A 72,089-nucleotide genomic window follows, 5' to 3' on the forward strand; every position below is an offset into this window, starting at 1 on the left:
ACTCCCTAGGATAAAACTGCTCTGATACCAAGTTTGTCACACCCCAAACCTAGGGAGCCATCGCTGGTACCCAATGTCATACTTGGCTCGAGCGTACCACTCAATAATTGTTAACTCTATAGGGGTAGACCTCAAATTAGGCTGACAAGGCCTACCTGAAAGCTGACAATACCAATCAAGACTGACGGGGCCATATTCTGAATTATCTGAAAATAACTTCTCTCATCTGAGGGGTAAACATACCCAAAAGCTCATTTACATAACTATGCAGGCTAACAAGGCCACCATATACATCTACTGATATACAAAATATATAGGACTCGTCTACAAGCCTCTAGAAATAACATAATTGTATCATGGTGAGGACAGGGCCTCGATCTACCCATCAAACTTGTATATATATAAAATGGACTCCAAGGTCTAGACCTGTAACTTCGGGGAAGTGGAGCTTACCAACCAAGATGATGTTTGACTCTATCTACTGGGAAGGTCTATCCAGCTGTCTATCAAGATCTACTGGCATGAAATTCAACATCCCTGGCAAAAGGGATGTTAGTACGAAATAATGTACTGACTATGTAAGGTAATAGAACAACGGAAAGCTGAAAGTGAACTGATAATATAATAACAGAAAGTAACTGGGAGTCAAAGATGATCTGAAGATATGCTTACCTGCTAATACTGACTCACCTCTCTCAATATAGTAAGTAAAATAGATGTCCGACCCTATAAGGCTTGGTACGTGTAACTGTTCTACCGTAGTAGGCTCGCTCATAGGCGCTCGATCATGCTAGGCTCGGTATCTCGACCATTCTGGGATCTCTCATAGGTGCTCGGCCATAGTAGGCTCGGTATATAACTTACCATCTAATCTGAGGTTTCCCAATAGAGGCCTACACATCGATTATAGCTTGGTTGTGTGTAAGGCCCAATAAAATTCTACCTAAAACCTAGGGTTTAGTGGTGCCGAGGTATGCTAACGTGTTTGAAGAGAGCTTCTGAGATGCGATACGAAATTTTTGGGTTGTGATTAGGGAGTTGGAAAAATAATTTTTTAGAAGATGCCATTTCTGCGGTCCACTATGCGACTGCAGAACCAGTCCACAGAACACAGATCTGTCGCAGAGTGCAAAATAAGAAAAGCCAATTGTTAGAGTTCTTTTGTTGTCCATTATGTGGTTGGATAATGATTTTGCGGTTCACACTTCCATCACAGATTCAACATGAAAAATTCCAGAGGGAGATTCTGCGGTGCGTTATGCAACCGTATAGCTATTCTGCGGGCCGCAGACTTGCACAGACCAACCTAGTTTTGGAGGTCAATTTTGTGGCCCCTTTAGCAGACCGCAGACCTGATCTATGGCATACTTTACGACCATATAATTGTGTTCGGAGGGTCCATTTTTTGATTTTATAACCTGACCCTATTTTGATTAAAATCCACTGGGGCTCGTTTAGAAGGCAAAAATCAAGCATTTTTAGAGAGGGGGAGAGCTAGATAGAGAGAAAAGGTGGGGCTAAATCACTTCAATACTCCATGCATTTACCAAGCCTTGGGAATTCAACAAAGGAAGCTTGCAAGTCTTCTTCAAAGAGGTAAGGTTCCATACCCTAGTACTCAATTTCAAATTTATGCAGAAGATGGATAATGAGGAGGGTAATTCTTGGGAATACCAGTTTTTCTTTGTACATGCATGTACCAATAAAGGTGGTAGGGAGGTCAATAAACTAATATGGTAAACTCTTGGTGTTGGATTGGTTCTGGGGTGAAGGAGATCCTATAAAAGAACCTTGTAATCAATTGGACACTTAGTGCTTGATAAAATTCCTAAATGGGCTAAAGCCATAAACCTCTCCCTAATTATGGTTCAATTTTATCAAGTCTCTAATTATATTGAAATTACTAGGAGTTTTGGAACGTTGTAGTATTTGAGGAAAGCCCAAGCGAGGTATGTGATAACTAGGGATTATGGTTCATTTTACACTCCTTCTTACTTGAGTTTTGATTAAAAATGTATACAAAATAGTCCCAAAGGCTTACATGTTGTACTTGTTTGCAGGGTTTGGACAAGAAGGTGACAATTAGACAAAACCGGTTCAAAAAGGAGTGAAACATGCACAAGTACCAAGAACAAGTCCAAGCATAGTGCAACAAATCCACTGTAGCCGCATTCCATTTAGTGCAGTTCGCAGTGAGGAGATTCAGAGAGGTGCTTATTTTGGAAACTCAAGCAATGCGGTCACAAAGCAATTTGTGCGGACAGCAATGGCCTCACCACGGCTGCAATCGAGATTGAGCGGTCCGCAAATAAGATTTTCAAAGAGTTGGAGTTTTAAAGATTAATTCCAATGCGGTCCGCGGTCCTTTTTGTGCGGACCACAATTGAAGCCACCGCAGCTGCGATGCATTTTATGCAGCCCGCGGTGGCCAAGTTCAGAGGGCAGATATCTAAAGCCAAGAAGCCTCATCGCGGCCGCACTCGATTTTGCGCGGACCGCACTACCCCCGCAAAGGTATTTTTGTCCAAAAAATTTGGCCTAGTATAAATATTTTCTTTTCCCATTTTTAGGTCATCAATTGTAATCTAACTTTGAGATGCGCTCGTGAACGGTGGTTTTTGACCATTTTGAGTAATTTGTAGCTACACTAACACTGAAGTTTCTTTATCTTAGTTTGTAATTAAATCTTATGGGTTGTTCTTCATCTATTTTTTTGTTTTCTTTCATTATTATGAGTAGCTAGACCCATTAGCTAGGGTTGTGGCTCAACCCTAGTGTGGGTATTTGATGGGTCTTGAGTTTTAAGGCTTGAATGTCTATGGGTGTTTGATATTTGGACTAATTTGTGTTTTTCATGTTGAATTAGTGGTTGCAAACACTAATTTGTACCTTTTTGACTTGGGCTCTTCTTGAGAAAGAGAGATTGAGTCTAGAAAAATTAGTCCACTAAGGAATTTGGGCATATTCAAGAGATTGATAGCCCAAATTAAACGGTTAAACCTAGAGATAGTAATACACGACTTGAACCTAAATTGGTTGCACAAATTATCATACTCAATTGGTCTTGAGAAAGTCAATTAGGACAAAATCACTCAAACTACCGAGAGGTATAGAGTGAGAAGTTTCCTGCATTGGTTATATCGTAATCCCCAACATGACAATCTTACCTTAGATTCGAGAACTCGTCAAGTATTCACCTAGGAGAAAGTCACTTCCCTAGTGCCTCTTTAACCATTTGGACAACCTTTCAAGTATCTTATTCTTAGCTTAATTTAGCATCTTATTAGCATAATATTAGAAGTAATCAAAAGATCAAAGATGATTGGAAGAGTAATTAAGAGCAATACGCATCTCTAGTTTAGATAGAAATCCAATTCCCACTTCTAGCTCCCTGTGGATTCGATCCCGACCATCTCGGGTAAAAGCTGCTTCGACCGCTCTCGCCAATTCGTAGTGGTGTAGGGTTGGCTCCGATCACTTTTTGGTGCCATTGCCGGGGAGCTAATAGTTTTGGCTATCTATCTAAATAGTTTTGTGTATTGTTCTTCTTTCCTTTTGCGTTACTAATTTGTGTGTGTCACAACTTCAGGTACAAAATGGCAGCAAATAACGCACCTCTTAGAGATGTTCCGCCAGGGGAGGAGGTAGATGACAATATTGATGATGAGGTTCCTATTGTGCCTCAAGGACAAAGGAGAGGCCGCTAGACCAATGATAATATTCCAGACCCTCCCCCGCCACCTCCAAGAGTGGCTTCTCGAGTGCTTCCCAATTAAGGATATGTTAGTGCAATTGTCCCACCCCGGATTCGGGCGAGCAACTTTCAAATTACAAATGTGATGCTGACGTTGCTGGAGTAGCGAGGGTATTTCACGGGCGCTGCCAATCAGAATACTTACAAATATCTCAAGGGTTTTGTGGATACCTGTTGGGAGAGCAAGCAAACTAATTAATGTGTCGTAGGAAACACTTCAGTTGAGACTATTCCCTTTCTCACTTAGAGGGAAGGCATTGGATTGGCTTGAACGACTTCCCAACCATTCCATCACTACTTGGGATGAGTTGGCGGATAAATTCATTACAAAGTTTTCTTGTGGGGCACATGGCAGCATTGAGAGATGAGATCTTAGCTTTCAAGCAGGAGCTCACCAAACCATTACATGAGATATAGGAGCGATATAGAACCATGGTAAAGGAATGTCCCAACAATGATATAACTGAAGCAATGATCCAACAGACTTTCTACCGGGGCATTAACACCACAAATCAGTGCATAGTGAACTAACTTGTTGGGGGTAATTTCATGAAGTTGTCTTATGATGAGGCTTGTGACATTCTTGACGAGATGGCAGACACATCCTCCGCTTGGCAAAGTAAAGCCAAAGTTCCATAGGGTGACCCCACGGTCACTCACTTGCACAAAGAGCTACATGATCATGGGCAGGCTATAGTAGAGCTGGCAATAACAATGAACCAGCTAGCAAAGGCACAGTTACAATAGGTTCAAAATCCGTGCCAAGTAAATGATATGGAGGGTGTCAACATGCTAGTGAACAAAAAAGACAAAGAGGTTAACAGAACCAAGGGAGTTCGGATCAATATGACAATGATTGTGGTGGATTCCAAGATAATGGTTATGATGGGCAGAATGAAGAGGTGCAATACGTGAACAACTATCAAGGCCAAAGGGGCAATTCTTCCAACCAACAACAATGGAGACCCCAAGGCAATTGGGGCAATCAACAACAATAAGGGAATAGTAATTGGGGCAACAACAACCAAAATTCCAACTGAGGCAATCAGAACAATTAGGGTAATTGGAATGGCAACAACAACAATTGGGGTGGTAACAACAATCAGGGAGGTTGTAACAATGGCAATTAGGGAAATCAGGGGCAAAGCTTTCAAAGACCCCCAATGTATCAACAACCGAACAATCCACCCCAATTTCCATCCCAAGGTCCTAGTTCTTCCAACAATAAAATGGGGAGAATTGAAATGATGTTTGAATAGATGATGAAAAAGAATGTGGACTCTGATGCTCAGTTGGCTTCCCACAATACTTCAATCAGAAACTTGGAGTTTCAATTAGGCCAAATCTCACAATCCTCGAATACTCGCCCTAAGGGGGCTCTACCAAGTGATACGGTAGTTAACTCGAAGGGTGGGAACAATCATGTTATGGTGGTAACTATAAGAAGTGGACGAGGCGGCGATGTGAATGCCTCCAAACAAAAAGATATTTTGAGTGATGAAGTTGAGTTGCAAGAAGATGAAATTCCTTTGGTGGTTGAAAATGTAATTGATGAGAACATGAATGAGAAAGTGAGGATTGATATTCAAGATGCCGAGGTAGAGACTCAGAATGATGTGAACCCGTCTAGGAAACACGTAATTGATATGCCGGAAATGGTTGTGCCTAAAGCCAAGGTTCCTTTGCCAAGGGCACCTCCACCTTATCCTCAAAGGCTCGTGAAGCAGAAAAATGAGAATCAGTTTAAGAAGTTTATTGACATGATGAAGATCTTATCCATTAATGTGCCTTTAGTGGAGGCTTTAGAGCAAATGCCGGGTTATGCTAAATTCATGAAGGACTTGGTGACAAAGAAAAGATCCATGGATTGTGAAACTATCAAGATGACCCATCAAGTTAGTTCAATAGTACACTCAATGGCCTCGAAGCTAGAAGATCCCGGTGCTTTCACCATTCCTTGCACCATTGGGAATGCGGACTTTGCTAAAGCTCTATGTGATTTGGGGGTGAGTATAAACTTGATGCCCTACTCAGTTTTCATGACTTTGGGTATTGGGAAACCGAGCCCGACTTCCATGAGATTGCAAATGGTGTATAGAACTATGAAGAGACTATTGGGTATTATTGATGATGTTCTTATCCGGGTGGACAAATTTATCTTGCCAGCTAATTTTGTGATATTGGATTGTGAGGTAGATTATGAGGTTCCAATCATATTGGGAAGACCTTTCCTTGCTACTGGGAAGTCCTTAGTTGATGTAGAAGCAGGGGAACTCACCTTCCGGGTAGGCGATGAGAAGGTGGTCTTTCATGTGTGCAAGTCAATGAAGTAGTCCAACAGTTCTGAGGTGTGCTCCTTTGTGGACCTTGTCACGGTAGTGATAGTTGATGATACTAGTGTAATGATCAATGTGGAGGACCATCTAAAGGCAGTATTGTTGAATCTTGATCTAAATGAGGATGAAGGCCGAGTGGAGTGCGTAAATGCTTTACATGGAATGGGCTCTTACTTTTATAAGCATAGGAAACTCTCTTTGGACCTTGAAAATAGGGAGACTCTACCAACAAAACCTTCAATCGAGGAACCTCCGGTGTTGGAGTTGAAGTCGTTGCCTCCACACCTCAGGTATGAGTTCTTAGGCCCTAGTTCAACTTTGCCAGTTATTCTTTCTTTGTGTCTTACTAACATGCAGGTTGATGCCACATTGGTGGTGCTTCAAAAGCGGAAGAAGGCAATTGGATGGACCTTAGATAATATTCGGGAGATAATCCCCACCTTCTGTATGCATAAGATTATTCTGGAAGATGATGTAAAGCCCTCCTTGGAACATCAAAGGAGGTTGAACGAGGAAATGTAAGAAGTTGTGAAAAAGGAGGTGATCAAGTGGTTGGATGTCGGGGTTATGTACCCCATCTCTGATAGCTCTTGGACTTCGTCGGTGCAATGTGTGCCAAAGAAGGGTGTCATGACTGTGGTTGCAAATTCGCAAAATGAGTTAATTCCCACCATGACCGTCACCGGGTGGAGGGTGTGCATGGACTATCGCAAGTTGAATAAAGTGACCCGCAAGGATCACTTTCGATTGCCTTTTCTTGATCAGATGTTAGATCGACTTGTTGGGCATGCCTTCTACTATTTCTTGGATGGGCATTCTAGGTACAACCGAATCTTGATTGCTCCGGAAGATTAGGAGAAGACCACCTTCACTTGTCCATATAGCACCTTTGCCTTTTCTAGGATGCCTTTTGGGTTGTGTAATGCATCGGCTACATTTCAGCAGTGTATGATGGCCATTTTCACCGATATGGTGGAAGATATTTTGGAGGTGTTCATGGATGACTTTAGTGTTGTGGGTGATTCATTTGATGAATGTTTGAAAAATCTTAATAGAGTGTTGGTTCGTTGTGAAGAAACCAATCTTGTTCTTAATTAGGAGAAATGTCACTTCATGGTTGAGGAGGGCATAGTTCTTGGGCATAAATTTTCAAAGCATGGTATAGAGGTGGACAAAGCAAAAATTGATGTGATTTCAAGGCTCTCTTCCTCAACCTCTGTCAAAGGAGTTAGAAGTTTTCTTGGGCATGCGGGGTTCTACCGGAGATTTATCAAAGACTTTTTGACGGTACTGAATCCCTTATGCAAGTTATTGGAAAAATATGCCATGTTCGTGTTCGATGAGAGATGTATGCAAGCCTTTGAACTTCTCAAGCACAAGTTGACCACCACTCCTATTACCGCACCCAATTGGAGCTCTTTCTAGATTATGTGTGACGTGAGTGATGTTGCGGTTGGGGTGGTCTTGGGTCAAAGAGTGAACAAAATTGTTTCATCCGGTGTACTATGCAAGCAAGACAATAAATGATGCTCAAGTGAACTACACGGTGACTGAGAAAGAGCTTTTGGCTATTGTGATCGCAATGGAGAAATTTCGGTTGTCTCTCATGGGTGCCAAATTCATAGTTCATACCGATCATGCCGCACTCTGGTACTTGATGACGAAGAAGGATTCCAAAGCTAGATTGATGTGATGGGTATTGTTACTTCAAGAGTTTGATTTGGAGATTGTGGACCGGATGTCCTATTCTTTCTTTCAACTACTCCATTTTATTTTGGAGTCCTAGGAGCAGAGAAATTATTATCTTTGCCATGCACATCACAAAATTCAGCAAACTTAGCATTTTCAAATTCATTTCCATGATCAGACCTAATTGATGCAAGTTGATTACCTAGTTATTTCTAAGTTTTTCTAACAAAGGAAGTAAACATGTCAAATTATTTATCTTTAGATGTTAAAAAACAATGTCCAGGTAAACCTAGAGTAATCATCAATAGAGTGAGAATCAGTCTTAACTACCTTTCCAACCCCAATGATCTCACCTTTCTTCCCATTTCCAAAGGAGACATTTCCTCCTTTGATGTCCTCAAGTGAAAGGAACAGGTTCTTATTTCCTGTCATATGCTTTGAGCAACCACTATCCATGTACCATATGTGGCTGCTTCCCTTCACTTGGACCTACAAAAGGAAATCAGGGGTTAGTCTTAGGAACCCAAACTAGTTTCGATCCCTTTCTATAGGCAAAAAGATGAATTAAATTCTTTTTAGCCCAACCTGGCAGCCTACTTTTCCATTGAACAAATTCTTTATTCTTTTGACTAGCCCTTTCTTTTACAGTACATTCACCTTTATAGTGACCAGTTTTTCCACAGTGTGTGCAAATTTTGTTCTCAGGAAGTGTGAGGTACTTGCTTTTGGGATCCCACTTAGGTGTAGGGGTCCCGCAGCCAAATCCTCTTTTATTGCTACTATGGTGCTCACGTAGCCATGAAAGTGAATCGGAGGACCTGTTCCATTTATAGGTTTTGTCTAGCTCGTGCTTGACCTTACTCAGATCCTCCTTTAGGACTCTTATCTGCTCATCTCTTTGTACAGTTCATCTTTCATTTTTCCTAGGTTTTCTTCTAAGATGAGTTGTGTGTGGTCAGCTTTATTTTTACATGTTCCTAATTTCAATTTATATTTTCAGATCTAAACTCTAGGACAGTGGTGTCAAGTTCAAGAACCTGGTTCTTTAACTTAGTACTTTTACTATCACTTTCACTAGCCCTAAGTTCCAGATTTTTGCACGAGTTTAAAATCACACACTCCTTAGACATATGTTCCTTTTCATTATTTAGATCCTCAGATTCATCAATAGAATCCAGGAGTAACTCAGATAGCCTTTATTTGGACAAAACTTTAATCTTGTCTTTTAGATGAATTACACTTACCTCAGATTCGTCATCAAATTATCCAATGGCCATAAGTGCTGGTTCATCTCCATCTTCATCCTATGAATCCTCATATGAGCTTAACAACCATAGCCATTGTTGATCCTTTGTTCTTCTTATGATGAACATGTTCCTTATTCCTGTTTCTTCGTTCAGCTCTTTCCTTCTTCCCATTCAATTTCCTACTGAGGATGGTTTTTGATGTGGTGATCAGTCGTCCCACACTTGTAGCAGCCCTCGTTGGTCTGTTTTTCAGGAACCCTTAGTTTGTTGTAGTTTGCACCTCTAGAGGAACTCTTTCCTCTCATTAGGTACTTCTTGAAGTCCTTTGTAATCATAGTCATTTCATCCTCTTCTAGATCAGCACCTTCAGTGATTCTGAGTTCCATGCCTCTTTCCTTCTTGGGTGCATCCATCTTCATTTTGCCTTCTAAGTTCATAGGCAGTGAGATTTCCAATTAGCTCATCCAACTTAAGAGTGGCAATATTCTTTGATTCCTGAATGACAATGATTTTGCTTTCCCAAGTGACTGGCAGAACTCTTGTCAAAATTTTCTCAATTTTGTCCTCTTCAAGAATAACCCTTCCAAGAGACTTAAGTTCATTTGTTAGTGTGGTGAACCTTGTATACATCTCTTGGATGGTTTCGCCTTCCTTCACGGTGAAATTCTCATATTGAGAATACAGTAGTGTTCCTCTTGACCTCTTCACTTGAGGTGTTCTTTCATGAGACACTTGTAGAGTGTCCCAGATTTCCTTAGCAATGTTACATCTTTGAATTATACTGTACTCGTCTGGACCAAGTCCACACACAAGCCATTTCTTAGCCTTAGCATTCTTTTTCCATTTCCTCAAGTCCTCAGCATTTGAGTCAACTCTTGTTTTTGACAGATCTACTCCTTCAGCATTTTTCATCATGGTAGCCAGGGGACTATTAGTGACAATCTCCATAGCTCATAATCTTTTCCGATGATGTGATCTTTCATCCTGTTTTTCCACTAAGAGTAGTACTGGCCATTAAAGAGTGGAGGCCTAGTAGTGGATTGCCCTTCCTAGTTTCAAAGTGTGCACTCATCTTGATCTGTTCCTAAGGTGTTAGTCTTTTCAAGGATAACCCCCTGTTTACCAATTGATGTTTTATACTGCAATACCACACAAGAAGGGCGGGGGGGGGGAAATGATTTGTGTGGTGTCCAATTTTTCGCTTAAACTGATTATAGAAGGACCTCATTCTTCTAAGTGTTCCTTAACCTACTATTGCAGAAATAGCAAATGCGGAAAGTAAAGAACACAAGTATTTTACGTGGAAAATACCTGGCTTAAAAGGTGAAAAAATGACAACCTACTTTCCAGTAGAATTTTCCCAAACTCTCCACTAAAATCACTTAGGCAAAAACTGCATTTAGAAACACTCTTTTGTAAACCTAGGACTAACTCTAATCCCATTGTAGCACACAGCCTCTGACTGTTGCGACAACTTTAAGTTAACTCTAACTTGAATACTCTAATTACCTATTACAATTGCCTCTAGATAAAGCTGAAAGGTACAATGCACAAGTTTTGTTTGGGTTGACCCATTGGGAGGGGTTTTCGGGGGTTATGGCAGGGATAGGGGTGGCATAACCAGCAGCTTTGAGCCTTTCATACAACTGGTCAATTGGTTCGGCAATGGCGGTATACTGTTAGGAGGTCTGCGGTCGAAATTTGGTCGGGGTCTAGGAAAGTTTTGGCAAGGGGGAGGTGATTGATAGTAGGCTTATTGGGTGTTGTAGGCTTGGTGGACCTGTGCGGGTTGGGAGTATCTGGGTGAAGTAGGTTGATATGTGAGTGGTTGAGGTGATTGGTAAGTAGGTGGTGGAGCTTGGTAAGAGGGAGAGGGTGCTTGGTAATTTGGGGTAGGTTGATATGTGAGTGGAGGCATCGGGTAGGCTTGGTATTTGATAGGGGATTTGGTTCTCTGTGCAACCATCACGGCACTCACGGCCCTCTTCTTGGACGTGCCACCAGACTATAGAGCCTTGTTGATAGCCTGCAAAGCTTCAAGGTTTGTGACCATGCCACTTTTGATACCTTCCTCGATCCTCTCCCCCAGCTTGATGATGTCGGAAGATTTTTGGCTTTCAATCAGCATCAACCTTTCATAGTACTGTAGGTCTTGAGCTCAGACGAAAAACCTGTTCATTTGTTCTTCTTCTAAAGCCAGTCTGACCTTAGTAGCTTCTAATCTTTAACGAGTGGCACACTCGCGGAAAGTCTCCATAGGTTTCTTCATTAGGTTCTGGATGTAGAACACATCTGGCGCATTCTCCGTGTTGAACCTGAACCTGTCCATGAAATCGGACACCATGCTTACCCAATTCGACCACTTCTTCGGGTCTTGGCTAATGTACCAAGACAGAGCATCTCCTTTCAGAATTCTCATAAAAGATTCATGAGAATCTTTTCGTCCTTCCCTACTCCGACCAGCTTGTCGTAGTATGTCCTTAAATGGACTCTGGGATCCCTTGTACAATCAAACATTTCGAACTTAGGAGGTTTGTACCCCGGTAGTTTGACATCTGGTTGTATACAGAGGTCTTCATAGTTCAATCTCTCGATTCCATTGCTTCCTTCAACACCCTGAACTCAGCTAGTCAACTTCTTAAGTTTCGCGGCCAGGTTCCTGATAAGGGAGTCTTTGTCATCAGGCTTAGGTGTGCTTGAGACGGGTTGAATGGGGGTGTTATGGTGAGTGTGGATATAATCATTTGCGGAGTTCAGTGGTTTAGGGATGAGTAGCGGGGCATTGTTGGAAGTGTGGCAAGTGTTACAGTGGTGATGGGGAGCGGGATGGTTTTGTGGTTTCAGGATGTTTTGTGAAGGTGTGGGGTTTTGAGTGTTAGGAAAGTTGACATCTGGGGTGGTGAGGGAAAACGACAAGCTTGCCAAATTCCGGACTTGATCAAGTTCCTCCTGAAAATTTAGCAGTTTCTGCTCGAGTTGGGATGCACCTTCTTTGGAGACATGAGTACCCTGAGTGATTTCTACCCGTTCAACCGAGTTTTCCTTTCTGATGTTGCTCAAATCTTCCATTTTTCCTTTGTTCTTGTTTCTGACGGGACTAGGAGGAGGAGTGGGTGGAGGGCTCTTGGATCTTGTGGGGTATGATGATGATGCCAGAGTGCACGAACTACCTTTGGGGAGGGGAATAAAACAAAAATAAAAACAAAAAGGTAGAAAGTTAGTGCGGATTATAAGGAAAAGATGTTGCGATATTTAAACACATAGTGCGAGAATATAAATCGTGTCCTAATTTGGGAGCCTCGTTGTGCCTGAGGTAGGCCTAGCGACAAATTAATTTGGAGAACTTAGAATGCTAAATGCCTCATTTTATTGATAAAAAGCAGACGAATCCTAAAACGACACTAAATAACAAGGAATAAAATGTCACTAGTAGCCATTGGCCTTATTACATTTCATAAAGTAAAAGAAAACTCCTATCTATTTGGTCCCAGAAGGACCTTCCTTAGGTTGAATGCTCTCGTTAATCAAATCCTCCAGCTCTCGTAGCTTCACCAGTAGAAATGCCTTTGCCATGCGTTCTCCTTCGTTTCCTACAGCGTTCTGGCAGTCGGTGACCCTTTTCCTCGCTTTTCCTTCCAATTCTAGCAGACTGTATTCCAGACATTCCGACTTTTTGCTAGCTTTGGAGGCCCTCTCTTTCCACTCATTGATTTGGTCATTTGATGGAAGACTCCTCCACCAGTCTAGCAAGAGTGAGGGTATGCTAACCATACCAAAGTTGGGGACCTCGTTCTTCAATTTTCTGCAAAACAAAAGGGTTAAGATCCTACCCCCACCAGACTCGACTATTAAATATCAATAATTGGCATTAAAACATTTAGTTCTCCAAATAAATGCACAAAATGTGGTAGTGTCCATTTGGGTTCCAAGGAAACCCAGTGGACTTTGGACAAGGCTATCTTAAAGAGTTATTATGTGGACGACATAACTGACTCGGCTAGGTTTGACCATGTTGCATGCACAATTAAACAGAGTAAGGCTTCTATGGGGTATTAGACTGGTACCTTTGAGCGGACAACTCCAGAGGTAAAGGCACGGAACCGTCGACTACACCGTTGATCGACTGGTTTTACCGCAAATACGCCTTTGCCAAATTTAGGGGGTAATATTATCGGAAGGGCGCAACCACTCATTATAAGTGTTGCTATGGTATTTTGTTTGGTACGAGTGGAATATGATGTTGAATATGCAGTTACAATAATTAAACAAATTGTCATGTATTTGCACATTCATAAGGTAATAATTACAATAATTTCTCAAAATTACAATAGTATTAAAGGAAAGCGGTAAAAGAAAGCATTAAGAGAAATAAAGAGAAGAAATGAATAGCTTAGTCAGTTTTCGAAGTAGGAGAGCAAAATAAATACTTAAAGGCATTAAAGACATTCACGGAAGCATAAAGTCACAAATAGCATGAAATGGTAAAAGCTTTAAAGAAATCCCCAGCAGAGTCGCCATGCTGTCGCGCCCCCTTTTTCTCACGAAATCAGGTTTATGACATTTGGGAGGACAACTCGTTCCCTTTTGGGAATTGGGTTTTTTGATTTGAAGAGTCGCCACCTAATGATTAAGTGCATTAGGACACTAGGAAGAATTTGTTTAGAAAAGCAGAGTTTGGGTAAGGGCTAGAAATTATCTCGAGGGGAAGGTGTTAGGCACCCCTCAAGATCCACTAGTGTGGTTCCCGGCCATGCTACAATTGTGACTTAAGTACAAACAATAAATAAGCAAATAAGGGTTTCAAATATGAGGGGTTGTCACATTGTGATTGCAAATAAGTTAAAGTTTGAAGAAACAAGGAAGCTGAAATTTGAGAAAAAAGGAGTTTTGAAATTTTGAAAGTAATAAAATAAACAAGTAAAGAGAAGGGGGTCCTAGGTTTATAAATAATATGGATCACATCAATGCAATACCCGGTAATCACTCCTCAGAAGAGGGGTTACGCGTGGTATTAGCGCACCGGTCATCATATCCATATCTACCCTTTCCCACCCCATTGAGGTATTAAACGAGGAATGGTTTCGTTTACTTATTGCATGCTAGTACCCGCCCCAATCCTATCAGTCCCGGAGGCATTTGGGACTACTAGTCCTAAAGGGAAGGGAGATTTGGGCTTTGTACGGTTTAAAAAAATAAAATTCTAAAGCGACAAAAAAACACATAAGGCAGATATGGGAAACACACAACAATTTAAAAGGCTCACACAGGCCTCCTCACTTAAAGACAGATTGTTTATCATGTCTTGCAGATACTAGTTATGGTCTGAATTAAACTTAAACGTTAAGGAGGAAGACTGGTTTATTACACATTTCAGATAAGAAATCGGAATTAGACCTGCCTGCTGGTTGGAACTAACAGAGCCTGATTCAATTAGCTAATTTACCTTATAGCTTGCCTAGGTGAAACCTATAGGCATGATATCTAAATACGAGAGAAAGATACTGATTTCAGAAGTAGATTTATTAACAGCAGGAACATAAGTTCTGCAAGTGTTTAAGCAATGCTATTACTGATTTTAAACTTATAAGCAAGTTGAGGGATTCAGATTAGTTGTTTATTCCTATAGGCATGCTTTCTAAGTGTGACTAATTTTAACCTTTACGAAAATGCAGAAATCCTATAGGCATGGCGTCTAAAACGCTGATTTTATTATTTAAGCCTATATATCATTTGCCTAGTGATGGATACGTATGCAGTATTCAGAAACCCTATAGACATGCTTTCTATATGATAGGCAAAATGCAGAATCCTATAGTCATGTTCTCTATATGAGATGCAGAAATGCAAAAGCTATTGATATGATATATATATGCAGAACTTATAGGCGGGATTTCTAAGATACAAAAGTGCAGAAGTTTATAGACATGATTTCTATATGAAATGTAGAAGTGCAGAACCTAAAACAGGATTCTATATGAAAATGTAGAAGTGCAGAACCTAAAACAAGATTTCTATATGAAAATGTAGAAGTGCAGAACCTAAAACATGATTTCAAAGATGCCGAAATGCACAACTTGCCATGATTTGTAGAAATAAATACCTAATGAGCATGATATCTACCCTTATGCATACATGAGTACCCCTACCCTTTTCACTATAAGCCCTCATGAGTTATTACAAATTATTACAACCCAGAATGAAGAAAAGAAAGTAAAAAATTACATCAGAAAGCTAAAATCCCAACCAAGGAGAGTCTGATTCAGACTTTTGTTTGAAGCATGAAGTAAACCAACTCCAAAGATCAAATTCCAAAGCCTTTCTCCTATTTGGGATGTGTCAGAGTTCCCTAAGAGTCTCAAGTGGACTCCGGGTAGTGCTTACACCCAAATATATTGCAGAATTGGATTATAGTGCAGTGTGGAAGGGCCAGCCCTCAAATGTCCAAGTTCAGAGGGAGCTCAAGGTCCCAAAGCAAGACTCATAGGAAGGGGCAAAACTTAGAATCTAAGAGAGAGTGCAAGTGCATAGAGGGGATTTTGGGGAAGGCCAAGACAGGCTGGTGGTCATACCCAGCAATTAGGAGTGCTGGCACACCCCTAACCAACCTGTTAGCCACATTGTTTGGGAGTTAGGATACATTAAAGGATCAGGTCCAGACATGAGCAGCAATTTGGATACCGCCATGCCTGAACCTTAACTCAAAACATAGAATGGAATAAGGGTATGGGGAATTCACACAGCAACAGATGCAAAGAGAACAGCATATTCAATACAGAACATAAAACAGCAAAGTAGACAAGATTGTTGAAACCGTAAAGCAAACACATAGGGATGAAGCCGAAAATTAAATTAGAACATACCAGTTTCAGGGAAATAAGAAGAGAAGAGCAGTAGTAAAACCAAATTACAAACACACAGCCAGAAGATTGCAGAAGAGAGTAGAGTGTTGAATTGAGAATGTAGGAGTATCGAAATTGAAAGTGTTCAATAAGTGTTGAACTCAAGGTCTTAAAGAATATTGAATTGGAAGTGTGTAAAAGTGCAGAAGGGTCGTGCCCTTTATAGTGCAGAAAGAAATTAAGAAAAGGTAAGAAAATAATTTCGAAATCAATCACATAAGGTCTCCCTTCAATTAAAGGATTCTGATTTCAAACGGGCAAGATAATTAAGGAAAGAGTTTGATCAAAATATTTTCCAAAGTAGTACAAGAAGGGTAAATACACAGAAGTTATTTAAGGAAAGAGTTTGCTAGCAACACGATTTGTGCAAATAAGGAAAGGCAATCAATCAATAGCCAGTAAAAAAATCAGAAATTGCATTTTGGTATGAATGAATCCAACAAGAAAAAGGTGAAGAAAGGTTTAATTAAAGAAAAATCAGTAACAATCAATCGATCCTTATTAAAAGGAATTCTGAATCAATCACAAATTGGAAAAACCTTTTTTGAAGGAAGAATTCATCATATATAAAGTGCACAGACATGTGAATCAAGAAAGAGTTGTCATGCTAATTAGAAAAGCCTAGCATAGAAAAGTTCAGAGTCAAAGAAGTTCGAGTTCAGTACAAAGACTCAAAACGAGTCTGAGAAACCTAGAGTTCCAAAATAGAACCATAGTCTCAAACACAAGATCGAAACTCGCCAAAAACCCCCAAACCCTAGGGTTTTCAACTCGAGTCAGATACAGAGAAAAGAAGACAAATAACGGAAACAGGCTCAGAGGTCTTTCAGTGACTTATGAGAAAAAAAAGATGTAATAGCAAGTTTGAAACAACAAAGTTAGAAAGCTAATTTGAAGCATAAAGAACACATTTTAAGAAAGCTTGGAACTTAAACAAGTTTCAAAAGAAAAATGAGATAGTATAGCACTTAAGAGAACAGTAGAGGAAACATGTTTAACAAAGAACTCAAACAAACTCCAGAAGAAGGTAACTAAAGACCTAAAATCTTAGTAGAAAATACAGTAAAGGAACATAGGGGTAAACGAACACATAAGATAAACATGTGAAAGCATGATATAGAAACCAGTAGAAGAAAGAACGGAGCACAATAGAAGAACATGCAAAATAAGGCAAACATAAAGATACAGGAGAAGAACATGCTAGGTAGAAAAAGAAAACATACAAACATAGCATAGACAGATACACACAAAGAAAAGAAGAGGAAGAGTCAGAGAAACATTTCAAAAAAAATTCAGAAACCCTAAATCGAAAAGAAACAAATTTTGAAAGAAAAAATTGGGGAAAACGTTTTAAAACTCCAGTACAGCACAGACATAGCATAGATTTAAAAAAACAACCAGATAAAAACCTTGAATGGCTAAGGTTTCATAGAAACCCTAGAAATGAGAAAGGCTTGGAAGAAAAGTCCGATCTTGAGTCGGAGAGGTTAGAACCAGGTTCGAAATGCTTTGGATGTGCCGGAGTAAGGCTGGAAAGGTCTCAAAATCATGGATCTGAGAGGATCTGAATGGACACCATTGAGGTCAGACCTCAAAACTTCGAACCCCAAACGTTTGAGAGTGGAGGGAGGTGAGTACAGGCCATCCATGGCCTGAGAAGCCATGGATTCCGGTGAGGTTGTGGTCGGAGAGGATGAGAGAGGCTAGGGTTCCAGGAACCTTCGAGAGAGTTTAAGAGAGGGAGAGTATTCAAAGGCGGCTGAGAGATGGAAATGAGGGGATTAGGGTAAGGTAGGTGGATTAAAAATGGTAAGGGGTGATCGTAGCCATTGATCAAAACGATCAACGGCCTGGATTAAAAGGAAGACCGGGCGGGTTAATTGGTTGGGTCGGGGGTCGGGTTAAAACTAAAATTGGACCGGTCCAATTGGGAGTCAAGATTGGGTCAATTGGGGGCTAAAATTGAAATGTAATGGGGCTACAATTGAAACGAAATGAGGCTAAAATTTACATAGCCAGTTTTTCCCTTTTATTTTACAAAAATAGTAAAAATGATTTTGAAAACAAATTAAAAGTACTGAATCAGTAAATAATATATAAATATTAATTTAAAAATACTGGAACCAATTTTATAATTATAAAATATGCTATTAAACCTTAAAGTAGGCTAGAATTGCAATTATATGCAATTTAGCTTTAAAAATACCAAATAAATTTGTAAAAATATATAAAAATTATATTAACTATATTTTGGTATAAATATAAGAATAAAATAAATTATTCACCAAAATTAATAATTTTGGGAGTAATTATTGATTTTGTACTGCTAAAATGGACAATAAATTAGTTTTAAAAATCGGAAAAAATCGGAAAAAATACTAAAACACTTGGACATGCTTATATATGCGTACATATGTTATTTTGAAAGTATTTTGTATATATAAAAAATATACAGGGAAAAATTGGGTATCAACACTGTTGAATATAACTCAAAAAGCTTATTTTTTCCGCTTGAATTATAAACACTGTTAACCTTCATTAACTAGGTGCCTCGTACTCTTTTTCATCTTGTTTATTTTGCTTGTTGAAACTTGTATTTATCTTCGGAATCTCTCATTGCTTTTCACCATTAAGATGGATAGGTATTCTTGCCTCAAGACTCCTTATCAAAAGGTTTACACCTTTCAGTACGCACATGATCTGCTGAAGACCTTACATTTACTTATCATAAGCATGTTGCAAAGTCAAGTTCCTCTGACTCAACTCTTCCATAGCCATGACTTTTACCAACCATCTTTCTGGACGTAGGTATCGTCTTATTATGAATAAAATAGAAGTTAGAAATTTTAATTCTTACAACTGAGCCCTACCACATGATCTAGAGTAAGAAGAAAGAGTGACAGTCCTAAATGCCCTGTAGCCTCCCGCTTATAAATGTGGTGCACGACACACCCATAAACAAGACTCTACTAGACATGGTCTATAGGCAACCCTAGGACAGAACAGCTCTGATACCACTTTTGTCACAACCCAAACCGATGGGCCGCGACGGGTGCCTGAGTCCTATCTGTCAAACACCCCTAAGCATGCGTCTAAGATATGAACCTGTGTAACATCTGCTGCATTACAAAAATAACATACGTGAAGGAACCCTGCCATCAAGGCATATGTATGTATACGTGCAGAATACAGTGGGCGAGCCGGCAAGGCTTCTATAGACAATTATACATCCAAAACTGAAAGCCGACAAGGCCACATACAACCCAACTAGACATAATGTCTACAGACCTCTAATAGAAATATAACTGTACAAAGACGGGACTGAGCCACGTCATACCCATATATATATATATATATATATACGTATCGTACCAAAACAAAAAGTAGCTCCGGATCAAGTAGAGCGCGCCAACTCTCGTTGATCAAGAATCCTAAGAAGGGGGACCATCAGCTTGCCTACCTGCACCTGCGGGCATGAAACGTAGGCCTCATGAAATAGGGCGTCAGTACGAAAAATGCACTGAGTATGTAAGGCATGAAAATAAGTACGTAAAAGAATAGATGAAACATGGAATAGAGAAATACCTTTAAATCTGAATAACTCTGTAAATTTTGAAACATTTATAATATCATGCACATGCATATAAATGTCATGCCATGCATAGGTATGGGTGTACATAATATCATCAAGCCACTGAGGGCATCTCATCATATCGTCTCGGCCACTGTGGGCAACATCATCAACATATACCAGCTGATCAGGTGGTGGTGCGTATATAACGCCATAACCTCTTCCTATATCTCATATACATATACATACATATATACGTATATATAACGCCGTTTGAATCATCTTTCAGCCACTATGGGCAACATCATCATCATATACCAGCTGATCAGGTGGTGGTGCGTATATAACGCTGTAACCTTTTTCCATATCCCATATACATATATTTACATATATACGCGTATATAATGTCATCTGGTCATGGGTCAATGCACATGTATAAATGAGTGAAATGCATGAAAAATACATAATAATCTCGATATTCTTTCTAGATAAACTTTTCCAACTGCGTATTATTTGAGACCCATGAACAGAAGATAATAATAATTCTCATGGGGAATCAAGAATATAGACACCCCTACTATTTCTATGAATAGAGTAATTTATAGAAACTGTGTATTTGCTCGTTTCTTCAGTATAATTTGGACAATGCCAAAAAAAAAAGAAGGAAGGATCTTAACATACATGTTCCTTGAATTATTTGAACGAATTTGCATCTGCGAAATTTACACTTGGATTCTTAGAAATTCGAACGAAACTATTTTTCTGCTTCTAACATTTTGTGAACCAAGGATCAAATGAATGTAATCTAGATGTTATTTTGTTCCAACGTTTTCTTTTGGTTCCTTGAGAACTTTGGAGGAAAACGTTTCTGTTTCTAGCTTTTTGCTACTAAATAGTTATATCTCATTTGTGACAATAAGTTTTTGGACTTATAATAAGAAGCTTATACCAAGTCTTTGTAGCCAAGTCTTGTTTGATAAGACTTTGACCAGGGAGCTCTTACGTTCTTGGCATTTGAAATTCACTTAATATGTGCTAAAATTTGGCAAATTCTTAAAGAATGGACAAAGAATCCAAGGTAACTCATATGGTATATGGATTTTTAGAATGTCACCTTATATATAAAATTAAGAGTCATTTCTAATTGCTCTTAGGCTGCCACGTTACTTTGGGGAAATTTTATTAATTTTATCCACTTATTAATTAAATGGGGTAATGTCTTGTTATTCGGTAATTAATCAATTATTCGCATAATTTAAAAATTATCTCAAATTACTTAAAATTATATTTATTTTTAATATATTATATACATCGTACTACTATGGTCATATGGTACCTTGCATGGTACTAGTACATAATTATCGGGTATTATCGCTCGACCCGTATTTTATCCCAAATGCCAAATTTGGACGAAAATTCGTTTCCTTTGACTTGCTTCCCCTCTCACCTTCACGAATTTACTTTTTACTTGTTTGAAATAGCATAATGCTTATAATCTCAAAATAATCTCATTCCCGAACTTACGTCGATTAACTTACGATGACACTTTAACGTACGGAAAATGCAGAATGTAATATCTCATTTTCCGAGCTTCCGTCAATTTACTGATGGCGTACCTTCACGTACGAAAATATGGGGTGTAACAGTATTGACGTCCCTTTTGCTTGGGGACGCTGCGTTTCATGCCCGCATGTCCTGATAGACAGGTTGAGAGTCCTCCAAGTAGGTTGTCAGCTCAGCGAAAGATATTGGTGCGCTTCATTTGCTCCGGAGTTGCTTATTTGGTTAGTATGATTTAAACATCTATTGATTGGTATGTCGGGGCTCTATCCCGACCTTATGACGTTTATGTACTCTTAGAGGCTTGTAGACATATGTCATGTATATGAAAGACGGTATGGCATTGTCGGCCTATGTTCAGTGTATGATCGATTATTTTGGCCTTATAGGCCCGTATGTCACATGTATAAGTTTTTATATCAGGTTGGGTCATCCTATATTGAATATTCCCCTGTGTCTATTCTGGTTAGCCCATGACGGCCCGTTTGGACCATTTGCCAATGAAAGTATGATAAGAAATATATGTTATGTTGGTACTCGGTTGAATAAGGTATCGGGTGCCCGTTGCGGCCCATAGGTTTGGGTCGTGACATTCATGATCTACGGCCGCACTCAAAATTGTGCAGTTCGCATAGTGCCCTTTTAGCTTGGTTTTTTTTCCTTATCTAAAATTACTCATTCTTGAGTTATTTTCATCTCTTTAGCTCATATTCTAACACTCCCGCAAGCAAGTACATTTTACTAGTTTTCGGGAACACTTTTAAGCAATTTTGAGCTAAAACGAAAATAAAAGAGTGTGAATAAGTAATCAAAATCCCTACTTATCACATCCTACGGTGAAAAAATAGGATCGTGACAGAGAAGCGCTAGAAAATGCTGATGGTGCTTTGTAAATTGTTAACGGCGCTTTATGAGTCGCTACTGATGCTTTGTGACCCGCTAATGGTGCTTTGTGCACCGCTAACAACATGAACTACTAATGGCGCTAACGACGCTTTGAGAACCTCTAATGGCGCCCTGTGAACCGTTAGCACCACTTTGTGAAGTGCTAACAGAGCTTTATTAACCACTAACTACGTGAACTGCTAGTGGCGCTAAAGGAGCTGTATGAGCAAGCAACTAACGACACTTTATGAACTGCTAACAGTGCTTTGTTGTGGTTCTAACGACACTTCGAGGGCCTCTAATGGTGCTTTCTGAGTCGCTAACGACGCTTTGTGAACCACTAACAGTGTGAATCGCTAATAAAGCTTTGTAACGGTGTATATCGCTAATGGCGCTAATGCTGCTTTATGAGCCACTAATGCCACTTTATGAACCACTAACAATGCTTTGTGAACCACCAATAGTGCTTTGTGAATAGCTAACAGTGCTTTGTGAACCGCTAACGGCATGAATGGTTAACGATGCTAACGATATTTCAGAATGATTAACGGTGCTTTGTGAAGCGGTAATGGTGCATCGTGAACTGTAAAGGTAAAAAATATCTTTCAAAGGCGTTAAGTAAGTAAAAACTAAATTTAACTCGTGTTAAGTACGTAAAAATTACCTTTAAGATGCGTTAAATACATAAAAACTAAATTTCTTACGCGTTATGTACGTAATTTGCGTTTAAGACGTGTTAAGTATGTAAAAATTGCCTTAAGACACGTCAAGTACTTAAAATTACCGTTAAGATAAAAATTGCATTTAATACGCGTTAAGTATGTTAAAAACTACCTTTAAGACGCATTAAGTACGTAATAACTACCTTTAAGAAGCGTTAAGTACATAAAATTATATTTAAGACGTGTAAATGTGTAAAACTACCTTTACAACGCGTTAATTAGGTAAAAATTGCCTTTAAGACGCGTTAACTATGTAAACATTATTTTTAAGAAGCATTAAGTACGTAAAAATTACTTTTAAGACGCGTTGAGTACGTAAAAAACTGTCTTTAAGACACGTTAAGTACGTAAAAACTATATTTAACACGCGTTAAGTATGTGGACTATTTTAAGATGCATTAAGTACAGTGATGTAGCCACACAATGCCAAGGATGGTCAAGCGAACACACTTTACAGGATGATTATACTGTGTATATATATAGGTTAAATATTACTTTATATAGTTGTATATTATATTTTGAACACCCTTGACATAGTTTAGTGAGGTAAGCCAACAATCAAGAGTGTTCAGAGTGAGGTATTGTTTACAGGTTTGAATCCCTATCATTTTTATTTGCTCATATTGTTTGCCAAAACAAAATGGAGATCACCATGTGTGGTCTATTTGACTCTTTTTCAATCTAAAAAATTCCTAATAAATAACTCTTACAACTTAAAATTTGTGTAAAACATACAGCTAATCTTAAAAGTTGTTTCTTAAATAGTGTTTATAATTTAAAAGTCAAGCTCTACAAAAATTTCTTCAAACAAAAACTCATCATATACTACAAAGTACAAACCCTCTTGAGCCTCTCTTTTCCTTAGTTTTATGCTTACTTTACTAGTAAAATTTATTTTATTGTCTTGTTTTATGTTAGTTTTGATTTAGGAAACTATAATTCTTCTGCAAGTATTTTAATTGCTTAGCTAAATATTGCGTAGTTTGATTTAAAAATTTCGATGCAATTACTCATTGAAAAATTTATTGACTGGTTAAGTACGTAAAAATTATCTTTAAGACAAGTTAAGAGCATATAAATTATCTTTAAGACGCGTGAAGTGCGTAAAAATATCTTGTAACTTAAATTCATTATACCACAAATCCATGCAGCAAGATGGTGCGGTTTTGAATTCCTTTAGGACAAGGATTAATTACTGTCGATTTTTCTTGTTCCCAAATCTATATTTTTCTAACAAATTGAAGGTAAAATCTATTCTGCTATTAACAATTTAAAAAAAAAAGTGAAGCATTTCCAATGTCAAAATGAAAAAATAAGGGAATTTTATTGATCATTCTTAATTGCGATCCAAAAAAAAAGGAACACAAATCAGTCTTTGGTCTCTCTCTCGCCAACTCGTTCTGGTTCACTAGGAGCTGGTGGAAGGAAGTTTGAAGTAGAACCTATGTGTTTTAACGTAACATGTGATTTTAAGAACACATGTGCTTAAATAAATTGAAATATAGGGAGTGATTTTTCTTTTTTTTCCAATTAATCCAATGTTCTGTCGATAACCGCCACGTGTACACTCTCTTTCATCAACGGCCATGGACTTTCTAATTGTAATCGTAAGGCCAAGATATTTTACAATATTTATTTATACCCACAAACTTCTAAAACCCTACTACTACTGAGTACTGACTGAGCTCGGGTTTAAGGAAAAGTTCTCATCAACACAACAAAGGTACGTTTTTTCTTCTGCAAAATTCCTCCTATATATCTGTCTCCTGTTACATAGATTGTTATTATTTCAATTTGTTGCCACAGTTGTTTAGTTTTAGTCAAAAGGTTAGGGTTTTAGCCATTTCCATTCTGTTTCTTGAACACCAGTACTAGTTTACTACAATAAGTCTTGGTTTTGGATTTTTTCACTTTTTATATGATCCTTTTTAACTAGTTATGCCAGCTCCTCTCGATTGAAAATTCTCATTTTGGATATCAATAGTGAGCCTATTTGGATGCGGATTGTTGCTACTAAAAAGGTCATTTTTTTAATTGTTTTGTTGGTGGGGATTGGTGGATTTTTTTATTGATACAATGATTAGTTCATGACCCGTTTATTTTAGTGATTTCCTGCTTTTAGTTGTATGAAAAATGTGGAATATTTGATATGTGTTCCCTTTTATATGATTGTCCTTGACTGAACATGTTACTTTGAACTAGTTATGATATTCTTGCAAGTGGAAGAAAATATCGAAATAATGGTTGAGAATTTAATCTGAAGGTGTTTGATATCAGAATGAATTTGAATTCTTGAAGTTGTGAAAATTGTATTGAATAATGTTTTTAATGGGATGGATCACATATTTTAGGACGTTCCAAAATGGAAAGACTGTCATATAAATTGGGACGAAAGGAATATGAACTTAGAGAAAAGTAAAGATTCATTCTTTTTCTTTTTTGCACTGGTTCAAAATATCTAGTGCCTTTCAGCAGTTTATGGTGGAAATGGAATTGATTCAACGACCAAAAATTTCTTCTGTATCTAACATCTTAATGCTTATTTGAATGTTGATGTTTAATACTGACTCTTGGTGTTCTGTTTTTTTCATAGGTTTAAAGATGGCTTTTGTCAATAAAATTGGAAATATGCTTAAACAGATTGTAAGCAGGCACGCGAACTTGGAACTGTGTGCCTCTAGAACATCACTTTACCAGGCTATAAGAAGCATGTCTTCTTCAAAGCTTTTTGTTGGAGGTAAAAGGATTTTGTTCCCCGTTGTAGTTGCTATGTTCTTTTTGTTGCTCTATAATTGTCAACTATTGACTGCAGGTCTCTCATGGGGCACTGATGAAACCTCTCTGAAAGAGGCATTCTCACAACATGGTGAAGTGATTGAAGGTATTTGTCTTATGACTTTACCTCTGTTAATTTAAAATTGTGCAGTGGACTCCATAAGTGTGGTTCACCAGAGCCTATGAAATTAATTTGTGTTCTGAACAAATTAGAATATATATCACTGAAATTGAAGAAAGGATAATATCTATCGTTCGTGCAGCTAGAGTTATTATGGACCGTGACACCGGAAGATCCAGAGGATTTGGCTTTGTTAGTTTTACGTCAACTGAAGAAGCCGCAAGTGCATTGACTGCCTTGGATGGCCAGGTAATTATGTCCAGGTTTCTTTCTGAACTGCTGGTGAGAGTTATTCTTGAAGAATGACAAACGCCTTCAGCTTTTTTATTCACCTTCACTTTTTGGTGCCTTTCTTTTATATTGTCACCAAATTGCTTTTGTCTATTTCTTCAGTCAAATGAGATGAATTTTTTCGAACTAGCTGATATTTCTTATTTAACTTTTCAGGATCTCCATGGGAGACAGATAAGGGTTAATTATGCCACAGAAAAGCTTCGTGGCAGTTTTGGGGGTGGTTATGGTAGCGGTGGCGGATATGGTGGGGGAGATGGAAGTTTTGCAGGTGCTGGAGGTTATGCATCCAGCAATTATGGAGGTGGTGGTAACTACGGTTCCAACAACAGTTATCCTACAGGTGGTGGCAACTATGGTGGAGGAGTGCGGTATGGTAATGGTGAAGGTGGCAATGATGCTGGAGGTGTCAGACAAGGCAGTTTTGGCGGTGGATATGGTGGTGGGAATAGTGGAAATTACAATGCTGATTTCACTCAGGGTATGGTGAACAATGGCGTCGAAGAACAGCTTAGTGCAGACCAAGGGACTGAATCTGTAAACAGTGATTTCACACCGGGTGCTGAAGGAAGTTACAGGGATGACGATGATGAGCCAAATGGCTATGCCAACTCCAGGGGTTGATAATATGTCCTTTCATGCCATTCAAGAACTTCGCTTCCGGCACGTACATGTTCAGAACATGTGTTGAGGCAACAAAAGTATATTCTATTTCCAGCAGGCTACTGATTGCGTAGTTTATCTAGTTTTATGTATGTGTAGGATTAAACTGTAACTTGTTTTACCATCTTTGTTCTTTCTTTTCAAACGGTGTTCATTTTGGAGCTCTCCAAATACCGATTTTAAGCATTGTGCAGTGCTAATCTTTTGCTACTCTTTCGTTTCTTTAGATGCTTAGTGGTGTTCGCAAAGTGTATGATTATATGATCATGATAGAAGGGGATTGTATTAGATGAGAAAAAGGCGTTTGCTTGGTGGTACATTTATTGACCTTTTCGCTAAAATGAGATTAAGGCATTTGGGGGTGTACGATCTGAAATTTGAACAAGAAATAGATGTTGTACATGTTAAATTGATTACATCCCATAATTAACAAGTGGATGTATTTCTTTACTTTACAGTCGGTAGAGTTAAACACATACTTGGATCTTCAAGCTGTTTTGTTACTTTTACGTTGATAAAGTTCTAGACACTCAGAACTTGCTGATTACATGCGAGTTTCAATGGCTGCTTATTGTTACTAAAAACACAATCAGTTCAACAAATGGGAGCCATTTCTTTGTTCGGTGAGAAAAATTCCTTCAAACTTTCACACTGAAACTACAAGCAACAGCATCAAAGAATTTCTAGTTTCGACTTCCTGGAGGAAAGGATAATGGAAATACAAGGTTGTGGAGTCTCCACAAATACATAGTCCTCTTGGGTTGGACATCAATTGCTATCTAATATCAACTTGGCACAATACTACAGAGTCTTCTCTATTTTTCCTCTTTCCCCATTTTGGTCCCCCCCTTGCTTCTTTGTCTTTTTCTTTGGGTTTTTTTTTTGTTGTTGGGGGTGGGGGTACATATTAAATATTTCACAATAAACATGATCCTCAGCCAAGGAAAATCCACCAGCCAGTTCCAGGTACATTGAAACGATCATTCAGTCCAGTTAACATTCAGCTGCTGCCAAAATTTTCAAGAGATGTGCAATGCTCATTATTAAACAGCCCAGAATGGTTTCGGAGCTGCTAACACATTTGAGCTGCTTTTCAAAGGTCTGTCAATTGCTTCATCAGTGTCATCATCGTCATCATCATCCCCATATTCCATTAGCTGGACTAAAGTATCTGAGATGTACAAATTGAATCAAACCATTAAATAATCAGCATGGGGTAAGGGGCAGGGCAGTGTGAGAAGGTGAGGATAGTAGTCGAGGGTGGAGGGTGGAGGGTGGAAATCAGAGTCAAATGCTACTTTATGAAACTTGTTTTCCCTACTCCCACCAGGGAAGGTGACTTCCCTGATTTTTTTCTAGAGAAAATGTTTTCCTTCGTACCAACCAGACATGGAAAAATCGGAAAACATTTGTTTTCCTTCATACCACATCCTTAGTAACAAGAAATGCAAGAAAAGGAAGGGGGGGATGAAGGTCTGTAGGTCTCACTAGTATACAAGCCAAGCAAGAGTTAATTTAAATCTTGAGACCAAAAGGCTAGAGTACTAGCAAATACCTGGAACAATTTTACATGGTGTTTTGTGAGCTACATTGTTGGCATGCACTTTCTCTGTTGATGAATGAAACTTTGGTGGTGGTGGTGGTGGAGGAGGCATCATCCTAGGAGGTGGCGGTGGCATCGGACTGGATAATGGCTGAACCAACTTTTTCGGAGTCGCTCCAATGTTGCATCTATCACCTGCGTCTAACATTCGATCCTGAGGCGTTGGGAGCTCTGAACCCTGCAATGAATTCTGACAACCAAAGAGGGAGATGGAGTCCACCCATAAAACTTATCAATTCCAGGAAAGAAGGGAGGTAAAAGTTTTGAGTTTTCCAAAAACATACTTGAACACTCTTTTACTTGTATAGTAGCAAGCAAGCTAAGTTTAAAATAAATGTATGATCCTAAGAATTATTGATTTCCACTTGAATAACTTGCAAATGTTGGATATGCAACTTAACTTTTCTTCTGTCACTTGCTACAAGGAGCTTAGATCATTAATGGGCAGCCCGGTGCACCAAGCTCCCGCTATGTGCGGAGTCCGGGGAAGGGCCGGACCACAAGGATCTATCGTACGCAGCCTTACCTTGCATTTGTTTCCACGGCTTGAACCCGTGACCTCCTGGTCACATGGCAGCAACTTTACCAATTACGCCAAGGCTCCCCTTCAAGGAGCTTAGATCATTATGTTTGGAAAATGAAAATATTGCAGATGCCCAAAACAAAAACATTTTCTGTTTAGAGTGAAGAAGAAATTGTTTGAAAGCCTCACATGCAGAATGTAATGTGATCTCAGTCTTATCACCCTTTGAATAGTAGAGGCAAAGTTGGTTATTGGTTAAGAATGTGCATTTCAAATTAGTTTATAAACAATTGACAGAATGCCAAAACCAAAAGGGGCATGGTCTCTATGCATCGGCACCATAAAAAAGAACCGAAATAGCACGCAGCAACCCATGCCTCCATGTCCCAGAATCCTGTGAAACATACAAAGGTCCAACAGAGTTCCACTATCAGCCTGTTAGCTTCATACAAGGTCAGAGAAATTACCTGGAATATCAAGTAGAAAAGGTTAGACCAGAAATAAATATATGCATTTATCTGAAAATGTTAAGGAAATTTGAGGAATTTCAAATGCTCAATTTGGAACAGCAATGTGATACAAATTTAAAGTGAGAACCAAGGAGAAGTCCCGTTCTTTTTATCTCCCCCCCCCCCCCCACAACAAAAAAAAAACTTAACAGGAAAATATTATAAAATAGCCAACGCAATTAAGGGAATGAATCAAACTAATAAATTCCTAATTCTTGTAAATGTAAGGGGATATAAGGCTCTTTTAATTAACTAGCACATTGGAATTTTAGATCCAGATCAGTATGAAGCCCATGGATTGCTAGTTGCCACATGTTAGGGCTGAATAGAAACTAAGATGTTGGGTGAAGGCAAACTAAGTTTAAAAGAGACCCAAAATAGGAGAATCTGATAAATCCAGATTTTGCTAATCACCATGCTACACAAGCTGCACTTCATCCTTTATTAATACCATTTATATAGTGAAGGCGAAGTAAGAACCTAATCACATAAACAGGATACTACTGCGCAGAAGACCACTCAAGCTGTAAGAAATAATTAAGGACATAACTTATGATATAACGAGGCAGATATACAGGCTATTGCTATGATGCCACCGTTTATGAAAGGTTAGTTTCAGCATAACTTTGGAGAAACCACAGGAGTTTCGAAAGTAGGCAAAGAGGCCCTCAAAATGAGGAATAGGAATCAATACAACTTCAGTGACCTCTCAGCCATAACCACTAAAGGAAACTTCCTTTCTTTTTTTTCTTTTTTTTTGAGTCTATCGGAAACAGCCTCTCTACCTTCAAGGTGGGGGTAAGGTCTGTGTACACACTACCCTTCCAGACTCCACTTGTGGGATCTGGGATTACACTGGGTTTATAGTTGTGTGTGTAAATCAGCAGCACAAAGTTTGTGTTGGACACCAAAATATGGACGTTACATCAGCGAAAAGCCAAAAACCTACAATCTCTATTCTTCTTACAACGAATCTAAAACTTCTAGAAGCATGGTCATCTATATATTCAGAGGTGGATCCAAGATTTTAGGAAGTTGGGTTCACCATTACGATAAGGTTGGATCCAGGATATAAATTTTACGGGTTTAACCTTTAGTTCTTACTATGGCACCCATTAGCTTTTGGAATTAGAAGTTCAAAATTAATTTTTCTAAAAATAGTAATAGTGCCACTATTCATATATCATCAACCTTTTTTTTTGAATCATATTCATCTAAGTATCATTTTAGCCCTCATCCAAAAGAAAGGCCATTGGAGCAACAATTTTTGCACTGCCAGTGCCCCATTGCGTACTTCAATGAGCAGAAAGCGATAACAGAAGAACCCCTGAATACTCCAGTCTAGATTCCTTTGCCAGAAATTATAACAAGAACTGCTTTCAGTGTTCTTCCTCACCATTTATAATTTTCTCATCAAAAACCAGTTAAAGGCAATTGCCTAGAGATACCTTAGTATAGGTCAAGGAGATTTAGCACATACCTGGTTTACAGTTGCTTGGCCCTTTCCAGCAGCCGGCAGCTCCTGAAATTTACGCTTCTGTGCAGGACGCTTCTCCTTCTCAGAACCTATACTTGTCTGTGAAGTGATGCTTGCTCCTGTTGTAGCTGGAGCAACTGTGGCGGTGACTGGAGAAGTAGAATTCCTAAGAGCCAAAGCAACTTGCTGCAGAGGAGTGACTTGTGGATATATACCATCATAACCAATATAGCTTGTTCTGCTTGTAACTAATTGATGAGGATAGCAACCGGTGGGAGGTTGAGATGGCACAGGATTCAGAGAACCTACAGGTTGAGGTTGAGGCAATGTACTGTGAGAAACAACATTAGTCACGCCTGCAGCTGCAGTCACGGGAACTGCTGCTGCTGTTGTGGAGCTCAGAATCTGTGCAGCTACATTGGCTGCAGGTATGCTATTGACTTCTGATTCACTTCCAGAACTCTGACTGCTGGCTAACGGTTGTGGTGGAGGGGGAACAGCACCATAAACCTTACAAGAAGAGACTCTGCACAATGACAGTCACAAAGATGAGGATTCGGGTATGTCTAACAACAGAAGAAACAGAATCATACCAAACAACAACCATATAAACCTCTTCTGAACAAAAAGTTAAAATGTTGCAATTACATTTCAAACACTCAAAGAAACATGCATACCTAGAAGCACCACACTCCGCACAAATAGTATCCAAAAGATTTTCTGCCAAAAGCTTTGCGCGCTCAAGACTTGCACTGTTATTGTTTGATATGATTAAATGCAGAGGTTGGTGCACATCTGCACATAAAAATAATACATTCAAGAGGAATCTTTATTATAACCAAGAAACCCCCGAGGGCCAGTGGTGCATAGTTGATAACTGATCTTATCATGCTAACTACGGAGCATGGGAAAACATTGCCTCAAAAATCAACAAATAGGCACCTTCACCCTGTCCTCCGTCTGAATATCCCGAACCACGCCCTCTTAGCAAGACAGTCGATCCAGTTTCATTTATAATGTGATTTATATACTGATCCTGCACTTACAAAAGCCAACCACCAGCACAGAAGAAAAACTCTCCAAATGGACGGAGATGTCAGAGAAAGCTCAGAACATTAGAATCTCTTGGCTTTCTATAAATTAGAGTAAATTTAAGAAGAGCACATCAAGAATCAATGCATGCCAAAACAGGGTGGGGAAATAGATTACACAGAATCTACTGGAAAGAAACAATCATATAATTACTCAGACCAGAATCTGATCAATAAAGAGAGACAATAATTAATCAATGCCAACATCAGATCAATAATAGAGAAGTAAAGACTGGTTGTACTTTCCCGATATCTGAACTTGCAAGCAACTCACAACAAATAGAGAAAAGAAATTGAAAAGGAAAATGGATAAAAATCATACAATAAAAGGTTCTGCCATTTTATGTTGCTAACTATGCGAGAGATCTCCATTGAAAATTTCCCAAAACAGTTAACCCTCGACCATACCACCATAACTCAACAAACCAGGGGGAAAAAGGCAAAGTTAGATAGAGGGAGCTCACATTTGGTCCACGAATTCGAGCAGCAATATTTGCTGATGGATCAGCCTCAAAGCCCAGGTAGACACAGGTGCTAAGCAGATGATTGACCTGATGGTAAAAGAGTTAGATGTTACAGTAATTTTCTGGCATCAGCTCCTGTCAAACCTTACCAGATACTACTTACCTTCAATCCATTGTTAACAGTACCTTGCTTCAGCATTTCCTCCACTATAGCGGCAGCACGATCAACTGCTTTAATCCTCTCCAGTGTTGTTTCTAGCTGAATCAACCATAGTACTTGTAAATACACCGTAACAATAACTTTACACAGTACAGTGAGGTCAAAACATTAAAAACATGATAGATTACAGAGATAAGTCCCACTTCAAAGAACGTCAATATTTCTTCATAATGTGACCCAAGATAAGTTCAACTTCCATATGAGGAAGGGTTTTATCAAATACAACATAACCAGAAAGTTAACGAGGCCCCCTTTTACATTTCTCTACTCAACATCTTTTTAAATTTGTTCCTAAGAAAGCAAAAATAATTTGTGGACTTCTAACTCTAAACTTTTATCTTTTCAACTCTCACTACCTTAGCCAAGTCAAACAAGAGCATTAAATTAGGATGGATAGATAAAAATTGTAGACATTAAAATAAAAATAAAAAATAGAAAGGTTCAGAAATGTGAATATGATCTGCTCCACCACAGCTTTTGCTTTAAAAGAGAAAAGATTTCCAAGATTCTCCAACCATATGTAGTAATTAGTATATATTGGATAAATCGGGAAAAAACCTAGCAGTAAATGAACTCTTAGCTAGAGAATAAAGCAGAAGAATATTGATGGTAACCACTTCAATGGTCGGGAAAACACAGAAACCAAACTAAGAGAAACAAGTTAACAATAGGCAAATGTGTTGAGTAATTAAAATGCTCAGAAAAATGATTCATCTATGCAATTTAGTGATGGACAAAACTTTATTAGCAATCTTCCTGAACCAAATGGTGCATCTTAAAAGCAAATAACTAAATTGCTTACATGTGCCCCAGCAGAAATATGAAGGTAGAGGGGTTTTTCACCATCAGATGGTGCGTTTGGAGGCCTGTATCTACCCCTGCAATAGCCAGGTTAAACAGGTATTACACTGCAAATAAAAGCTAAACAATGAGCAATATAAGACTTCATGATGTACTACCTAGTTATAACCACAGCGCCCGAGCTCTTCTGAATCTGCAGAAACAATGATAATTAATCAATAAATAATGTGCATAACCTTAATATAATCACTTTTTGCTTCTCGACTCCTCTTTAGTATTACAGATAAAAAAAATATTCACCTCTTCCTGGGTTTGGCGCTTTGTGAGCCTGTAACGAACAGCCGGATCAGCGTCATTAATGACAATTTCTCTTGCTATCAACTCATCCTGAATTTTTGGCTGCAATAGTTCATGATAGGAAAATCAGAAATGACCCAAACAAAAAAGAAAGCTGATGTTAAACAACAGTATGTAGAAGGATAACAGAAAAATGGCATAAAGTGCATGGCAGATTCAATATAAACTCAAAGGACGCATAACAAACACATTAACTGCTGATTTGCAGTAGGACAGCAGCAGGAAAGTGAACCAGAGAACGTGTTGATTAATGATATAAGGAGGCAGATAATGGGAAAAGGCTACTGATAACAGAAATAATGTCCGGCCCAAGGAAAAGGAAGAGAAGCACATGTTGGGTGATATGTGAATAATACATTGATAATAACAAATAGAGGTGGGTGACAACTCTCAAGTAATAGGGGAAAACTTCCAAACTAGAAAAGATTAAGCAGCAGCTTCTCCGATAAATCATACTTGAATTAATTTTTGGGCAACAATGAGAGGATGCTGCTGCACTGTAGTAGCACCAATAGCGGTAAGAGGATTCACAAAAGCAGCACCTAAGACTGGAGCTACACCAGGTAATGGGACACCAGCAAAAGATCCCATGTGTGCCAATGGAAAAATCCCAGATACTGCTACTCCATCTGGAACAAATGTCTCCGCAGGCTGATCCCACTTTCTCCTCTTCCTGGAAGATGTTGAAAAGTTAAACCACCAAAAGAGTTTATGTGGAACTTCTTATTAGACTATAAAGTTGTTGCCGACATGATTGAACTTGGTACATTTTTTCCCAAATATTTACCAATCAATCAAATAATTTCTTAGGTATGAGCTTCGCATCTTGTTTGTGCTCACATGCCGGTACCAAGCGCAAAAAAAGAGGAGGGTTACTGTAGATACATCAACAGAAAACCAATCAATTTATGACATGAATCTCAACTATGACTCAATCCTAAACTAGATGGGGGCAGTTATGCGAATCTCTATATCAATTCAGCTCTATTCGGCCTGAGTATATAAACTTTTATGCTTATTTTTTTTCCTCCTCTGCAGCATAATGCAAACAATTCCACTAATGCTTATTGTGTTAAACCAGCTTCTCTAAAAAAAACAAAAACAGCTACTATCCCTCAGTCCTAAACAAGTTGGTCGGCTATACAAATACTCACTGAACACGTTAGTCTACTTAAATCATATTATGCCAATATTATGCGAATACAAATAAGAAGTATCAGAAATTCTGTATATTTTCCAAATAAATCTCTGAAAGGTTAAACCGCTCCTAGAAAGTATATTTGAAAATATTACTTCCACTACCTGAAGGGGAGCTTTGGTGTAACTGGTAAAGTTGTTGTCATGTGACCAGGAGGTCAGCGGTTCGAGCCGTGGAAACAGCCTCTTACAGAAATGTAAGGTAAAGTTGTGTACAATAGACCCTTGTGGTTCGGCCCTTCCCCGGATCCAGCGCGTAGCGGGAGCTTAGTGAACCGGGCTACCGTTTTTACTACTTCCATTACCTCAATGTCAGTTGTTCCTATAGAGTTGCAATTTTATAACTAATGCCAATTTTTCCAGCTTAGCATCAGACTAAAAGGATATTGACAATCTCATAGAGCCAATAATACATCAAAAGGATTATCGTGGAAAAGTAGACACAATCATGCGAAATTTCAATCAGCTAGGCTAAATCCCAAACGGTGAAGGTATACACAATCAATCAAAAACATGTTCAGGAGATGGGGAACAAAATTTAATAAATACGTGAAGTTTCAATTTTTTACCTAAGTCAACGATATTAAGAGAAACTTAGATCTCAATTGAAGTGCCTTCGATATTATAAAATTATAAGGACGAAAACTTTATGCACCTTTGCTTCGGGGATGAAGAATTGGAGTCTAAAGATTCGGAAGATGAAACTCTAGGGCAATTATCCTCCGTCATTGCTGACAAAATTTCTAGTTCGTTCGATTGCAATGCTTCTTTTGATTCAACAGAGCGAAGAATGAATAAGTTTCCCACAAACAAAGATTTCAGACGCATCTAAGTGTAAGAATTTGTGGCGTCCAGACTCCACATTGCATTTGGATTTCGGTGCGAACGGCCAAATGCTGAGCGCTGCTCGTCCAGGGATATGGATCTCGTGACATGCACGTGCTAAGAGATTTACCCATTGTCAAATAAATTATGATCTAATCACACAAGAAAGCTGGAATAGCTCAGTTGGTTAGAGCGTGTGGCTGTTAACCACAAGGTCGGAGGTTCAACCCCTCCTTCTAGCGTTTCATATACCTTTTTTTTCTTTTCGGTTTTAAGCAAATGCCGCTTGCACTTGGAGTAGGATTTTCATAGTATACGGAGTGTAACTGATTAATTTTAGGCAAAATACATAAGTGAGCCCTTAAATTTGGCATTTTTGGTCACTTAGACACCTAAACATAGAGTTGTTCCTATCAGGCACTTCAATTAAACTTTTTATGTGCCAATTAAACACTTTCTAGACCATCTGAGAAAAACTTTTAGAAAAATTATATGTGTGTGTTACACTTGCCTCTAACACCTTAAATTTAACCACTAAACTTTTTGCACTTGGAGTAGGATTTTCATAGTATACGGAGTGTAACTGATTAATTTTAGGCAAAATACATAAGTGAGCCCTTAAATTTGGCATTTTTGGTCACTTAGACACCTAAACATAGAGTTGTTCCTATCAGGCACTTCAATTAAACTTTTTATGTGCCAATTAAACACTTTCTAGACCATCTGAGAAAAACTTTTAGAAAAATTATATGTGTGTGTTACACTTGCCTCTAACACCTTAAATTTAACCACTAAACTTTTTGCACTTGGAGTAGGATTTTCATAGTATACGGAGTGTAACTGATTAATTTTAGGCAAAATACATAAGTGAGCCCTTAAATTTGGCATTTTTGGTCACTTAGACACCTAAACATAGAGTTGTTCCTATCAGGCACTTCAATTAAACTTTTTATGTGCCAATTAAACACTTTCTAGACCATCTGAGAAAAACTTTTAGAAAAATTATATGTGTGTGTTACACTTGCCTCTAACACCTTAAATTTAACCACTAAACTTTTTGCACTTGGAGTAGGATTTTCATAGTATACGGAGTGTAACTGATTAATTTTAGGCAAAATACATAAGTGAGCCCTTAAATTTGGCATTTTTGGTCACTTAGACACCTAAACATAGAGTTGTTCCTATCAGGCACTTCAATTAAACTTTTTATGTGCCAATTAAACACTTTCTAGACCATCTGAGAAAAACTTTTAGAAAAATTATATGTGTGTGTTACACTTGCCTCTAACACCTTAAATTTAACCACTAAACTTTTTCCACGTAATTAAATTGTCCACCTTATAAAATTAAATCCCAAAATAAATTGGAACTCATTTTCAAAAAATGAAAAACCTGACCTTCGGCTCTGGCGACTTTGTGCCCTAAAAAACTCATTGAAAATTTCCTCCGTTCAATTTCATCTCACTTCTTCTTGTTTCGGTTTCACTGCAATATCAAGTTATTCTCTCTATTCCTCGTCTAAGTTGGTGCTTTTCATGTTGATTCTCGTGGGTTTTTATTAAGTTTTCACTATCGACTCGTGGTGGTGCCGACAGATTAGTGACAATATTTTTATCCCAACTTTCGAGGTATTGTTTCTCCTCTTACTTACTTTGTTTTGATGTATTCAAGGGTTTTTCTCATTAATAGAGAAATTAGGATTTTTTTTTAATTATGTGTGTGAATATTCTCTTAGGTAACTGTGTCCCTTTTTTGACTTTTCGTTCAGGGTAATTTCTATGTCTGATTTCATAGTAACTTTGTCTTCACTATGGGGGGCATTAATCAATGACCTTGTACCTACATATGTTGGTGAAAAAGGTGTGGAAAATTTTTCAATTGACAAAGACCATTTCTCATTGTGTGAATTGTCTTACTACACAAAAAAATTGGTTATGATACTGTTAGAGGGCTATATTGTAAAAACTCAAAAAGCAATAACTTTGAGTTGGTAGATTTTGATTTAAAAATATTAGACCTAGTTAAGGACTTAGAACATGGTGACCTATTGGACTTATATGTGTCACAAGTTGTTAATGAGGTTGTAGTTGTGGACAGTGTGGCCCCAACTATTTATTTTAGTGGACCAGAAGTTGGTGAGGGTGATAATATATTTATTGAAGATTCACATGGGGAGCAAGCTGATTTTACAGAAGGGGTGCAGGTTGGTGTAGATGATTTGTCTGATCTAGAAGGTCTTGAAGATGGAGTCCGAAACCAAAATGTTGTCTTTTTGGACAAAAGTAACATTAATAAGTGTAAAAAGAAAAAAGTTACCATTTTATATATAGCGCAGTATAAAACCAATTAACTGTGTTATATATATAACACATTAAATCACCACATTATGCACACAACCATTGGGTGGCCTAATGGTTGAAGGGTAGCTATAAAGGTGGTTTTGTCCTTGAGGTACAAGGTTCGAATCCTTACACCAACATTCTTGTATTTTCCTATTTCTTTTTCATTTTTTATTTCTTTTCATTATTTGGTTTAAGTGTTTAGATATAAATACTTTAATAGAGAAGCCTTTTATTATTTCTTTAAAAAATCAACCAATACTTTTAATAGTTGTTATTTTCTGTTATACATAAAATAAAATTATTTTTTTTCCTTTTATTTTCAAATTAGAATTATTAGTTTTATTTTATAGTTAAAATTTCCATAAGAGAATAATATATTTCCATAAGAGAATAATATATATACATATATAGTTTAATCTATTGGTTGAATTATTTTATTTTTTGATATCTTTCTTTCTAAATTTAGTTAGCAAATATATATTATTCAATATATAAGAAAAGAATACAATCCAAAAAATTAGAAAAATATCTGGACATTTATATTATATTAAAAAGGAGAATGGTGAAGCATGTGGTTAAGTCAAATGGCAAGCTAAAAAAAATTGTAATTTTTTTTTTGAATAGTCTAAAATATTTTGAATAATCAAATAAATTTTTTATCTTGGCACTTGACTTGACTAATCAAATAGTCTAATTTTATCTTGACCTATAATTACGGTACTAAATGATAATTATAAATAAGTATGATTAACTCTGAATTCAAAATATAAAATTTATTTTTTAGTTAGGAATTTTTATATATCAATATGATAAAAATCAAGAATATTGCTTGGCATATAATATTACCCCTTATATGATAATATTTAAATTGTAAATACCTAATTATTTCTATAAAAGGAATAATATTATATGAATATTCTATTTCATATATAGATATAGCTACAAATATACATATAAATATAAATTTAAATGTAGATATATAGATTAAATTTGTCTAAGATTTATTAAAATAGAGCATAAGATTTGTTAAACTATTTCCATTAATTATGTTTCTATTTGTAATTCAAATTTCTATTGTTGTCTTAAAATTAACCAAGTGGCTTCTTTTTAGCTTGCCACTTGACTTAACCACATGCTTCACTATTCTCCTTTTAATATAATATAGATGTCCATGTATTTTTCTATTTTTCGGATTGTATTCTTTTCTTATCTATTGAATAATATATATTTGCTAACTAAATTTAGAAGAAAGATATCAAAAAATAAAATAATTCAACCAATAGATTAAGATATATATAAATAAATAAATAAATAAATATATATATATATATTATTCTCTTATGGAAATTTTAACTATAAAATAAAACTTATAATTCTAATTTGAAAATAAAAGGAAAAAAAATAATTTTATTTTATGTATAATAGAAAATAACAACTATTAAAAATATTGATTGATTTTTTAAAGAAACAATAAAAGGCTTCTCTATTAAAGTATCTATATCTAAACACTTAAACCAAATAATAAAAAGAAACAAAAAATGAAAAAGAAATATTAAAATACAAGAATATTGGTGTAGGGATTCGAACATTGTACCTCAAGGACAAAACCATCTTTATAGCTACCCTTCAACCATTTGGCCGCCCAATGATTTTGTGTATAACGTGGTTAATTCATGCACTATACATATATAGTGCGGTTTTAAACCGCGCTATACTTTAACGGCTAAAACACTGTTAAAGTATAGTGTGGTTTTATACTGTGCTATATATAGAATGGTAACTTTTTTTTTTACACTTATTAATGTTACTTTTGTCCAAAAAGACAACATTTTGGTTCCGACCTCCTTGAAGATGAACTAGACAATAGCGATAGTGACTCAGAGTTGGATGCTATTCCAGTAAAAGATGATTCTGATATAGACGAAGAACTGAGATTTTTCAGGCAAGAGAGGAGAACCAAAAAGCTGAGGAGGGATAAGTTGAGGCATGAAATCAAAACTGACAAACAGAAGAAGAACCCAGTTGTAAATGAAGATATACCTCTTGGAGAAACTGGTGTAGATAGAGGCTTTGAAGATTATGGAAAGGACAAAGCAAACAAATATGCAGGAAAGTTAGGGGGGACGAGAAATATATTGGTAGTTCAGATCTGGATAGTGATGATAGTGGAGATGAGTTAGATGTTGATGCTGTTAGGGGTGTTGATCTGCCACAAAGAAGACAAAGCAAAAAAGTAAGGTATGATGGTAATTGTGAGGTATCTATTTTTGAACTTGGTATGATTTTTGAAAATACTAGTCAATTTAGAAAGTCTGTAGCAGAATATGCTATTGAATATAAAGTGCATTTAAAGTTAAAGCCTAATGAAAAACATAGAGTAAGGTGCAAGTGTAAAGGGAAAAGGTGTAAATGGGAATTGTTTGCTAGTATTGACAGAGATACAGGTATTTTTATGGTGAAAAACTACCACCTTTTTCATAGATGCCCTACCTATAACAAGAACAAATTGTTTACTTCCAAGTATATAGCCAACAAATACAAGGACAAAATTATTTCTCAACCTTATATAAGGATTTGGGAAATTCAGGAGATGGTCAGGGATGGTTTGGGGTTATATGTAGGAAGAACTATCTGCTATAGGGCAAAAAAGAAGGTAGTTAGTGATTTTATGGGTGATTGGAGGCAAGAGTTTACAAGATTATGTGATTATGCAGACATAATAAAATAAACAAATCCTGGAAGCTCATGTTGGATAAGGATAGATTAAGAAACTAAGCCGGGGAAGAATTTATTTGTTTATTTCTATGTTTGTCTGCATGCTTTGAAAATGGGCTGGTTGGAGGGGTGCAGAAAAATTATTGGATTTGATGGATGTTTCTTAAAGGGATCTTGCAAAGGTAAACTTTTAATTGCAATAGGAAAAAATGGAAATAACCAAATGTACCCAATTGCTTGGGCAGTGGTGGACCAAGAGACCAAGCATAGTTGGAGTTGGTTCATTAACTACCTGATTTTAGATTTGCAGTTAGGAGATGGTTAAGGATTGACTGTGATGTCAGATATGCAGAAGGTAATTCTTACCTCTATTCAATTTAATTGTATTCTGTTTTTTCTTAATAATGTTGTAAATGTCATAACTGTTATATATTTTTTTTCTTTTGTAGGGACTTGTGCCAACCATTAGAGAATTGTTACCCAATAGTGAGCATAGAATGTGTGTCAGACATATCTGGAGTAATTGGTCAAAAAAAATGGAGAGGGGAGAAAAGAAGAATACAGTTCTGAAGGTGTGCCAAATCAAGTTATGAGGTCAAATTTAAGGAAGAGATGACTGCATTAGAGAAACTTGGAGGCAAGAAAAATTGTGAAGATCTCCTGCACTATAGAAAAGAAGGATGGTGTAAGGCTTACTTTAAAGAGCATGCTAAATGTGACGTGGTGGAAAATAACATGTGTGAAACCTTTAACTTGAGGATATTAGCGCCTAGACACAAATCTGTTATCACTATGCTAAGGATATTAGGCACAAAATAATGAACAGACAGGCTGACATGATAATTTTTCAAACACTTGGATCTCAGATATTTCGCCTATGGCTAGAGCGATATTAGAAGAGAACAAACTGTTGGGTAGGAAATGTAAAGTCATTTGGAATGCACATACAGGGTTTGAGATAATGGATGGTGGTCATAGGATGACAGTTGATTTGAGGAACCAAACTTGTAGTTGTAGAACTTGGAGATTGAGGGGAATTCCATGTGCACATGCTATTTGTGCATTTTATCACTTAAATAAATAACCTGAAGACTATGTGGAACATTGGTATAGAAGGGATACATTCCTGAAGGCTTACAATTACTTTATTCAGCCTATTCCTAACATGAAGATGTGGCATGAGTCAACTAATACTCCAATTGAGCCTCATGCACCTAAAGCTATGCCTGACAGACCAAAAAAGTGCAGAAGAAAGGCTAAAAATGAACCAAGAAAAAAATGTGGAAAGTTGTCCAAAAAGGGAGTAAAAATGACATGTTCCAAATGTCATCAAGTTGGACACACCAAAAAAGCTTGTCAAGTTGTGGTAATATTTTAGTTTTATCTTCATTATATCTTTTAATAATTTAGATTTACATCTTGTTGTATCCTAATAAGTTTTTTTACTTCCTTTTATTTCTAGACTGGTATGGGAATGCCTACACAACCAGGTAATTTCAGTCAAACAACAGAACTAAATATATGGCAAGAAAGTGCACCTAGCAGTTTAAGTTAACCAGCATACACAACTCCTCTTTCTGTTTGTGATGATACTACAGCTGTTAGAAGGGTCAACGAAACTCAACCAACAGGGACAGTAAGAGGCAAAGGAAGAGGGATTGGAAGGGGTAGAGGCATACCTCTTCAGACTTCATTTGGGACAGCAACTGGAGAAGGAGTCAATGCTGCAATCGGACTTGGTAATGGACATGCTGTTACAAGTGGAAGAGTGATGGTTCTGCTACTGAAAGTGTCCCAAGAGGTGGGTTTTCTGGGCAAAAGAGGCCGAGAAATGTGGGCTTTGGACTATACACAGATCATAGAGCTGGAAGCCAAATCCTTAATGTGTGCACCTTTCTGTTGGTTTATTTTTTATATATAAGCATAAATTTGATTGCCATATTTTAACTTTATTTATTTATTGTTAAGCAGCCTGGTACATCTTCAGAAAGGTTTGAGATGGGTGGTAGAAATATGAAGGATGCTAGTGCAACCAATATTGACATTGGATTTAAACCGAGAAAATTGCAATGGAAGGGAAGAGAAGCAGTCACTACCTCATAGTTGCAGAGTATGGCTGCTGCCAGGAAATCTTCATCCAGTATTGACAAGTGGTTGAGCTAGGAGTTAAAGTACTAATATAAGATAGGATTTAACATTGGATATAATTAGTTGCACTTGTGTATTTGATAGCTTTTAAGGCTTTCTTATTTGCTTATGAAATAGTTGCACTTGTGTATTTGACAGCTTTGCTCTTCTGCTGAAGTACTATTTTTGTTAAAAGTTGTTAATGTCAAAATGCAGCTTCTATCAACCACTTGTGTGTTTTAGTTTGTAAAGTTCCATTCCAGTAGCTTACAAGTGCCTTGTAAAGAGAACAAGCATGCCAATTGAGAATAGTCAAATTCATGTAATGATCAACAAGATACTACAACTTCAAACTAAACTAGTAAAAGCAGCTACTGGACACTAAAAACTACTAAGCTGTTAAAACCAGTTACAGCTTGTTTGGATGGTTGTTACATATCATTTCATAATGTATCGTATCGTATTGTATTATATTGTATTGTATCGTTTGATGAATGTGAGCACGTGATTTTTGTTTTGCGCGACAGTCGCTCCAAAAGAATAAAAATTGGTCCTGCTGTACAATTTTGGATTTCTGTACGGTACTTTGTTGATTTATTTGTGACTTTTGCCCGTTTTTATTTATTTATTTGTTTAAAGCAAAATACAAAAAATGTGTGGGTCATGCATAATTCGAACCGTAATCCGGTCATTAAATAGAAAATCATAAATAGGCACCCTCGTCCGTGATTTCGATTTGTTTGATTTTGCCTGTTTTGAAATATGTTAGTGTGTGTGCAAATAATTGTATTGAGTGTGCATTTAATTTTAATTTTGATTTTTTGTTTAGTTTTAAAATAAATAAGAAAAAGAAATAAAAAAAAAGAAAAAAAAAGAGAAAGGACCCCTTCTTCTTCCGGATTGGGCCAATTTAATAAAATTGGCCCAAACAAACAATGCCCAAAACCCAGGCCTGCCCGGTCCAGACCACTTAGTGCCCAGGGTGTCCAAACGACGTCGTTTGGATCGTGCCTGATCTGGGCCGTTGATCTCAGAGTGATTAACGGCCAAGATCAATCCCCCGTAACCCACCAACAAACCCGACCCGTTTACACCCGGACCGAACCCAAACCCTCAACACTTGAAACGACACCTTTTCACTTAAGACCATCAGATCCAAACCGTAGATCTAGATTGATCTAACGGTTGAGATCAACCCACCCACTAACTATATAAGCCCAGATCCTTACCCTGCCCCCCATCCGACACCCCAGCCTCCGTCTTCAACCTCATCCTCATCAAACCCTAGAGCCGCCCCTGTACCCCCCCACCATGAAAACCGGCGGCATGAACGCCGGTGACCTTCCCCTTAACACCCTAGAACCCCCTTGCCATCCTGAACATGGATCTGTTAACCATGTAGTTCGAATCATCCCCTAGGTCCTCGAATCTTCATTTGAAGATTCGAGTCAAAACTCGGTTTACACCAACCAACCCCAGCTTCACACCAGACACTCCCCAGACCCTCCTCGTGTCCAAACCATACTTGGTTTGGTCCGAATCTAACCAGGGAAACATGAATCCCGGATTTGAGTTTTGGAACTTTGTAGTTTCTTCATCACTGGCCTATGCCCGTCCGAGCCAAAGAGATTAAGGTCTAATGGACCTTAATCGAAGTGTTTCTCATCTGAGAAACACTTCGATTAAAGTCCGTTCAGCCTTAAGAAAGGTCTGTCCAAATCCGGGTTCAAACTTTTAACTTTTCAAGTTTAAGGTGAGTCTGCTTTCTTTCCTTTATTTGTTTTAGTCCGTGTGATTTGTTTTAAGAGACCGTTCATATTTGTTTTAATTTTATCGATTTTTGTTTGTTCACTTTACTTGAACCTCTGTGTTTGTTTGAACCCCTCCTATTCTGATAAGGCATGTGTATTGGTTGTGTTCCAAATTTGTATTGATTAACTGATTCCTCGAAGTATAATTTTGTTTAATCAGTATAAGTCAAGTCATGTGTCCCATACTTTAAATGTTCTGATTTTTGGCTTCGATTGTGTATGTTAATGCTAATATAGTCGAGTCGACATATGTCGTCAATTAGTTTCAGCTATCCGAACAATAACAAATCGACTTACTTCTGCTAAGCATTTGTTGAATCAATTAAGAACCAGTTTTGTTTACTTATAGCTGTTGAATTGGATCAGTAGTGCTTATATTCTGAATCAGAGGGCATGTGCACTTGTGCACAGCATGTGCATTGGTGCACCTCATGTGTTTTGTGCACAGCCTGTTTTTCCTGCATAAAAGGGCTTTTAATTTTAAAATGGTTTGACAGCATATGCTGTCAGACATATTCTACTGCCCATACTTGCTTTTAGTTAATAAAATGGAAATCTGCCAGGGAATGATGGGGTTAATACTTAAATAACTAATTGGAATCTGAAAATGAAAAAGGGCACATGGGAGGGGTACTGTGATATTCAAAACAGGTTGTTAAAAGGGTTAAGGAAGGCTTATAAAAGGGGGATAGACATACAGAAGAGGGAGAGATCTAGAGGGGAATACACACTGAGAGGTATACACACACAGACACAGATAGGATACAGAATCAGAGGGGGAAAGAAAATACACACACTGGACCTTAGGAGCTGAAAAAGAAAAACACACACGCAGAGATAGGGAGAGATACTGAGAGGGAACATCTGAGAGTTCAAATTTTTGGAAACAGAAAACTGGAAAAGAATTTTTGTCTGATAACTCAGACAGACAAAACTAGAAGTTGCTTCCTTTCCTTTTGTTTCTGACTTCACCAAATCTGGACCTGTTTTGTGCAACACTGATTTCTCCCAACTGAGTCTGCTTGTTTGTTGTTTGTTCTACTCGAAAGTTTTGGTTTAGTTGGGGTTTGATCTCACTCCAATTGTTTTGTGAGTTGTGGTTGCTACTCTTCTGTTTCTTGTTGCTGTTGCTATACTGCCCTGCTGCTACTGTTAGTGCTGTTACTGCTGCTGCATTTGTTCATTGTTACTCTACTGATTGCCCTCTTCTTCAATTGCAAATATTCCCAGGTACACAACCTCTGAACCATGTATTGTTGAAAGTTTGAAGTTGAAGCAGAAATAAAGAAATGAACATCAGTTTATGTTATAGCATTGGTGTAAAAAGATAGTTCGAATGTTAGTTGGGCCTGTATTTTTACTGCAAACTGCAAATATTCTGTATAAACTAGCATACATTCTGTTTAAGATGAACTGTTAGATAGCATGGCTCAATAGTAATGACAGTATGACATAGACGGCATGTTTGATTTAGTATACATTCAGTTCAGTATAACACTTGTTTGGTTTAGTTATGACTGTATAACATAGAGTCATGGTAAGCACTTGTATGTATTTTGCCTAGATCACTGAATTGACAAATCTGTGGTACTAGATCCGGGATAAATGTATCCCAAACAAACTCTCATGCAGTCACATTAAGAGTTTGGCTATGAAGGCTAGCTTTCCTGACAGATTATGTGTTCCAATATAGGTTCGATGTCGGGTCTTGGTATAGATTCCTTGTTTCGAAATAATGTGATGATTGTTGAAGGAAACTAATAGTCGTTTTGAGTTCAATTAGTAGTAATTTTCCTAATAAAACAGCCAAATTCGTTTATCAATTTCAAATAGGTTAGAGTCAAAAAACAGAACTTGGAGGTCGTTAAATATAACTCAGTATATGTTGTTAGTTTGCTTGCAATCTCACTTAGCAAATTAATAAGCGCGTTCACTCGATGAAGACAAAGCATGAGGTGGCTCTCACCTCATAAATATTCAATCAGGTAATCAAGCAAACTTAGGTTCGGCAAACATAATAGAGATTCAGTCTGTATTTGTTCAAAAAAGTAAGTTCGGTATCATCTTTTTCTTTTTTTTAGAGACAAACCTAGTAGAAATGTAGTCACTTTAGAATACCTTTCTAAAATAAAGAGACGAGCCTCGCCAAATCAAAAAATGCAAATTGCGGGGCCCTCGATAAATAACCATAATAAATATTTTAGAATTCAGGCTAGGCCGTTTAGTGAATCTCACGGCCTTCCACTAAATAATAACGCGCTAGACTCTTCAGGCACGGTTTAAGTAAATTATATTCTTAAATTCGGGTGCACATTGATGTGACCTAAATTCAAATCTCAACGAAGTCGAAATGTGTTAACAACTACGGGTGCATTGATTGTGACGTGGTTCGAGATGCATTTTCACGACGTTGCAATTCTATAAAAAAATAAGTGATGATAATAATAAAAAAAAGGGCGATTTTAAACTTAATAAAAGCACGTAAGTCATAACATGTATTTGAATCAGATATTTAGCCATTATAACAATTTAAGCGACCGTGCTAGAACCACGGGATTCGAGGGTGCCTAACACCTTCCCTCGGGTCAACAGAATTCCTTACTTAGAATTTCTGGTTCGCAGACTTCATTTGGAAAAGTCGAAAATTTCCTCGATTTGGGATTCAAGATAAACCGGTGACTTGGGACACCAAAAACCAAACCTTTCCCAAGTGGCGACTCTGAATTAAATAAATAATCCCATTTCGAATATTGTCACTTAAATTGGAAAAACTCCACCCGCGCATTTAACCCCTCGGGGGGGGGCGCAAAAAGGAGGTGTGACAGCTCTGGCGACTCTGCTGGGGAATTAACCCAGAACCACTGGTTCAGGGTTCAAGAATTCGAGCTTAGAATAATTGTTATATTTGGCTTTATTATCTGATCTTTATTACATGTTTTTGCATAACGTGCTAAATGTTGTCTTTTACCGCTTTGATATTATCTGAACTGTATATAAACTGTGCCGAAACCCTTCTCTTCTTACCTCCGGGGAGAAGCTCGCTGGTCGAGACTCCCTATTCTGTTAGTGTCAATACCTGAAATAAGAAAGAGGTCGGACAAGTTACAAAGCCGGACGATCTCGCGGGTCCCCGGTACGTAGCCCCCTCCTCGACTCGAGTGGTCCGCTCGGGTACACAGTCTAGAACAAATACCAAGGTTTAAACCTAGTATAACGAAACTTCATGCCGGATCCCTAGTAGGAACGTTTATTTGCATCATGTTGCATTTGACTTAGGGGGCTCAACACAGGGGTTGGGTCCGTCTAGGACAGGCAACCTGAATTGAAAAGACCACCCTGCTGCATCCTATTTGTTTTGTGCATTTATTTGCTTCGGTTCCGCATGCTGACCGGTTTCTAAAAAAAAGAGGAAAATAGCAACGTGGGGAGATAATTACTTATTTTGGAAAAATAAAACCAATGTTCAAGTATTGTCAAAACCTCACCGGAATTTTTCTAAAGAAAAAAAGAATAAAAACAAAATTTGTCTTCTTAGTTTGAATTATTAAAAAAGGTATATAAAAAAAAAATTCTTTCACTTTCAAAATCAAAAAAAAAAAGAAAAGGTATTTATTTTAAAAGTAAAAAAAAATGGAAAACTCATAATTCAAAAAAAATGTGTTGTTTCCTTTGTAGTACCCTTTTATAAATTCAGACTGATAGTCCAAATATTGCAAAAAATATATTTTCTTTAGTCTTTATCTTTCTTCAAAAATAATAAAAATACTTATTTTTGATTTTTAGGTTTATTTAATTTTCTCTATTCACGGTATGCCCGAACTACGCCGGTTTGATTCTCACCGGATGTGAGATACGTAGGCAACCCTCGCCGGGTTCAACCCCATTTTTTCTAAAATAGCCAAAATAAAAAAAAAATGCGTTTTAAAATTTTTAAAGAGTCATAAATAAATCGGGTGACGTTGTTTTGTCATAAATAGCCGAATGTTCCCGAAAGGGACGCCGGAAGGCTGACTTTGTCTAAATAGCCACCTTTGGGTCTTATTTAGCATTTTTACCCAGTAGACCCACACAGCCTTAAAATCTTCATCCCCGAAGTGTTTAAAGGCCGTGTTCAAAACTTGATCCCCTCTGTAAAAATATTTTTGAGTCAGTCATTTTGTTAAAATCACCTTAATAAATGTGCAGGATGAGCACGATGCAAAATGAACATTTTTCAATAATGACCAAAATCCCTGTCAAGTTACGGCTATGGTGGAATGATCTAGGTGTTGAAGGACAAAATGAGGTTAAGAAATATTTGAAAGGTCTTGTGGGTCTGTTGGAAATCCAGCCTCGGGGAGATATCATAAGAGCTTTGGTTACCTATTGGGACCCGGCGCACAATGTTTTCCATTTCTCTGATTTTGAGCTCACCCCAACTTTGGAAGAAATGGCCGGATACATCGGGAATACTGAACTTCCGTTGAGGGAAAAATACTTGGTCGCCCCAAGAGTCGTCACGGTACATCGGTTCCTGGATTCATTGAAAATACCTAGAACAGTCCACAACCCGGATCTAGCAGCCGGATTCTGTACTCCATGCTTCATATATGATAGATACGGTCACGAGGGGGGATTCAATAATCCAATCAACAAACTGTGCAGCAAAGGAGTTCGTCAGAAGTGGGACGAGCACAGACGGGTGGCGTTCATGATAACGTTTCTGGGTCTTCTGGTATTTCCGAGAAAAGATGGAAACATTGATTTGAAGATATCTGGGGTCGTCAGCACTTTACTCACGCAAAGTGACAGTACTCTCGCGCCAATGGTGGTATCTGACATCTTTCGGGCTCTTACAGTTTGTAAAGCTGGGGAAAGTTTCTTCGAAGGTTGTAACTTGCTCCTACAGATATGGATGACCGAGCACCTCTGCCATCATTCCGAGATTTTAAGCCATGGTTCCCCGGAAAAGACCCGCATAGAAGAATCTTACACGAGAACCAAAGAGATCAGTTTGCCCAAAGGAGTCCTGGCATGGACCTCGTTCTTTCAAGCTCTTACTGCCAGCCAAATACAATGGACGTTGGGATGGTTGCCTGTTGATGAGATCCTATATATGTCTGCAGCTAAAACTCATTTCTTACTGATGGGGCTTAAGAGCATTCAACCTTACGCACCCTGCCGAGTTTTGAGACAGTTCGGAAGATGCCAGACAGTACCTCATGAGGAAGATCTTAGCACTCAAGCAGTTGAGATAAGTCCTAACGGACAATTCCCAGAAGCAAAGATTCGCCAAATCTGGAGTGAGTGTCAATACTTGAAATCAGATACTTGCGTGCGGGATCGAGCCAAAGGGGAAATGGCGCCAGGTTACCTTGCATGGTATAGAAGGGAACTCGAGCATGAAAGGCCAGCTAAGAGACCCCACATCCGGAATTTCACCGAGTCATCGCAAAGGCATTGGGATTGGTTAGCAAAGGAAAGAGGCTATTGTGCCGAAATCAGCAGGTTAAAGCAACAAGTAGAAGGCATGAAATACGAGCACAACGTGCAAATTGCCACCGATCTGGGAGAGCGGAACAGGTTAATTCAAGAAAATGAAATGCTCAGAGCCCAGATCAAACAGATAAGGTTGGATGCAGATAAACAACCAAGGCGTCGATCAGACGAGCACTTGATCAAAAGGCTAAAAAGCGAGATCAGAGAATGGCAAGATGGTTTGGAGAAGTCTGAAGATGTCATAGCAGAGCTCAAAGCGCAGTGGGATACAAGAGCAGATAAGCATCGCAGATACCTGAATCAATTGGAAAGCGACCACGAGAAGACTGTTGCTAAGATAAAGAGAGAGATGGCTGCACTTGAGAACAAAGCAGTTAATCAGGCCAAGGATTTCCAAATTGAGAGCAGATACTGGTACGACTTAATGGCCCAGATGAAGTTGGAAGTACGACGATTGAAGCATCAGCATATACAGGATACTCAAGTATTCGAGATATGTAGCGATCAGATAAAACGCCTACTCATAGAAAGGAAGCGAACCAGAGATAGGATCAAGGCCATTGCCCATGCCATCACCAGACGATGTCTACGATGTGAGAACATGTCCAGCGTTACCGTCCTCTCGGCAGTAATGGGTTATGTCAAGCAGACTATGCATGAGCTGGAGCAACTTGAGAGGGATCTCACACCTAGGACCGCGGCAAGGCCGAACGATGCCCCGCGGACACCAATTTTCAAAACCATAATGCACTCATAAGTCAAATCTGTATCTTAGCATCTTCTGCCTGTTTTTTCATCAGGGTGATTTTTAGTCTATTTTTTGAGTCTAGGTTTATTTTCAAAGTTTGCTTTTTCTTTTGCAAAATGTAGTTTGTAATAGACTGCTTCAATAATAAAGAGTTTGCTTCTTTTACGCTCATTTGTGTTTTTCGAACTACGTAATGATCTGATTCACGTAGGCATCGTGATACGTAGGCAATCCTCATCGGATCCGGTCGCATTTCTTTTACTGCAAAATAAAAAAAAAAAAAATAATAAAATAAAAGGAAAACAAAAGAGAAAAAGAAAAGAAAAGAAAAAAGGGGAAAAACTAATAAGAGGAAAAAATGCCGGAATGACGCATGCTCTCGTAGCAAACATATAGTAATCCACTTAACTGTATAGGTGCATCATGCCCAACATGAGATTAACTATCTGTTATTTGCTGCAAATTAACCGTGCGTTTGTCATTGAGCATTTTCCCAGGGTTTTTGGAAAGACGGTTGGTTTGGTGAAAGTCTGGCCTCGCACTCATACTTCACGAGGTCAAGGAGAAGTGTTCAACTACCTGTTGTTAGGACCAGAAGCAGTACTCACACTTACTTCACCAGGTCAAAAGGAAGTGTGGAAATGTCTTCAGAAATTCCATTGCAAACAATCCCTGTTTCTGAGGAAAGCTCGATCTCAGCCGTCCTCACACCGGAATCCGCGACTGCGGAAGAAAATAGAATCCTACGGCTCCGCATGTTGGAAATGCTGGACGACTGGAATAATGGGAAAGAGCCGCCAAGTGTCGTCCCCGGATTCCCTGAATTATTCTCCAGGTCAAGTGGAACGTCTAATGTCCCCATAAATTATCCTGCTACCCCATTTGGGTACCCAGCCACCTCCGCCTTCTCTGCTGGATCACCTTCTGAGCCTCATCCCCGAATGTCATCCACTGATGCAAGCATGAACATCTTTACTGCATCGCCTTGCCCGATTACAGCACAGCCTACCACGTACAAACCAAGCTTTGACTCATCCTCTTTTACATTCCAAGCACCATCGTTCTCAATGGAACCAACCAGGTTCGCTACCAACACTAATCCTCTACCGCCTCAGTGCGAACTCGCACCGGGACAGGATCAGAACCCCAGAATTGCAGAACAAAATGAGATTGCTAAGAGAATGAGAAGCCTCGAACAAAGTTTGAAGAATATGCAAGGATTGAGTGGACAAAAGAGCGTCTCTTATGCCGACCTGTGCATGTTCCCTCACGTCCACCTGCCAACGGGTTTCAAGACCCCCAAGTTCGAGAAATACGATGGGCACGGTGACCCCATTACACATCTTAAGAAATACTGCAACCAATTACGGGGAGCCGGCGGAAAAGAAGAACTGCTGATGGCGTATTTTAGGGAAAGTCTAGTAGGGATAGCGTCGGAATGGTATATGGATCAGGAAATGTCCCGATGGCATATATGGGATGATCTCGCCAGAGATTTCGTAAAACAATTCCAGTATAACATCGACATTGCGCCAGACCGAAACTCTCTGTCGAATTTGAAGAAGAAACCGTCGGAAAGCTTCAGAGAATATGCTATCAAGTGGCGTGAACAGGCGTCGAGGGTGAAGCCTCCCATGGATGAAGTAGAAATGGTCACTACCTTTCTCCAGGCTCAAGAGTCTGACTATTTCCAAAACATGATGTCGGCCATGGGTAAGCCATTCGCGGAAGCGATCAAGATAGGAGAGATGGTAGAAAATGGGCTGAAAACAGGTCGGATTCTGAGTCAAGCAGCCATAAGGGCAACCTCCCAGGCCGTCCAAAGCGGGTCCGGAGGAACGACAAGAGGGAAGAAGAAGGAAGAAACGGCTATGGCAGCCTCTGAAGCAAGGGAGTATCGTCATCCCAGGCCCCATTTTCCGGAAAGGGCCCCACAACACTACTACCCCCACTCAAATGTGGCATATGCTCATCAACCTTATATGGTCATGAATGCCCAACCTTATAACCATCCACCACAACAAGCCAACCGAGGCCCAGCTCCACCTCCCAGAAATCAGCCTCCTTACCGCAACCACTATAACCCACAACCCCCGCAGAATAACTACCGCCCCCAGGAGCCACCTCGACGGCGGACTTTCACGCCCATCGGTGAACAATACTCTACTTTGTTCCCTAAGCTAGTCCAGTTGGGTTTCTTGCAACCAATTCCCCAAACGAGGCAAAACCCAACATCGCCTTCTTACAAAGCCGGAGTCAGATGCGCCTATCATTCAGGGGCCGAGGGACATGATACAAACGACTGCTGGTCATTGAAAAGAGTGGTCGAAAATTTGATAGAGCAGGGGAAAATAGTGCTAAGGGACGAAGAGATCCCAAATGTGACTAACAATCCATTGCCCGCTCACAATAATGGGCCGCTGATTGGAATGATTTGTGAAGACAAAGAGTTCGACCCTGCTCTGAAAGCCATAATTGCCATTATCGACACAGGGAAGAGGCCTGAAATAGACCAGAAACCAGAAAAAGGGGAAGAGGTCAAAGCTATAAAGAAAGTGCCTGAAAAGAAGGTGGAGAAGAAAGTAGTACCAGCAAAGGGTGGAGTTCTTTACATACCACGAGGTCAAGCCAAGAAGACGCAGAACTTCGGGATCAAAAAGACAAAACCTATGTATGTGCCAAAAGGGGCCTATGTGGTCCGGGGGACGATTCAACCACCTCGGCTGAATGAGCCAGTGGTTATCGGACGCGTGCCACAAAAGCCAATGACCAACCCGTCCACAGTGCCGTGGAATTATCAAAAGACTTTGGTAATGTACAAAGGTAAGGAGGTCATGGAAGAACTTCCAGAAAATACTTTCGTTAGAGGGTACTCAAATACCCAAGAACTGAACAACGCCACGCAAAGGCGCTTCCCTCCAAAGAAGCCCGTGAGTGTTGAAGAAGCGGAAGTGTTCTTCCAACAAATGAAGATGCCGGATTACGAAGTGATAGATCAGCTGCGCAAGCACCCTGAGCAAGTATCCATGCTGTCATTATTAATGAGGTCAACCGAGCATCAAAAGATCCTGCTGAAAACCCTGAATGAAGCATATGTACCAGTTGAAACCTCGGTGGAGCAACTAGAGCGGATGACAGAAAGATTCTTCGCCGTCAACCAAATCTCTTTCAGCAAGAATGATTTACCCCCGGAAGGAGCGGCACACAACAAGGCTTTACATCTAACAGTTAAATGCGAAGACTATTATGTCAAGAGGGTAATGTTGGATGGAGGCTCAGGCGTTGACATTTGCCCGCTCTCCACGTTGCAAAGAATGGAAATCGGGGCCGAAAGAATCCGACCCAACAATGTCTGCGTAAGAGCTTTCGACGGCATCAAGAGAGACACCATGGGAGAAATAGACCTGTTGTTGGTCATAGGACCAGTCGAATTTCAAGTAACCTTCCAAGTGATCGACATGGATACATCCTACAATTTTCTCCTTGGCAGACCTTGGATCCATGCGGCAGGAGCCGTGCCTTCCACTCTTCACCAGATGGTGAAGTTCGAGTATGAAGACCAAGAGATCGTGGTCCATGGGGAAGACGAACATGCCATTTATCGGGACCCATCCATCCCGTATCTTGAACCGAGAGAAGGGAGCGAACATACGGTCTATCAAGCTTTCGAGGTGGTACTGGCAGAGCAGCACGAAGAGGGAGTACCTTGCCCCCAGCCTTTCTTGTCTAACGCCTCGGTCATGGCGGCCAAAGAGATGATCCGGCACGGATTTAGGCCAGGGGAGGGACTTGGACGAACCCTTCAGGGAATAACAGAACCCATTACTTTGCCAGTCATCAAGAAACCTTTTGGACTAGGTTTCAAACCTACTCCAGCAGACGAAAAATGGGCAAAGAAAAGGAGAAATGAGGGCTGGAAGTTACCTCAACCACTGCCGGATTTATATGCGACTTTCATCAGGCCAAGGTACGCTGAAGAAGAAGATGATGAGGTCTTCACAGCTGAGGAAATCGAGGAAATATGTGGGGCGATGAGAGAAATGCTCTACGAGGTCCACATGGTTCAACCAGGCGAAGGCACGAGCACTGCTGAGATGATGTACATGGGGCCAAACGCCAAGCTCCAAAACTGGGAGATCACGCCATTCCCAACTAGACGGAAGTCCGGGTAGACCTGTCCTGCCACCTTTCCTGTATCACAAGTTATCTCCGGGACATAACTTGAACGTTTTCTTCTTTTCAATTGTTGTTCCGAATTCCTAGTTGTAAACGTTGTTGTCTTCCAATTTTCCAAAGAAAATAAAAAAAAATCATCATTGCTTTCCTATTCTTTCTTTTGTTCTGATTTTATTACTTTTCCTCTTATCTTCCTTTTCAGTCCTAATAATGCGGCTTTAAATATGACATGCTTGCGGACTTCACGCCCAGATCACAATGAGCTATTTAACTGCGAATTAATGAACCCAGAACCAGAATATGATGCGGAAGAGGCTTTTAGGGAGATAAACCGAGAGTTGGAATATTTCGAGAATAAACCTAAGCCAAATCTGAATGACACTGAACCGGTAAACTTAGGAACCCCGGAAGAAGTCCGGGAGACCAAGATAAGCATTCACACGGACAAGAAAACGCGAGAGGCGATAATTCAACTTCTTCTTGAATTCAAAGACGTGTTTGCTTGGTCATATGATGACATGCCGGGACTAGGTGTTGATCTAGTGGTTCACAAATTGCCGATTCATCCTGATTGTCCTCCAGTTCAACAAAAGCAACGAAAGTTCAAAACTGAGGTCAGTGACAAGATTAAGGAGGAGATCACCAAACAGTTGAAAACGGGAGTGATCCGGGTAGTCCAATATACAACATGGTTGGCAAATGTGGTTCCAGTACCGAAAAAGGACGGGAAAATGCGGGTATGTGTAGATTACCGAGATTTGAACAGAGCAAGTCCTAAAGATAATTTCCCGCTGCCCAACATCCACATCCTCGTTGACAATTGTGCCAAACACGAGATACAGTCTTTTGTAGATTGTTATGCTGGGTATCATCAGGTACTGATGGATGAAGAGGACGCCGAGAAAACTGCCTTCACCACACCTTGGGGCACCTACTGTTACCGGGTCATGCCATTTGGTTTGAAGAATGCTGGGGCTACTTACATGAGGGCCATGACTGTCATTTTCCATGACATGATGCATCAGGAAATAGAGGTGTACGTGGATGACGTGTTAGTCAAGTCCAGGACGCAGGATAATCACATCCAAGACTTGAGGAAGTTCTTCGAGAGGCTAAGGAAGTATGACTTGAAACTGAACCCAGCCAAATGTGCTTTCGGAGTTCCGTCGGGCAAACTTTTGGGTTTCATCGTAAGCAGGAGAGGTATCGAGCTAGATCCAACTAAGATAAAATCCATCAGAGATTTGCCTCCCCCAAGAACAAAGAAAGACGTGATGAGTCTTTTGGGCAGGTTGAACTACATCAGTCGGTTTATTGCCCAGCTGACGAGCACGTGTGAGCCCATATTCAAGCTGTTAAGGAAAGATGCGGCGATTAAGTGGACAACTGAGTGTCAAGAAGCCTTTGATAAAGTCAAAGAATACCTTTCGAACCCCCCAGTCTTGGTCCCTCCAGAACCAGGGAGGCCACTTTTCTTGTATCTGACAGTCTTGGAGAACTCTTTCGGCTGCGTCCTCGGGCAACACGACGTAACCGGAAAGAAGGAGCAAGCAATCTACTACTTGAGCAAGAAATTCACCGGCTACGAGGCCAAATACACTCTGCTGGAAAGGACATGCTGCGCTCTCACATGGGTTGCACAAAAGCTGAGACATTATCTCCAAGCCCACACTACATTCCTCATAAGCAGGTTGGATCCTTTGAAGTATATATTTCAGAAACCAATGCCTACTGGGAGACTGGCTAAATGGCAAATCTTGCTTACGGAATTCGACATAGTTTATGTCACTCGCACGGCAATGAAAGCCCAGGCGTTAGCAGATCATTTGGCCGAAAATCCGGTCGATGAGGAATACCAGCCATTGGATACCTACTTTCCAGATGAAGAGGTAAACACTGTAGAAGCGATCTCGGAGGAAGCACATGTTTGGAAGATATTCTTTGACGGAGCCGTGAACGCCAAGGGTGTAGGGATTGGGGCAATTTTGATCTCGCCTTCCGGTCAGCATTATCCCGCCACAGCTAGACTGCGTTTCTTTTGCACAAACAATACAGCTGAGTATGAAGCCTGCATTATGGGCATGCATATGGCAATCGATCAGGATGTCAAAACTTATTGATTATGGGAGATTCTGACCTGATCATCCGGCAAGCTCAAGGCGAATGGGAAACTCGGGATGTCAAACTTATCCCATACCGACAACATGTGGAGGACCTCAGCAAGCGCTTTACCTCAATAGAGTTCAGGTATATTCCGAGGTGTCACAACGAACTGGCAGATGCACTTGCTACTCTGGCTTCAATGCTACCCTACCCGGGCAACGCCCACGTCGATCCTTTGGAAATCCAAATCAAGGAAAGACACGGTTACTGCAGTGTAATAGAGGCGGGATCAAATACGCAGCCTTGGTACCATGACATCAAGAAATTCCTGAAGACACAAGAATATCCCGAGCACGCTACTGGAGATCAAAAAAGGACCATTAGGCGACATGCAAGTGGTTTCTTTCTGAGCGGCGAATTGTTGTATAAGAGGACCCCGGACCTCAATCTCCTAAGATGTGTCGATATCGAGGAAGCGAGAAAGATCATGCACGAAGTACACGCAGGTGTGTGCGGACCTCACATGAACGGGTATGTCTTAGCGAAGAAAATCCTTAGAGCAGGTTATTACTGGATGACCATGGAAAAGGATTGCTTCAGCTTCGTTCGGAAATGTCATCAGTGTCAGGTGCACGGTGATTTGATTCATGCACCTCCCACGGAACTGCATCCCATGTCTGCGCCTTGGCCATTTGTCGCTTGGGGCATGGACGTCATTGGACCAATTGAACCGAAGGCCTCGAATGGACATAGGTTTATACTGGTTGCCATCGATTACTTCACAAAATGGGTAGAAGCTGTCACTCTCAAGTCGGTCACTAAGAAAGCTGTAGTAGATTTTGTGCACTCAAATCTTATCTGTCGTTTCGGTATTCCTGCGACTATCATTACAGATAATGCAGCAAACTTGAACAGTCACTTGATGGGAGATGTATGCGAGCAGTTCAAGATAACGCATAGGAATTCTACTCCTTATCGGCCGAAAGCCAATGGTGCTGTGGAAGCTGCAAATAAAAACATCAAGAAGATTTTGAGGAAAACAATACAAAGTTCCCGACAGTGGCATGAGCAGTTACCTTTTGCATTGTTGGGGTACCGCACTACAGTACGCACATCGGTGGGAGCGACTCCTTATCTTTTGGTTTATGGGACCGAGGCTGTAATACCGGCAGAGGTAGAGATTCCTTCGCTTCGAATCATTGTCGAAGCAGAAATCGAAGACAGCGAGTGGGTTAAGGCTCGACTGGAGCAATTGACGTTGATTGATGAAAAGCGAATGGCCGCAGTTTGTCACGGACAGTTATACCAACGAAGGATGGCCCGTGCTTACAACAAGAAAGTCCGACCCCGGAATTTCGAAGTAGGTCAGCTGGTACTAAGGCGTATTCTGCCGCATCATGAAGAAGCAAAAGGGAAGTTTGCTCCAAATTGGAAAGGCCCATACATCGTAAGGAAGATATTGCCGAGAGGAGCACTGTATTTAGGTGATATCGAAGGAAATGACCCCGACACAGCAGTGAATGCAGATGCAGTCAAGAGATACTACGTCTAGATCATACTCCAAGTGGTCCTGACACATCCGAAAATGGCGAAGGTTTTATTCCCCACTACTCCCAAACACTACCCAAAAAAAAAAAAAGAAAAGAAAACAAAACAAAAACAAAATTTGATTGAGGCCTGAACTACGTTTGACTTGATTCCGAAAGGATACGTAGGCAGCCTCTCCCTGAGGTTCAGTCACACCAACAATAAAATCCCATTCACCCTGAAATTGAAACCGGGGCACGTCGAGCAGTTGAGAAGTTAGTATCATCTACCTTTTCTCTTTACCAAGCACAAGCCTCCAAATCAATTACCAAATATGGTGGGGAACCAATAAGCGTCACAAATGGAGACCAGCACACTCTGAATTGAGAGAGATAAAATGAGAGAGTCTCGGCGGTGAAAACCTTCGGGCACCACGAGGCGACGGGAGTAGAGAAACCAAAATGAGAGAGCTTGTTTAGTAAAAACTCGCAAAGAGTGCTATCAAGCGATGACAGGAAGAGAAATGAGAGAGGTCAGCCAGCGGAAACCCGCAAAGGGCGCTGTTGGCCGAAAAAGAATGACGCCATCCCAAGAAAGTTTCGGCAGAGTGCCACCAGTTTGGAATCACAGATCCGTTCTGGTTCGGGAAAACGCAAGCTCTTAGAAGGTCAGACGTCCAGTCCAAAGAGCATGTCATGTCATTTAAAGCCAGCATTATCTTCCTCAGATAAGTCTTTTTCGTCCCGAAAAGGGTATTCCTTTTCTGATTTGTTTTCCCGTTCTTTATTTCTTTTCGAATCCCTTTTGCACTTTAACCCCGAGTTCAGGACACGCCGGAAAGGACAAGGTGGCATGGTTTGTTTGCACGGAATCCCGTCTCATGAAGGAAAGCGCCTCATCTCATTGGTATGATTGCCCAAGCCTGATGGATCGTCACGTTTAATGGTGTTTAAAGAGGAAAGAGAGAAATCTTCCCCAGCAAGTCCACCTTCGGACAAATCCCCACAGAGTCTCCCCCTGTACAAATCCCCACAGAGTTTCTCCTTTTGTACAATCTCCCACAAAGTCTCCCCAATATACAAAAAAAAAATGGAATCTCCCCAGCACATCCCAGCGAGTCCTTTTGTAAAACTTCCCCAGCAAGCTTACCCCAACAAATCCTAGAAATCCCGCTTTGAAATAAATCCCCAGCATGCCCCATTGTACAAAAATCCACACAAAGAATCCACTTTGTAAATATTCCCCACAGAGCTTCCTTTGTGTACAAATTTCCACAAAATACCTCCAATAAAATCCCCGTTGAGAACCTCCAAGCAAAACGGGACACAAAAAAAAAAGGAGCCTTACGAAGCAAGTCATCACAGAATCCGGAAATACCAGCCTGAGCAGTCTAAAGGTTTCGCCATTCGAATTAAATCATTGGCGGGACTTCGCAACAGAAATAGAGACGCAACAAAGCAATTGGGAAAGATCAAGGTCACCGAACCGACCGTCATTTCCGAACTAACAATTGTTCTTTGTCTGAAAAGTTGAAACAGGTATAATCCAAGACAACCGTGCAAGAAGCAGGTGTCGCCCAAAGAAGAAGGTACACGGGTACAAGAAACATTTTGGGCAATAAAGAATTCACTCAAAAGATAAGTTCCCGCAAAACTCCCTGTTATCTTCTATTAAAACAAGAAAACTCAAAAAAAGAGATCGTGTAGTATTCTCGAACTTTATCCCCAGCCGATCAGCATTAGGGTTTTAAACCCTAAACTGAATTTTTCCTTTCAGCCAGCATTAGAGTTTTAAACTCTAAACTGAGCTTTTTCATGCAATCAGCATTAGGGTTTTAAACCCTAAACTGAATTTTCCTTTTAGTCAGCATTAGGGTTTTAAACCCTAAACTGAACTTTTTCCTTTCAGCCAGCATTAGAGTTTTAAACTCTAAACTGAGCTTTTCCATGCAATCAGCATTAGGGTTTTAAACCCTAAACTGAATTTTCCTTTCAGCCAGCATTAGAGTTTTAAACTCTAAACTGAGCTTTTCCATGCAATCAGCATTAGGGTTTTAAACCCTAAACTGAATTTTCCTTTCAGCCAGCATTAGAGTTTTAAACTCTAAACTGAGCTTTTCCATGCAATCAGCATTAGGGTTTTAAACCCTAAACTGAATTTTCCTTTCAGCCAGCATTAGAGTTTTAAACTCTAAACTGAGCTTTTCCATGCAATCAGCATTAGGGTTTTAAACCCTAAACTGAACTTTCCTTTCAGCCAGCATTAGAGTTTTAAACTCTAAACTGAGCTTTTCCATGCAATCAGCATTAGGGTTTTAAACCCTAAACTGAATTTTCCCTTTAGTCAGCATTAGGGTCTTAAACCCTAAACTGAACTTTTTCCTTTCAGCCAGCATTAGGGTTTTAAACCCTAAACTGAGCTTTTTCATGCAATCAGCATTAGGGTTTTAAACCCTAAACTGAATTTTCCTTTTAGTCAGCATTAGGGTTTTAAACCCTAAACTGAACTTTTTCCTTTCAGCCAGCATTAGAGTTTTAAACTCTAAACTGAGCTTTTCCATGCAATCAGCATTAGGGTTTTAAACCCTAAACTGAATTTTCCTTTTAGTCAGCATTAGGGTTTTAAACCCTAAACTGAGCTTTTCCATGCAATCAGCATTAGGGTTTTAAACCCTAAACTGAATTTTCCTTTTAGTCAGCATTAGGGTTTTAAACCCTAAACTGAATTTTTCCTTTCAGCCAGCATTAGAGTTTTAAACTCTAAACTGAGCTTTTCCATGCAATCAGCATTAGGGTTTTAAACCCTAAACTGAATTTTCCTTTTAGTCAGCATTAGGGTTTTAAACCCTAAACTGAATTTTCCTTTCAGCCAGCATTAGAGTTTTAAACTCTAAACTGAGCTTTTCCATGCAATCAGCATTAGGGTTTTAAACCCTAAACTGAATTTTCCTTTTAGTCAGCATTAGGGTTTTAAACCCTAAACTGAACTTTTTCCTTTTAGCCAGCATTAGGGTTTTAAACCCTAAACTGAACTTTTTCCTTTCAGCCAGCATTAGGGTTTTAAACCCTAAACTGAGCTTTTCCATGCAATCAGCATTAGGGTTTTAAACCCTAAACTGAATTTTCCTTTTAGTCAGCATTAGGGTTTTAAACCCTAAACTGAACTTTTTCCTTTTAGTCAGCATTAGGGTTTTAAACCCTAAACTGAACTTTTTCCTTTCAGCCAGCATTAGGGTTTTAAACCCTAAACTGAACTTTTTCCTTTAGCCAGCATTAGGGTTTTAAAACTCTAAACTGAGTTTTTGCTTCCAGTCAGCATTAGGGTTTTTAAACCCTAAACTGAATTCTTCCTTTGTTCGGCATTAGGGTTTTTAAACCTTAAACTGAACCTTTCCCCAGCTAGTCGGTATTAGGGCTCCAACCCTGAACTGAGCATGCATATCCTCTTTCATCATTTTTATGAACTTCCTGGCGAATAATTAACGAAATTTTCCTAGTGAAACTGGGGCAGAAAATTTCGTTCGTTTGTTTTCTCCCGCAGGTCTAACCTCGACCCACATGGATCGAAATGACCCCGCGAGATGAGTCCCAGTTCGGAATCAACGAAGAAAAAGAAGAAAAAAATAGATGTCCCAAGATTCGGAGTAAATGGAAGGCGGATTGACTCTAGCATTTGATTAAGGTCCTGAACCCTGCCAATCGCGCCTCACTCAGTATCCCAGAGATTAAACAGGTCACCACAACTCGCAAGCATCAAGATTCAGATCGGAGTCTACAAGCAGAATCAGCTAAGACCCAAGATCAAGTCGTAAAAGAATCATAGATAGGAATCTTGTAACTAGCAGTTGACATACATATAAGTAGTTAGCTCAGTTTCCAATTTCCGTTTGGTTGTAATAAGGCGGTCAGTGACGCAGCAGTGACAGCAGCAATAGCAGTAGCAGCAAGCATTGCAATACGGAGTGGGACTACCGAGCTACCAAGACTTCTCGAACTACATTGACCTGATTCCTGTTTAGCCCAGGATATGTAGGAAATCTTTGAAGCAAGATTCGGTCAGATCTTTCAAAAAACATGCTTTATACGGAGTGGTCCATAGGCAAAAATCGCTCATACACGCTCACTTTATCTTTGCACGAAAACTCTTCGTGTTTCCGAACAAAGAGGGGCAGCTGTGAGCACGTGATATTTGTTTTGCGCGACAGTCGCTCCAAAAGAATAAAAATTGGTCCTGCTGTACAATTTTGGATTTCTGTACGGCACTTTGTTGATTTATTTGTGACTTTTGCCCGTTTTTATTTATTTATTTGTTTAAAGCAAAATACAAAAAATGTGTGGGTCATGCATAATTCGAACCGTAATCCGGTCATTAAATAGAAAATCATAAATAGGCACCCTCGTCCGTGATTTCGATTTGTTTGATTTTGCCTGTTTTGAAATATGTTAGTGTGTGTGCAAATAATTGTATTGAGTGTGCATTTAATTTTAATTTTGATTTTTTGTTTAGTTTTAAAATAAATAAGAAAAAGAAATAAAAAAAAAGAAAAAAAAGAGAAAGGACCCCTTCTTCTTCCGGATTGGGCCAATTTAATAAAATTGGCCCAAACAAACAATGCCCAAAACCCAGGCCTGCCCGGTCCAGACCACTTAGTGCCCAGGGTGTCCAAACGACGTCGTTTGGATCGTGCCTGATCTGGGCCGTTGATCTCAGAGTGATCAACGGCCAAGATCAATCCCCCGTAACCCATCAACAAACCCGACCCGTTTACACCCGGACCAAACCCAAACCCTCAACACTTGAAACGACACCGTTTCACTTAAGACCATCAGATCCAAACCGTAGATCTAGATTGATCTAACGGTTGAGATCAACCCACCCACTAACTATATAAGCCCAGATCCTTACCCTGCCTCCCCCCCCCATCCGACACCCCAGCCTCCGTCTTCAACCTCATCCTCATCAAACCCTAGAGCAGCCCCTGTACCCCCCCACCATGAAAACCGGCGGCATGAACGCCAGTGACCTTCCCCTTAACACCCTAGAACCCCCTTGCCATCCTGAACATGGATCTGTTAACCATGTAGTTCGAATCATCCCCTAGGTCCTCGAATCTTCATTTGAAGATTCGAGTCAAAACTCGGTTTACACCAACCAACCCCAGCTTCACACCAGACACTCCCCAGACCCTCCTCGTGACCAAACCATACTTGGTTTGGTCCGAATCTAACCAGGGAAACATGAATCCCGGATCTGAGTTTTGGAACTTTGTTGTGTCCTTCATCACTGGCCCATGCCAGTCCGAGCCAAAGAGATTAAGGTCTAATGGACCTTAATCGAAGTGTTTCTCATCTGAGAAACACTTCGATTAAAGTCCGTTCAGCCTTAAGAAAGGTCTGTCCAAATCCGGGTTCAAACTTTTAACTTTTCAAGTTTAAGGTGAGTCTGCTTTCTTTCCTTTATTTGTTTTAGTCCGTGTGATTTGTTTTAAGAGACTGTTCATATTTGTTTTAATTTTATCGATTTTTGTTTGTCCACTTTACTTGAACCTCTGTGTTTGTTTGAACCCCTCCTATTCTGATAAGGCATGTGTATTGGTTGTGTTCCAAATTTGTATTGATTAACTGATTCCTCGAAGTATAATTTTGTTTAATCAGTATAAGTCAAGTCATGTGTCCCATACTTTAAATGTCTGATTTTTGGCTTCGATTGTGTATGTTAATGCTAATATAGTCGAGTCGACATATGTCGTCAATTAGTTTCAGCTATCCGAACAATAACAAATCGACTTACTTCTGCTAAGCATTTGTTGAATCAATTAAGAACCAGTTTTGTTTACTTATAGCTGTTGAATTGGATCAGTAGTGCTTATATTCTGAATCAGAGGGCATGTGCACTTGTGCACAGCATGTGCATTGGTGCACCTCATGTGTTTTGTGCACAGCCTGTTTTTCCTGCATAAAAGGGCTTTTAATTTTAAAATGGTTTGACAGCATATGCTGTCAGACATATTCTACTGCCCATACTTGCTTTTAGTTAATAAAATGGAAATCTGCCAGGGAATGATGGGGTTAATACTTAAATAACTAATTGGAATCTGAAAATGAAAAAGGGCACATGGGAGGGGTACTGTGATATTCAAAACAGGTTGTTAAAAGGGTTAAGGAAGGCTTATAAAAGGGGGATAGACATACAGAAGAGGGAGAGATCTAGAGGGGAATACACACTGAGAGGTATACACACACAGACACAGATAGGATACAGAATCAGAGGGGGAAAGAAAATACACACACTGGACCTTAGGAGCTGAAAAAGAAAAACACACACGCAGAGATAGGGAGAGATACTGAGAGGGAACATCTGAGAGTTCAAATTTTTGGAAACAGAAAACTGGAAAAGAATTTTTGTCTGATAACTCAGACAGACAAAACTAGAAGTTGCTTCCTTTCCTTTTGTTTCTGACTTCACCAAATCTGGACCTGTTTTGTGCAACACTGATTTCTCCCAACTGAGTCTGCTTGTTTGTTGTTTGTTCTACTCGAAAGTTTTGGTTTAGTTGGGGTTTGATCTCACTCCAATTGTTTTGTGAGTTGTGGTTGCTACTCTTCTGTTTCTTGTTGCTGTTGCTATACTGCCCTGCTGCTACTGTTAGTGCTGTTACTGCTGCTGCATTTGTTCATTGTTACTCTACTGATTGCCCTCTTCTTCAATTGCAAATATTCCCAGGTACACAACCTCTGAACCATGTATTGTTGAAAGTTTGAAGTTGAAGCAGAAATAAAGAAATGAACATCAGTTTATGTTATAGCATTGGTGTAAAAAGATAGTTCGAATGTTAGTTGGGCCTGTATTTTTACTGCAAACTGCAAATATTCTGTATAAACTAGCATACATTCTGTTTAAGATGAACTGTTAGATAGCATGGCTCAATAGTAATGACAGTATGACATAGACGGCATGTTTGATTTAGTATACATTCAGTTCAGTATAACACTTGTTTGGTTTAGTTATGACTGTATAACATAGAGTCATGGTAAGCACTTGTATGTATTTTGCCTAGATCACTGAATTGACAAATCTGTGGTACTAGATCCGGGATAAATGTATCCCAAACAAACTCTCATGCAGTCACATTAAGAGTTTGGCTATGAAGGCTAGCTTTCCTGACAGATTATGTGTTCCAATATAGGTTCGATGTCGGGTCTTGGTATAGATTCCTTGTTTCGAAATAATGTGATGATTGTTGAAGGAAACTAATAGTTGTTTTGAGTTCAATTAGTAGTAATTTTCCTAATAAAACAGCCAAATTCGTTTATCAATTTCAAATAGGTTAGAGTCAAAAAACAGAACTTGGAGGTCGTTAAATATAACTCAGTATATGTTGTTAGTTTGCTTGCAATCTCACTTAGCAAATTAATAAGCGCGTTCACTCGATGAAGACAAAGCATGAGGTGGCTCTCACCTCATAAATATTCAATCAGGTAATCAAGCAAACTTAGGTTCGGCAAACATAATAGAGATTCAGTCTGTATTTGTTCAAACAAGTAAGTTCGGTATCATCTTTTTCTTTTTTTTAGAGACAAACCTAGTAGAAATGTAGTCACTTTAGAATACCTTTCTAAAATAAAGAGACGAGCCTCGCCAAATCAAAAAATGCAAATTGCGGGGCCCTCGATAAATAACCATAATAAATATTTTAGAATTCAGGCTAGGCCGTTTAGTGAAAATCACGGCCTTCCACTAAATAATAACGCGCTAGACTCTTCAGGCACGGTTTAAGTAAATTATATTCTTAAATTCGGGTGCACATTGATGTGACCCAAATTCAAATCTCAACGAAGTCGAAATGTGTTAACAACTACGGGTGCATTGATTGTGACGTGGTTCGAGATGCATTTTCACGACGTTGCAATTCTATAAAAATAAATGATAATGATAAAAGCGGTTGGGTTTAAACTTAATAAAAGCACGTAAGTCATAACATGTATTTAAATCAGATATTTAGCCATTATAACAATTTAAGCGACCGTGCTAGAACCACGGGATTCGAGGGTGCCTAACACCTTCCCTCGGGTCAACAGAATTCCTTACTTAGAATTTCTGGTTCGCAGACTTCATTTGGAAAAGTCGAAAATTTCCTCGATTTGAGATTCAAGATAAACCGGTGACTTGGGACATCAAAAACCAAACCTTTCCCAAGTGGCGACTCTGAATTAAATAAATAATCCCATTTCGAATATTGTCACTTAAATTGAAAAAACTCCACCCGCGCATTTAACCCCTCGGGGGGGGGGGGGGGGCGCAAAAAGGAGGTGTGACAATGAATACAATGTTTGGATGGATTGTGTCGTTTTGTCGTCGTTTCATGGTATCATGCTCCAGTAATATGATGAATAAACTTGTAATATTATAAAGAAAAATTATGAGATGGTATATAAAAAGGTAGGGTAAATGATAAAATAAAATTATTTAATAATAATGAAGGGTGAGATTTAGAGAAAAATACAAGGAAACGATACGACCACACCAAATCGGTCGTTACATAAAGTGGCACATTTCATCGTTACGTAACGACAGATTTAACGATACAATAAAATTTAAGTAACAATCAAAACAAACATTGTATTTAAAGTAACAATACGATACGATACAACTGGTAACAACCATCCAAACAAGCTGTTACTATACACCAAAAGGAAGAACTTGAAGCTAGAACTCCACAATATTTAATTCATTTCACCTACATGGCCACAAAAACAACCATAAAAATCAACAAAAAAGCTACAACTTCAATTGGGACAAGGTGAACCAAACAGCCTTTTCCAAATCAGCGGCAATATCAACATATAGACCAAAATTTTCCTTTTTTCCACTACTCGTTCCCTCTCTTATTCATACTTTTTACTCATTTTCATAAATCAGAAATCACTCTTAGCTTACTCAGGAGTCTCATCGTCATACCACCTGAAAAGTTTGCAAGCACCTTTGCCTTCAATTTTGAAATAAAAAAAATGACGAACTGGATTTAATGGAGTCCATAAATTCGCAATTCTCCAATAGTCCCACAAGAATAAGAAACTTCTCTTAAAAAAGGTGATTTCGTTCTATTTGACATTATAAGTGAGTGGAGAAATCGATACCCAAATCAAATGGGTGACCTTTAAAGGAGCCACCAACACTTCAAGATGTGAAGAAGATGAAACCAAAGAAGTGAGCTTTATATGCAAAAAAGGGCAAAAAAATGAGAGGAAAATTGATGGGTTCTGACGGGAAGAAAAAGAGAAATAGGAAAAGAGCGTAAAAGTTAGGGCTTTAATAGGAGTAATATATTAGGAATAATGATAATAATAAATATAAAAATAACAATGAGCAAGTTTTACTCACGTTCACGCGCCTTCCCCACACCGTCAGCCATATCACTATAAAGTGTTTAATTGGCACATAAAGAGTTTAGTTGAAGTGTAACAACTCTATATTTAGGTGTTCAAGTGACAAAAAAGGCCAAGTTTAAGGGCCCACCTATGTATTCTGTCTTAATTTTAACATACATCCTGCATTTGCAATTGATTCAAAATCATATTACAATGTATCCTTTTTTCAATAATAAATATGAAGTTGATTTCTCTAATCTTTAACTTTTGTTCTTTCGAACAATCAATTTTAATTGCTCTAGGAAAGATATGGGCATCGACTTGCTTTAGTGTTGCTGAAAAACATGCAATAAATAAATACCAATTGTTTTGCACTATGTGTAAGATCGAAATGTATCATCCATACAATTTAATTTATACAAGCTTTCATTTTGTTCATTTGCCATATCAATTTTATTTCTTACTGACAAGAGTTCGAATAGCTAGCAAACTTAATGCTCCGATGAACAATCACAAACGACCAAGTAGGTGCATATTTAAGTTGTTATATAGTACATATTCTTGATCAAGATATGAGATGCACGTATTTTTAATAAACAATTTGCAAATGTTTGTTTCTAGTTTTTGTAAAAGGAACATCAAAAACATTGTTAATGCATTTGCACCGTTCTTTTCCTGCTAATTGCATTTCCCTTATAAATCATACTGAAGTTTCTAACCAATTGAACGTCCAATTAGTATTGGATTCCCTTTAATTGTGCTTAGTACGCATTCCATACAAACGACCAAACAACCCCTCTACATAGTGTATTCATGACCAATACAGTCCACCCTATACGAATCCCTAACGAATTGACCAATAAATGGGGGGAAAAAATGAAACTTAAATTTATCTATTTGATAGAGAAAGGAGATCGGGAAAATAAATGGGAAGGGAAAAGGAGACAGTAACAATAGAACATAACAATATTGAGTGGTAGACTTCATTGTTAGGATTACACAATATTTTTACATCTAAGAAGAATTAAACGGTGAAAATAAGATATAGAGGGTGTTTGTCTAAGCTTATAAGCTGGTCAAACTTACTTATAAGCACTTTTTGACTTATCTACGTATTTGGTAAAATTAAAAATGCTTATAAGTTAAGTACTTATAAGCCAAAAATAAGCCAAAAACCATAAGTTGATCTCCCCCAACTTATCAAATTTCAGCTTATAAGCACTTTAAGTTTGACCAAAATATTTACTATTTTATCCCTAAAATACTTCTTTTTAAAACAAAACTCTTCATATATCCAGTTCTTCAGCTACATATTATTAATTTCAGCACTTTTATCCAAACACGTGACTGTTTATTTTTTAAATCAACTTCAGCACTTAAAAATGCTTTTCAGCACATAATGCTTATCAGCTACTCCAAATCAGCTAAGCCAAACGGGTTCATAGAAGATTTAATTGCTAAATTCAACATCACAGAGTATGGCTACATGGATGATGCATCTCGGTTTTTCTTTCTAATTTTGGATTTTAAACTTCAAATAAGTTTGTATACGGTGTAAATCGGGGCTACTCGATTTCGTCCCTCGAATTCCGCGTCGGAAGACCAGGACGTCGAGTTCGAATCGAAGTTCCTTTCCAAGGTCGACGTCGATAAAATTTACCGAGGTCAGAAAAAGGCGTGCTTCGAGATGACGCCGATATGATTCAATAACGGAAAGGGAGAGATATCCTCAACGGACCGGAGATCACGGCGTGAATTCTAGAATGGATTGGTCTTCGGCGGTTAAACAGTTGTCAAATAAGATTTCTTATTATAATTAGAAGTGTACCTTATTTAGGACTCCCCTACTATATAAAGGGGGATCCCACTTATTTGTAATTTTCATTGTTCACTGATAAGAAAATATACACACATTATTCTCTTGTTATTTCACTTACTATTCATCAGAGTTGTCTTATCATTTGTTATTCCCGTTATCATACCTCGAGATTATCACAGATCAAGGTCGAGATTTAGCTCACACACTGGTTTGATCTATTTTATTCTTTAATTTATCTATTTAATTCCTTGTTTATTAATTGGCATTGAATTAAATCACATATCCTTAAAATCACAATACAAGTTTAATTGTTACTCGAATTTTAGGGTAAACAGTTTGGCGCCCACCGTGGGGCTAAGGATAATAGTGATTGTTTCAGCACTGATTCTGATAACACACGTTATTTTCACACTTGTTCTTGTCAAGTATCTTTGCTCTCAGGTTAAAGCATGTCAAACTCACAAAGCGCACATGTACATGGTGATAATGGTCTCGTATTTCACAGGGAAATGATAATGTAATTGCTCCAGGAGTCGGGGTGCCATCGGCTAATCTCGGAGGAGCACCGGTCGCCGATCCAATCGATATCAGTTCACACGTTGATCTAAATACGGACCCCGAAGGGAGTGTACACAGGGAAGGCCGGTTTGGTGGCCAAGGTACACAGGGCAAAGAAGATGGGGGAGTTAGCCTCCATATAATATTCAAGATACTACAGGTTCGGCAGGCCGCTATTGCTCAATTGCAAAATCAACATAGGACTCCAAGTGTGGTCGATCCAGAAATCACTCGTCGTACCGAGCCAGTGCCAGTAAGGTTGAATGGTAACGAATCAAGGACTGATCTGCAATAACGAAAATGATCGAGGAGTTCACCAAAAGAATTGAGTCAGGAGAGAAGAAAATCAAAGATCATGATAAAAAAGTGGAAACATGCAAGTCCCGAGTTGATCAGATACCGGGGGCACCCCTGATCCTAAAGGGTTTGGATTCAAAAATGTTCGTACAGAAGCATTTTCCTCATAGTACAGTTCTGAAGCTTATTCCTAAGAAGTTTCGTACGCCGGATATACCTAAATACAACGGGACCACTGATCCTAACGAACATATCACTTTGTACACATGCGGAATAAAGGAAAATGACTTAGAAGATGATGAGATGGAGTCCGTTTTGTTGAAAAAATTTGGGAAAACTTTGTCAAAGGGAGCAATAATTTGGTATCACAACCTGCCACCAAATTCCATCGACTCATTTGCCATGTTATCATATTCTTTCGTGAAGACACACGCCGGGGCCATAAAGGTCGCAACAAGAAAATCTGACGTTTTCAAGATAAGACAAAGGGATAACGAAATGATGAGGGAGTTCGTATCACGATTTCAAATGGAACGCATGGAGTTGCCACCAATCACAGATAATTGGGCCGTTCAAGCTTTCACCCAAGGGTTGAACGAGCGGATTTCGATAGCATCGCGAGAGTTGAAACAAAACTTGGTTGAGTATGCAGCTATAACTTGGGCAGATGTGCACAATCGATGTCAATCGAAGATCAGGGTCGAAGACAACCAATTAGAAGCCCCTTCCGGCTCAGTACATCCGAACAGGTTGGCAGTTAAAACCTCGAGAGACGTTGACAAGGAGCCAAGGTCGAATAGAGAACGATATTAACCATATGTCGCAGATCGAAGGAACAATGGTTCAGGATGCAATCCCTCCCAGAATGATCGAAGAAGCGATCGAGGGGAGAATTCTCGGGGACTTATGAGCAAAAGTGGTTTTGATAAGAATGTTGATCCCGTGGAGGCACTCGGTTATCATAGTATAACTTTAGCATCGATGCATCGGGCATTCTATCGGCAATCGGAAAGATCAAAGATACTAGGTGGCCCAGACCCATACAGATCGATCCTTCCCAAAGAAACCCAAATTTGATGTGCAAGTATCATGGCACGCATGGTCACAAAACCGAGGATTGCAGGCAACTGAGGGAAGAGGTAGCCCGTCTATTCAATAAGGGTCACCTTCGAGAGTTCCTCGCCAATCGAGCTAAGAATCATCTCAGAGAAAGGGACGCCAACAGGAAAAATGAACATGAGGAACCCCAGCATGTCATTCATATGATCGTCGGTGGGGTTGATGTTCCACAAGGACCCATATTCAAACGCACTAACGTGTCAATCACTAAGGAAAAACGAACCTGAGATTATGTGCCCGGAGGCTCCTTATCATTCAACGATGAAGAAGCAGAAGGCATTTCTCAGTCACACAATGATGCTCTGGTAATTTCTATCTTAT

General features: G+C 39.1%; 2 protein-coding genes and 1 non-coding gene across 5 annotated transcripts; 2 read left to right on the forward strand and 1 right to left on the reverse strand.

Annotated features, from left to right (window-relative positions):
- The first annotated feature begins 24,359 nt into the window (after positions 1 to 24,359).
- Positions 24,360 to 26,689, forward strand: LOC104220016 (glycine-rich RNA-binding protein 4, mitochondrial-like). The gene is given in 5 exon segments (NM_001302587.1): positions 24,360 to 24,386; positions 25,257 to 25,400; positions 25,476 to 25,544; positions 25,702 to 25,808; positions 26,007 to 26,689. Coding segments are annotated over 4 exon segments (780 nt in total). The 5' UTR covers positions 24,360 to 24,386; positions 25,257 to 25,264; the 3' UTR covers positions 26,475 to 26,689.
- A 417-nt stretch (positions 26,690 to 27,106) lies between these two features.
- LOC104220015 (protein RIK) lies at positions 27,107 to 35,646 on the reverse strand. 3 transcript variants are annotated; one of them, XR_011405489.1, is made up of 12 exons: positions 35,411 to 35,646; positions 34,015 to 34,231; positions 33,502 to 33,600; positions 33,360 to 33,394; positions 33,203 to 33,278; positions 32,344 to 32,439; positions 32,181 to 32,267; positions 31,568 to 31,661; positions 31,303 to 31,420; positions 30,629 to 31,151; positions 28,069 to 29,033; positions 27,107 to 27,684 (listed from the first exon to the last, which is right to left on the reverse strand). XR_011405489.1 is itself a non-coding variant. In XM_009770803.2 (12 exons), the coding sequence occupies exons 1-12, from the start codon at positions 35,581 to 35,583 to the stop codon at positions 27,557 to 27,559; spliced, it is 1,884 nt and encodes a 627-aa protein (XP_009769105.1). In that variant the 5' UTR covers positions 35,584 to 35,644; the 3' UTR covers positions 27,107 to 27,556. The 3 variants fall into 3 exon arrangements, 1 of the variants encoding a protein (XP_009769105.1); XR_011405488.1 differs by having other exon boundaries at positions 28,069 to 29,106; XM_009770803.2 differs by having other exon boundaries at positions 28,069 to 28,306; positions 35,411 to 35,644.
- A 102-nt stretch (positions 35,647 to 35,748) lies between these two features.
- TRNAN-GUU (transfer RNA asparagine (anticodon GUU)) lies at positions 35,749 to 35,822 on the forward strand. Its single transcript has one exon. It is a non-coding gene; the product is annotated as a tRNA-Asn (tRNA).
- Positions 35,823 to 72,089: the final 36,267 nt, after the last annotated feature.

Source organism: Nicotiana sylvestris, chromosome 2 (genome assembly GCF_000393655.2).
Source record: "Nicotiana sylvestris chromosome 2, ASM39365v2, whole genome shotgun sequence".
Classification (NCBI taxonomy): Eukaryota; Viridiplantae; Streptophyta; class Magnoliopsida; order Solanales; family Solanaceae; genus Nicotiana; species Nicotiana sylvestris.

Bases quoted from the DNA above. Each gene is read 5' to 3' on its own strand.
- LOC104220015 (XM_009770803.2), bottom strand. From the start codon at position 35,583: ATGCGTCTGAAATCTTTGTTTGTGGGAAACTTATTCATTCTTCGCTCT. The intron at 31,421-31,567 runs GTGCCTATTTGT...TTTTATGTGCAG, and splicing joins AGACGGAGGACAGGGTGAAG to ATGTGCACCAACCTCTGCAT. The intron at 31,152-31,302 runs GTATGCATGTTT...GTCATTGTGCAG, and splicing joins GCGGAGTGTGGTGCTTCTAG to AGTCTCTTCTTGTAAGGTTT.